Source organism: Taudactylus pleione, unplaced genomic scaffold (assembly GCF_031769625.1).
Source record: "Taudactylus pleione unplaced genomic scaffold, aTauple2 ptg000454l, whole genome shotgun sequence".
Taxonomy (NCBI): domain Eukaryota; kingdom Metazoa; phylum Chordata; class Amphibia; order Anura; family Myobatrachidae; genus Taudactylus; species Taudactylus pleione.
The window spans coordinates 7493191-7554138 of NW_028284856.1; the positions used below are offsets into that span (position 1 = coordinate 7493191).

Consider the following 60948-nt stretch of genomic DNA (forward strand, 5'->3'; position numbering starts at 1 on the left):
TGTGATCATCAGCGCCGATCTGCAGCATCGCTCCTCAGACCAGATCAGACACTTCCTGTCTGATCTCCCACAACACTGTGTTGTAGGACCCCATTCAGCAACCGGTAGCCTCAGAATTCACTGCCTGTTGCTTTACAGTGACAGCTCTCCCCTGCTCATTGCAACCCCCCCACGACCTCTACGCTCTACTCCACGCCGCCAACCCCTCTCCCACCCGTGCATAAAATATATTTTACACAAAAAAACAAACATTAGCCAGCCTCTTTAGGCCACCGGGCAGGAGAGAGTAACAAAATCCCTAATTAACATCAAGTCAGCTCCCTGCTGTGGCGCACAGTTTGTGAACCGCTGGCATACATGTTGTTATTTGGTAGCTTGACGCATAAATATGGGATGCTATTGACCTTCTATTTGATTCACCCTTAGTATTAATGCGACAGTAGTTGTATCTATTAATGGCATTTATGAGTCATATGGTGGATGTAATGTGAGAGCCTATGATTTCAGAGGGACACTTTTGGCCAAGGAGGGTGGGTGCATCACCATTTCAGGAATCCTTTATAGGGAGAAGTGACGACTTTGGTTTAGAAATATACAAAAGGTCTTTGGCAAATGCCAAAATTTTATTACCTTATTTCTAATCCAAATGCCCTCCATAAGGCAAGGGGTACAATGCAAGGTTAGAAAGCAATGGCAACACGGAGAAGCCCTTTAATATATGTCATCTATACTATATGTCATCTCAACTTTTGCGCCTAATATTCACTTTAATAGGAAAGTGGTGGGATTGTCGTGTCAAGGTAATTTTATTCCTCACCAAATGTTCTGACACCGGCAAATTCATGGTAGCAAGAAACCATATTGGAGGCTTTGAGAGAAATTCAATTGTACACAATGCAATATGCTGTTCTGGAATGCCACATTGTGCTTGGCAGTATCGCAAACCTTTCCAAGTACCCCAGTCATCACTGTAGCAGGAGGGATCAGTGTAAGGGAGGCTAAGCCATGTTGGCATACTAACCTATATGCTTCCCATATAACCAGGACCATTTGTGCAAAAAATAGGGGCATACATTGCAGTTTATGCTATGAGCCTGCATTATTGCAAATTCGTAACTGATCCTATTTATGTTGTTGAGTGAGTGCCTTGCAATTTGTAAGTGCACAGTACTGCAAACAATTTGTGTGTAAAAAAAATCACTATGCATTAATATTAATACTAAAATTAATAATAACATATATTGTATGATAGCAAAATGACTGCTCGTTCTGATTTTAGATGCATAATAATGGCTTATCTCAGAAACTCCCATAAGTTTTTATGTAGGGTAGTCTTTGCCAAATACGAGAGAGAGTGATTTCCAAATTCTGCAGGTGTTCAAGCTCTGTTTCCTGTTATCTGCTTTCTCAGTAACATGGATTGGAAAAACGCCATTAATTTAGAAACTGCAGGTGAGGATGGGCCACACAAATACAAAACATTTATGTTTGGTCTTTAGGTATTTTTCATTTTTATGAGAATTAATGGATAATTAGTTTTGACATTGTAATAATCCCACTTTATATACCCAGTGAGTACACATGAGAAAATTAGAGACCATTACAGTTAAATGAAAAGTAATAGATGTTTAAGGGTTCCTCTAATTCAGTGGTGTCAAACTCGGGCCCTTCAGCTTTGTGGGACTACATATCCCAGCATGGCCTGCCACAGTTTTAGCATGCCCTAATAGCAAATCTGTGGTACTGCATGCTGGGGTGTGTAGTTCCACTGCAGCTGGAGGGCCCGAGTTTGACACCACTGCTCTAATTAGTGGAATACTAGAGTTTTTATTCCCCAAAAAATTGGAGTCTAATAAATACCACTTGCAAGGGATCTACCTAATGATCCCTGCGCTGCCCTGTTGCACTGTCCAACTGCACATCAATGAAATATGTGGTAAAGAAGTGACAATGTGTTGGAAACAGCAGCTCTAGTCACTGCGCTCACAGCCAGTCCTTAGCAACAGACACTGGCATTTTACATGCAGACATCACTGCTCTTCCAGCCGGTTGTCATGGATAACCCTGTAGTGTCCATTTCTTCCCACAAGCTGTCTCTCTTTACCAAGGTGTAATGGTTATTATTTGGGAGTAGGCTGAATTTGAGTCCTTAACTGATTGGCTGCTGGAGGTTCAAATAGCTGCTAGGTTTTTCACCTGTGATAGTTCCCTCTTTGCTAGTGAACCTGCATTGCTGTCTCCTATTCTTGTTGCTGACTCGGTTTTCATTTTGGATTTTGTTACTCTCTCCTGTCCTGACCATGGCCTCCTATTCACAATGTCTCTCGCTTGCCACCAGCCCTGACTTCAGATTGTATAAAGCCTTATCGCTGCCGGCTCTATCCAAAGCAAGTGTATTTGTTATTGTCTGTCTGCTGCCCGTCCTTAACTGGAATAATTGCCTGCAGCTACCCTGTCATTGGATAATAATTTCCTGTGCAGTCTGTCTGCTGTCCCAGTATACCAGCTGCTACCGGTTTTGTTTCCTGCATGGTTATACTAGTTAGTTTTGGCTATTTCCCCTTACTGACTCTGCCCTGTATCACTTAATTTACATATGGTGTACTTGTTTAATATACGACTGTCCATTATTAAATCTATGCAATACCTTAAATCTATGCAATACCTTGGGCTGACAGACCTTTACTACCATTACTACTTTACTACCAGAAGGGCTATGGGTATCTGCATAGCAGCAATCAAAACCAGTTTTATGGGTAGGGTAAGGTGGCGTGCTATTCTGTAGGTGAAGACATAGAGAAGCTGTTGCAAAGATATTATCAATTGTGTACTTGTACTGCCATAACAGCATGAGCAAATGGTGTCAATGAAGACTGCCACAAGATTGTATCACTGCTCAATCTGATTGGAATGTGATGTGACTTCATCACTAATTTGCATGAGTCCTATTTGAGAACTAACATCCTTTATATTGGGCTTATAGGTGTGATCTTTCTTCTGCCGATAAACACTACAGAAGTTTTTACAGTCCTTTTTATTTTTCTCCTTCATCCAATCTAGTGTACACTGCGATCATGTGGGTTGTGTTGAGGGTGAAGGAACTAAGCGACTGAAAGGTCATTTTTTTTAGATAGAAGATACTCCCCTCCCAAACCTTCCTTAGTTTAGATAAAGTGCCCAAAGGAATTGGCAGGTTTTTTTGGGAACTGCCCCAGGCAGTTCAATGTAACAGTTTTTCTGTGTGGTTTTTAACTTTTGTAGAACTAGCGCTCCTGCACCGTCAGGCACTTATCACACTCCAATCAGGCAGTGTGCAGTGCTGGTCCCTGAGTAATACAGTAGAAGGTAGTATTACACTTGGAGCCTAATAATAAAGATTGGGAATGAAGTAATAAAGAGGAACATTGGCATATTAAACTTATAATCTAAAAATAATAATGGCAAGCTGTAGTTTAATAAAAAAAAAAGTAGAAGGGCATGCTCAAAAACATAAAACAATCTGAAAATTATAAGTAATATAAAATGGATTAGTCTTATTAGTTATATTTCTTAGGTGTGTTTTTATGTCAGCCTATAAAGGCAGGTGGAGGTAAATGGGGCAAGTGAACATGTCAAAGAGTTGTCCATTGATTTTCGCATTCTAGAGATGTAGGGCCAAATGTAATAGGGTGAGAGTATAGAAGATGTGAGAATTTAGCAGTAACTCTCACACTTTTTAAACTCGGCCAATGTAATAGAGTCCGAGAACATGAAAACTCTCATATTTTTAGACTAAAAAACCTCTCATGATTTAAACTCTCATCTAGATGTTTCCCCATTTTGAAGATAAAACTTAACCGATGTGAGAGTTTACTAAACTCGCACCCTATTACATTTGGCCTGTGATCTCCATATGTGTGCCAAATCGGTCTTGTACAATTCAAAATGATCCTTTGTGATTTGTATTGGTTTTGCTGTTATTTGAGTAGGTAAGCTACCTTTGGTAGACTATTTCTGTGGTTCTTTGGTGGACTGGATTTAGAGCTAATGGAAGCTCCACTGATCTTTTCTGATGGATTCATACTGTGATAAGTATAGAACAGCCTTTTTTTTTGGTTCTTCTTGAATGATTCAGGAGAAAAAGAAAGGGTTATCCACTAAGTGGGGCAGAAGATTAAATGAAACAAAGCAATACTTTATCTACAGTACAACACTCAAGAAAGGGGAAAATGTTCATGTACAGTATAAAACTGTATAATAATTGTAACAAGTGAAATAGGAAAAAAAGTGCAGTGTATATTTAAATAAACCCATGAATCATGAGGGTGTTAATAGGATTTTTCCATGTCACTAAAGGAAATCACAATCTTTCCTATAAACATGTAGAACTTTGTTTCATTATGACCTCTTTTACAATTAATATATAAATTTTCCAAAAATATATTACTTCAGAAAATGCATTGGCACTTTCGGGTAATAGAATAAAGTTTTGCGATTGTACATCAGTTTATTCAGCTGTCTAGCCAGCTACATTTTCTCATGGACATTTGTTTTCCAGGATAACCTAGACTCATATTTCTGATGTGGACAAGCCCAATGACATATAAGCCACATACTCGAATCAATAATCGCTAGAGATATACAGAGTGAGTACAACGCCATGTTGCATAGTGTATCTTGTGTAATTTCAATCTGTGCAAGCTTTATGTAGACCTGCGCTATTCTACCACTTTCTCCCGCCTGCATATAGACAGGAAGGAATATTCTAAAGGACAAATAGAGTATGTCATGTTTACACAAATATGACTGAAGGCATCAGAGCCAGCTGTTAGAAGGCACATCTTTTGCACTGGCTATAGGGCAGGTACAAAGACACGCTGATGAGCATGATAATCGTAAAACACATGCTGTGGACATGGAGTTATGCATCTCGGGAAGTGTACCACTCTGATTATAAGCAGAAATACAAAAACTCTTCATCAACCCTAAAGATTTATATTTCTAATATTGCAAAATGTATTAGTTTTCTACTTGTAATTGTGTAGTATTTAATATCTTGCAGTTTTACTCCTGTAATATATAGCAACTGTGTAATAAAGTGTTTAATAAAGTGTTTTTTATTCAAAAGAACTAGTGGTCAAAGGTGGAAAGAGATGCATTGTGTCAAATTGCATTATTGTCCTAATCCCTGTTTGAATTGGAGACAATTTATGACTAAACTCATGTTAAGCTAGTGGATTTATGAGATACCATGTACCAGTGGTTCCCAAACTTTTTTGACTCATGGCGCCCTAGACTAACAGCATTGTTTTCATGGCACCCTTAGGTTTAAGTTGGTTATTGAGAGATTCAGAAAACAATGTAGTAAAGTAGTAAAGTGAAGTAAATTGGAGTTTAGCACCAGTAGTTTAAACCATCTTCAGATGGTGTAAACTGCTTTAAGCCTAAGGAGGCTCCAGGAGCAGGAGAGAGATCTTTCCATCTCCCCCCCGCAGCCCTCGACCGGCTCTGGAAACTGACACTGTGCGCGTGACTTCTTCAATTTGCGGGGATTTAACCTGCAGGGACAGTGGTTACCGTCACACCGTGGTTTTGAAATCTGCTGCATAGTTGGAAAACTGAGCAATTTCTTATGGACACTAGAAAAGTACCAGTGCAGGGGCAATCCACAACAAACCAATGGCATAAGAGGCAGGGCAACCAAAATATGTTACTACACAACATTATTGTGAAGGAAGGTTGGTAAAGGACCAGCCAGCATATCTTTGATTTGGAATGGGTGCAGTAATGCAATGTAACATTCAGGAAAGCCAAGGATTATGTATATGTGTTGCCCCAAATACATCAATCACCAAATAAAATGTTTAATTCCATAATGCCAATTTTATGAGGCATTGTCAACAAATGTACAGTAACTTTCTGAGGTGGGAGAAAGTACAAAACAAGCACAGGGAAGAGACTTACATATTAGACATAACTAGCATGACAGAATCATGGAAGAAGGATATTATTTGGATATTATTTGGCATTTTTTGGCATTAAAGGCTAATGCGTCAAATAGAGGATGGAATACAAACTGCAGAAATGAACAGGAGAAAATTAGGAGGGAATGTGTTGAAACTCACCAACAAAACCAGATTGGCCAGACTATGGTTGCATAAGTGATATGATGTAGGCATCACATTTACTAAAGTTCTTTATGGGAACATTCTGTGGTGTAACCTGAAAATCAATGTGTTATCTGCTGGCTGTCTTCAACAATCTAAGTCATTTTGCCTGTTTTTGCTGGATGCACTGCCTGACCTGTCCTGTCTGCTAAGGTTAACTGGACAGCCAAGCCTTGGATAATCTAAGTCTGTGCCTGTCCAGCTAGCACCTCCTCCCTCAGTGGGCGGCTAAGTTGGATTCTGTTGTTGGCTCTTCTGTCATATGGCAAGAATGCAACTTGTAGTACAGTACAATTACTTAATCTGGCATATATGTTCCTCTAATGGCCCACCTCCATGTTATTTTGCATGAGCTGCTGGAACCAGGTATTAGCCAATTTGTATTTAAGTACTATATTATGCCACAAGTCACTTTGTTTACAATTTCCTGTTGCATAGAAATTCATAAAGTGTTGGACTATACTATTATATTGCTACTTTGAAAAACACTGGACAACTAAAGTGGGAAACAATGTGAAAGATTTGTAAGTGCTACAAACAATAAAATATAAATAGAAAATGCATGTATGACCCAATGTCTATCTCTTCTATTTCAGCATTCCTACATGTTCTTTGCTGTCACGTTTGTACTGGTTGAGATTTATGTCTCAGCGGGTTGGGTACGGGATGCCGGCGGTGAGAATTCTGATGCTGGCATACCGACAGGGTTAGGATACTGACACCTGTCGGTTGGTATCCTAACCCTCCCTTCCTGGTGCCTAAACCTAACACTACCCGCACAATAAACCTAACCCTCCCCACTTACTGATACCCCTTTTCCACCAAAATTCCGGGTCTGACCCGGAGTTGCAACAGGGTTCCTATCCGGATCATATTCTCGAGTCGGCGCCGCTCACACCGGAGTCGGGTCTGCATAGACCCAGCTTTTCCGACGTGTAAGTGGTCGCTTGGAGAAGACGTCATCTCCAAGCGCCACTGAAGCCGTACCAATCGGCCGGCTTGCAGCGCACTCCAGATAATCGTGACCCGGAGTGCGCTGTTCTCACAGCAGAGTTTCAGGGGCTACCCTTCAATAACCCTGGTTTTAGCTCCGGTGTAAAAGGGGTATGACTAACCTTAACCCTGCTTACCTTCGGGATGCTGACGCTGGGTGGGATTATGGCAGGAATTCTGAGCTTTGGAATCCCGGCGGATGGTATTATGACCACATCCCGTCTCCACATAAGGTCATAATTGTCTACTGTTTTATTACTTCCCTACAGGACAGTTCCTGGGAGAGCAGATGCAGGTGGTCACTGTGGGGGCACAATGCAGCAAACTGGACTCCCAACATTTGTGAAATGTCCGGGCCCACAGAGAGAGAAGATAAGTGTGCTTCAGATCAATAATAATACAGTAGGTTACTGAAGGAACTCCAACTGTTGCTGAACATAATTCAGCATAATTTAAGTAGATTAAAACCATCTCCCCTGAGATAGTCTAAAAGTACTTAGAACTAATTTACATGGGTAGGGGAATCTAATACATAAGGTTACTTATCTACCGTTTAACTGGTTAAAATAAACAAGAACTAGAAACACACAAAAAGAGTTACCTTTACTTTATTTAATGTCATTTATTTGGCATTGATTAAAGTAAGATAATGGTGGGAGTGCTGTAAATGCCGTATATTTCTGTCTTTTAACACTTGTCAAAGTTTCATATAATGTCGCTTGTCAAAAGGCACAAACCAGTAGAGCTCCTAATCTTTTAAAGATCAGCAATTTGAATACTTTTAGTCACATCAAAGACATCAAGCAACAATGTGGAAATGTAACGCTCATTACAAAGGAGCGATGATTAGGGTTTAAGGTAGATGAAAGTCTCTGGTTAGAAAATAGGGATTTTCATTTTAGTGAAACTCTAGCCTGTTGCTGGCAGAAACAACAAAGGGATTGAACTGTATATCTTATATTTAGCGGAAAGAGACTCACTCTCTGCAATACACTGCAAGGTCGGATGCTCTTAATTAGCTACGTTGCATGTTATAGAGACTTAGCGGAAGGTATTACATTTTTCTTGGACCTTTTATAAGCATCTTAGAAGGAAGTAATTCTGAAATGTATTGAAGTATGTCCATGGTGTAGAAATATGGAATTATATTGGTCATGTTTCTTTAGAAGATTGCATAAAGTATTAATCTTGTATAGTTTATTGAGGATATAATTAAGCAACCTATGTATGTTAGCATTTACTATGACGTATCTGAGGAAAAAGAAATCTGGTCTATATTGTGAAGTAACAAATATCAGAGATGGCACAGCATTCTAGCACATGAGATAAGTGCATCTTCTGCAGTTCAGCCACCTCATTATAAACAGAATCAAGCAATACTAATGACTGCTAGTTCAAACCAATGAAGCAATTAAAGAATGTCAGGTTCAGATATGATTTTCACAATCCACATGATTTTTCCCCAGAGCAGATATGATACTATTGCCTGTTGCACACTAACCCCTGTGGGCGATATGTACCTAGAATTGCGATTCTAATCGCAAAGGACAGCTCTTCCGATAAGAGCTGTCCTTTGCTATAGAAGGACTTCTGGGTTTATTAATCAGAAGCCCCACTGTGCATGTGTAGAACGCCAAGCGCCGCCACAGGGGACACTTGGAGGTATCTGATTGGATCCCTCCCGAAAGAAATGGGCTTCCATTGGATAACACCATCTAAAGACGGCGATACATTTGGGAGCTTGGACTCGGTGAGTATAGCATTCCGGAGCTTGGTACATAAGGAAATTCGGCGAAAAACTGCATTTTCGGTGTTTTGGCTGCTTTTTGACCTTCGTACATCCTGCTCTGTGAGTGGTAGAGAAAGAAAAAGAGGAAATATAATTTGAGCTGTGTCTGGTAGAGGCGAAGGCCATTTATAAGTTACAATTCACAACTACAGAGCCTGGTGTAAATTAAACTGGAAAAAATATTCCCAATGGTCCCATCAACATAGATATTGCAGAGTCATAGAGATAGTGTTAAGCTGGTCACACACTAGACCAACTTACATCCAACCAGCCAACTTGTTGACTGGTTGGAATGAAAATCTGGTAATGTATGGGAGTAAATGATGATCAGCAATTGGCTCCTAAATGCCAGAAAACAAATGAAAATGGTCGTCAGACAAGTTTGTTAAATGTTTGATCTAAACTATTTGTTCAAACAACAGTTTTGGACCAATTTCAAGTGTTTGGGAGCAAATTGCTGATTGTATACCTTACCAGATTTTCATTCCAACCAATCAACAAGTTGGCTGGTTGGATGTAAGTTGGTCTAGTGTGTGGCCAGCTTAAGTTAGATGATTACATTTTTGCCTGCACTGGATGCTGCGTGCTCACTAACATTCATGGGTTGTTACATCTGTACAAATGTACTGCAGGAAGGTACTGTGGGCAGAATTCTATCTACTACCAGTATTGTGCATGTACCACTCTACCAAACACTTCAACTTTGAGCTGCAGGAGGTCTCTGGAAAGCTTTCAGAGGAACTTAAGTAGCTTCTATCTGCACCTTATGTTCCTGAACCTCAAGATTCTTCATGCAGGTGAGATTTATATTGGTTGACATTAGACGCCTTCCATCAAAATTGGTTTCCTAACTTTCTTGCCATGATACGGTTTTCACTGGCAGACTTTTATTATTTAAGTGCTAAAAGATTTTTTTTATTAAGGCCATTGGTTTGGTGATAATTAGAATCAACATTAAGATCTGTAGCTACTCAACCCTTGGGATCTGTTTATTTGAAGTTCTTGATGGTAACAACAATATAATGCTGTGGTGGTCCACAAAGCCATGTTGGAATCCAAACTTTGCTTCGGCAAAGCTTGGCCATGAGGGAAGGGTAGATAAGGGCTACAACCAAGTCTTGCTTCCCACCCCTAATTTATAAAGCTATCAGAAGAGCTGATATATAATACACGAGTTAGGAAGAGAAATGTACTAAAGTCAAGGTTATAGGGGTTCACTTCTGTACCTATATACTATCAGAATTCTGATACTATTGGGCAAACCACACCATTCTAACTGTGAATAACCATTCTAACTGTCCAGTGGGTCCCAGAACATTTTCAGCTGTGTGTCTATTATGGAAGTCACTTGCTCAACAAGTCTTCTGTCAGCTTACCTGTGGGCTACATGCAGATAGGTAGGGGACTTGGAAGCAAGCAGACCTACCTAAAGCTTTGGGTAGGTTCTGCAGACAATTATGCTGGGTGCAAAGGCCAAGGCAGTATACATACAGTATCATAGCTGATAATTTAATGTTACTATGCTCTGCGCTTGTGAGGGGCCCAGTGGCAGCTAAGTTGTGGGAGACCCCTCCAATAAATTGACACTCTCCTACTATGCCCCCTTCTTTGCCCCACAGTGTACTGTATAAAGTGTTGTCTATGGTGTGCACCTGTGCTCATAAAAAAATATGGAAGGTAGTGCTTTCAGCTGTAGTACCCGTTAAGGGTAACCCAAACCTTATATATGGTAATAAATGCTGGAGGGGGGTACTGCGCTTGGAAAAGGATAGTGTCTCTATGATGGTGTAAATGGTATTTTTCTGTGGGCAAATTATGATAAATGTATGCACTTATATGTTGTATATCAACTGCTGGAACTCACACAGTGTATAAAGTATGGTTGTATTTATTGAAGCAGTGCTCTTATGTAAAATGACAGACAGAATAGTGGCTGCTAGGTGCAGTATTGTATGGAGGTAAGCAATCTGGTTGCTTACCAGAGGTGTAGATAATAGTCCCGTACTCCAATGGTTAATCATAGCAAGTCTGGAGTGGAGTATTAACAGGATAATTAATGGTGCACGGGATGTATTGATCAAACAGTGGTCTGTTGCAGTCACTCAGGGGTGTCAAAGTGTACACTGTAGAGAACTGTGTACGCGAGGTGTGTAAGTGGTGTCTGGCGGGGCGGCGTCCCGAGACCCCCAGGTGCACCTACTTACCCTCAGCGTCCATTCGGTTCACCTCCGGGTATACCCTCTATCTTCTTTATCGTCCTCCTGGTCTCCGTTGTCCTGCTTCTTCCAAGATGCAGTCCACACTGTGCACTGCGAGACTTCCGGGTGTCACGATCCCACTAGATCATGTGGCACCCGGGCTCAGCAGTATGCGCAGCGGCTCGACTCACAGTAGGTGCGAGGAGACTCCGGATTCCTTATTAGGATGATGTTCGTCTCTGGTATTAAAGTGTAAAAGTCTATTGGCGTTATCTCCGACGCGTTGTCGGCCTTCCGGGCCTTCCTCAGGGAGTATAGTGTGCGCCATCTTGTGTGTGGTATCTCTATATATAAGGGAGTTCTACTCACCGCCATGTTGTATGTGGCGTCTCCCTCATTGTGGGTTGCGGCCATATTTTATTGGATACGTGATGTATAGAGGCCATCTTGGTGAAGGGAAATTATAGAATGGTGGCCATTTTGGTTCAGGGAAAGGTCTAACTGAAAGTGTATAGGGTGTATATGACCCATCTAAGTTATATATAAACTCCATCTTCCTGTGCCTTTACAATTGGTACCAACTGACAGTTGTTAGTGACCTAGTGGTGTATTATGGTGGTCCTAGCATAATGGAACCACCATCTACCTATTGTGTCACTATGATGATATATGTGGTATAATCACTCTGTTCCCTAATCAATTCCAAAATTGTCTGTGTATGTTATTCTTTAATAATGACCGCTTTTATTTCGTTCTCCACGTTAAGTCCGTGTGGTCTAAGTGTTTTCATGGTAAAAATCCATTTTAATTCCTCTCTATTTATAATCTTGTCAAAATCCCCACCTCTCCAGTTCTTCTCAATAATACAAATCCCTATAAACTTTAATCCCTTTGGGTCCTGTTTGTGTGTCTCCTTGAAATGCAATGACAAATTATGTGTGTCCAGACCTCTTTTTACATTTCTGATGTGTTCGGACATTCTTACGTTCAGTTTTCTGGTAGTGCGTCCTATATATTGCATGCCGCAGGGGCATTCTGCCATGTATATGACTCCAGTACTTTTGCAAGTAATATGTTGTTTAATTTTGTATGTGGTCCTTGTTTGATTGGATTGGAATGTTTATATCCTCTTAGTGGTCATGTGGCCATTCCTACAATATTGGCAGTTTCCACATTGGTAAAAACCTGCTTTCATTTTTGTTTGATGTAGGGTGGTTTGGATGGGTTTATCTATTTTAATGCGGTTCCTCACTAATTTTTGTTTCAGATCTTTTGCTTTTTTATATATTATCTTAGGGTGATCAGGTAATATATCTGCCAAAACTTCGTCTTCTAATAATATGTGCCAGTGTTTCCTTATGATATGTTGTAGTTTGTGTCCTGGTTGTATTGAGTTATAAAGGCAGTCTTATAGGGGTTGGTCAACTCCTCCCCTTTCTGTTTGTATGTAAGTAATATTTCTCTATCTGTCTCCTCCATTTTGTGATATGCTGCATCTACTAATTCTGAATTGTAGTTTTTTTCTAGAAATATCCTTTTAAGTTCTCTACCTTGGGTTTGGTATTGTTCCAATTGAGAACAATTCCGTCTTATCCTTGTAAATTGACCCATTGGTATGTTGTGTAACCAGTTTTTATGGTGTCCACTGTCTGATTGGATAAAACTATTAACATCTACTGGTTTATTGAATGTTTTCGTGTGTATCTCTTCGTCTTCTATGTATAGTGTGATATCCAAAAAATTCACATTGGTTTTACTGTAGTTGGTAGCGAATATTAAGTGACGGTTATTATTATTTATGTGTCCCAAAAATTCTTTCAATGTTGCCTCATTGCTTTCCATATAAACAAAATGTCGTCTATGAACCTTTCCAGAGGACTAGATTTGCGCTGAACTTGTGGCCTGACCAGATGTTTTGGTCTTCCCACAAGCTCATTAATAAATTTGCGTAGCTCGGCGCAAATTTAGTCCCCATCGCGCTTCCAGTGGTTTGGCGGAAGTACTGTCCCTTAAACCAAAAATAATTGTGTTTTAAGATGTAATTAATGGCTTGTAAAATGAATTCGGTCTGTTCTATGTGTACTGTTTGTTCTTTCGTCAGGTAGTGTCGTTCGGATTCTAACCCTTGTTCATGGTTTATTATAGTATATAAGGACTTAACATCACTCGTGCATAGCCATTGGTCTTTCTCCAATTTGATGTCCTTGAGGATCCTTAGTATATCAGTTGTATCCTTGAGGTGTGATTTTTGTTCTGAAACAAGGGGCTGTAAAAAGGTGTCTATGTACCTAGATAAATTTGAAGATATGTAATCTATCCCTAATATAATCAGTCGTCCTGGTGGTCTTTCTTTGTCTTTGTGCACTTTTGGTAAGTAATAAAATACAGGGATAACGGGATGTTTATTGTTAAGATAATCGTATTCTTTCTTTGATAATATGCCCTTGTCCAATCCTTTCTGTAGTATTTTCATTAGGGTATTCTGGTATCGTGTTGTAGGGTCCTGTTAGTCGTTCATAGGTTGTATTGTCTCTTAAGATCCTTTCAGATTCTGTGTTGTAGTCTACAGTATTAAGTAGGACAATACTTCCTCCTTTGTCCACTGGTTTTGTTATTAATTGTATATTCTCATTTAGTTCTTTTAATGCCTGTTTTTCTGCTTTGGTAATGTTCATTCTCTTTCTAGTATCATTATCTCTAATCTTGTCTATATCTCTTTTGACTAGTTTTTCAAAAGTGTCTATCAAATGTCCCTTTAAGTGTTGGTGGTAGAAGTTCGATTTGGGTCTTAGATCTGAATGTTTATACATGTGTTCCTCCATGTTTTTGATGATGGGTTGACTGTGATGATACTTCGCTAGAGTAAGTTTATGTGTATCTAGATAGACTTGGAATTTGTCTATCTTGGCAGTGGGTGCAAACTTGAGCCCTTTGTTTAGGAGTGTTTCCTGTGTTTGGTTCAATGTGACATTGCTCAAATTGATGATGCCATTTGTCTTATTCTCTACTTGTGTCTTTTTGGTTTCTTTGTTGACCCTTCTTCCTCCTCTCACTCCCCTTCTAGTATGTCCAGCTTTCTCTTCTGCATTTTGTTTGTTTCGCAGGGCTGGTGACCTGCTTCTTGTTCTAAAAAAATCTCTCCCCATTTTATGTTCTCTGTATTAGGTGTGTATATTGTGTCTCTTGTGTTATTGATGGCTGTCCCTATCGATTGACGTGCTAATGTTTCGTACATGTTGTCTTCTTCCAAACTGTATGTTGAAAATGAAGTGTGTGTGCTATCATCTAATTCTTCTTCCTGATAATCCTCCCTTTGTATGAGGTCTTTCGTGGGAGTCTGTTCTGTACTGTTATGTGTTATCACCTTTTGTGTGTGTAGCTTCTTCATATATTCCTGATATGTTACATTAAGTCTCCTGTATATAGGGGTTCTGTTGTTATGTCTGCCTGGTTCTTTGATTTTTTTCCTTATGAGTGTTCCCCTCTTTTGTCTTTTTAAGTGGTAGTGATTCTCTCTTATGAGTTTTCTTATGTTTGTTTCTGGGATGTGCTGATCTATCACTGATTATTTTGGATTTTTTGGTGGCTATGATCACTTCTTTGTTCTTTTTCAATCTTGTTGCCGTTAAACTCTCTAGAGCAGTGTTGGCTAACCTTGACACTCCAGCTGTTATGGAACTACATAACCCAGCATGCACTGCTACAGTTTTGCTAGTAGGGCATGCTAAAACTGTGGCAGGGCATGCTGGGATATATAGTTCCACAACAGCTGGAGTGTCAAGGTTAGCCAACACTGCCTAGAGCTTTGAACTCTTCGGCTCCTCTGTATTGGTCTAACTCAGCGTATTTTGAGTTTATGTCCTTTTCAATCATGTCTAGCTCTGTGTCGTGTGTCTCAATAATTAATTGGATAAGATTCATAGAACATTCTTGTAATATTCCGTTCCATTTGGTCATGAACTGAATATTGTCTGTGTTATGTGCAGGTGTTTTCTTAATTCTCAGTCCTTTGGGGACTACCTTTTTTTCTTTGTACCATGTTAGTGTTTGTTTGTCCCACCAGACTTTTGTTTCCTTGTTTATCAGTTTCTCTAATTTTAAAAAATTATCACAAAACTTTTGTCCATCCTTATGTATCTGTGTTGTGCTACTCAATTCTGTAAAGAGTAATTCCGCCCTAACAGGGCGATGTACACGTATGTCTAATAACCCCATATGTTGGGAGCCACTGGTACACTGGGTACATTTATTTAGTATTGTCTATGGTGTGCACCTGTGCTCATACCAAAATATGGAAGGTAGTGCTTTCAGCTGCAGTACCCGTTAAGGGTAACCCAATCCTTATATATGGTAATAAATGCTGGAGGGGGGTACTACGCTTGGAAAAGGATAGTGTCTCTATGATGGTGTAAATGGTATTTTTCTGTGGGCAAATTATGATAAATGTATGCACTTATATGTTGTATATCAACTGCTGGAACTCACACAGTGCATAAAGTATGGTTGTATTTAATGCAGTGCTCTTATGTAAAATGACAGACAGAATAGTGGCTGCTAGGTGCAGTATTGTATGGAGGTAAGCAATCTGGTTGCTTACCAGAGGTGTAGATAATAGTCCCGTACTCCAAAGGTTAATGATAGTAAGTCTGGAGTGGAGTATTAACAAGATAATTAATGGTGCACGGGATGTATTGATCAAACAGTGGTCTGCTGCAGTCACTCAGGGGTGTCAAAGTCTACACTGTAGGGATCTGTGTACGCGAGGTGTGTAAGTGGTGTCTGGCGGGGCGGCGTCCCGAGACCCCCAGGTGCACCTACTGTGATAGGATCACTGGTAAAGTGGTCTGTGGCAGGTACATTTGTCCCAGATTCCTGTCATTATGTGTTTTAAACCCCCAGGAGAAAGTCTGCAGTGTAGCAGGCTTGAGTTTCGGCTTTTTGAAAAGCCGGTTTGGGACCTGGGGGTTGTGGGTGAGAGGAGAGGGAGGGCTCCACCCACAGCCACTCCAGGTTTTGGTTCTCGCAGCCTGGTATCAGGCTTGTTAGTTTTCCACCTGAGAGTGGCCAATATAAGCCTAGTGTGTTGAGGGCTGATTGTCTCACCTGGGAGAGCAGACAGGGAGTTTGCTCAGAGACACTTGGATACCTAACTGTGAGTGTTGTGCTGTGCTTTTGTTGCTGGCGAGGGTATTAGGCCCTGCCAGGTTCTGGTAGTGAGGGAACTACCTGTGAAGTTAGTGCCCAGACAGGGCTAGGATTTATATTTATGTTTCTGACATTGTACAATAAATACTGGCGCCGACCAGCTTGTACTTGCATCCAGACTGGTGTGCTGCTTCCCTGCTGCTGTGTGTGTAAGGAAGGAGTCCTCTACCCAGGAGAGGGACCCCCTAACCTAACTGTGTCACACTACTTCCTCAGCGTTCGTTCGGTTCACCTCCGGCTGTACCCTCTGTCTTCTTTATCGTCCTCCTGGTCTCCGTTGTCCTGCTTCTTCCAAGATGCAGTCCGTACTCTGCACTGCGAGACTTCCGGGTGTCACGATCCCGCTAGATCACGTGGCACCCGGGCTCAGCAGTATGCGCAGCGGCTCGACTCGCAGTAGGTGCGAGGAGACTCCGGATTCCTTATTAGGATGATGTTCGTCTCTGGTATTAAAGTGTAAAAGTCTATTGGCGTTATCTTCGACGCCTTGTCGGCCTACTGGGCCTTCCTCAGGGAGTATAGTGTGCGCCATCTTGTGTGTGGTATCTCTATATATAGGGAAGTTCTACTCACCGCCATGTCGTATGTGGCGTCTCCCTCATTGTGGGTTGCGGCCATATTCTATTGGATACGTGATGTATAGAGGCCATCTTGGTGAAGGGAAATTATAGAACGGTGGCCATTTTGGTTCAGGGAAAGGTCTGACTGAAAGTGTATAGGGCGTATATGACCCATCTAAGTTATATATAAACTCCATCTTGCTGTGCCTTTACAATTGGTACCAACAGTTTCCCTTCACCAATATGGCCTCTATACATCACGCATCCAATAGAATATGGCCACAACCCACAATGAGGGAGACGCTACATACAACATGGCGGTGAGTAGAACTCCCCTATATATAGAGAGATACCACACACAAGATGGCGCACACTATACACCCTGAGGAAGGCCCTAAAGGCCGACAACGCGTCGGAGATAACGCCAATAGACTTTGTGTATTTGGCCTCAGCACTTTAAGCTTATTGTCAGTTGAGCTTCTCTGAAACTACAGTATTTGGTATTTCAAGCACTGAAGATATTAATCTCCTTAAAGTGCCCCAAAATCCTGACTCACTACATGTTTGCTTGTACGTGTATGTTTGTTTAATTACATGATTTTTTTAGCACAGATCGATTCCACATTTATTCCCTTTCTACCTCCCACACTTCAATTAAATAGAATTTACCCCACATGGTAAATCATGGATTAACGCGCGCTAACCCTCCGATTCCGCTTAAACTGCAGAAACAATGGGTTTCCGTGCGCATTAATTGCCAGCCGGTGCCTTTTCTCACAGCTCCTGAAGCTGCAAGGAAAAGTCCGCCTCTATAGTTTATCCCGGCTACTTGGATTTCTTCCCTGGGGGGAAACGGATGGATTCAATTAGCCGTGATAACCTGTTTATACAGGTTCATTTGGGGAAATTCAACTTAATGCAGCTGGGTGCTATTTTTTGCAATTCATTAAGCACACGTTGACTTTCCATAGGATTTAATGTGGCTTTTTCTTTCATAGCCCCTGAGCAGGTGTAAAGTTGGAACAATTCCATAATTTAATGTAAAAATGTCGGAACTTGGTTCAGAACCCCCAGGACACCCCCTAATGTTTAATAAGGGGTCTATTTACTAAGCAGTGTTAGGAGACAGAGTGAAAAGTGATAAGGTGCCAGCCAATCAGCTCCTAAATGCCATCTCACAGGGTGTGTTTGAAAAATGACAGTTGGGAGCGGATTGGCTGGCACCTTATCACTTTTCACTCTGTCTCCTAACACTGCTTAGTAAATAGACCCCTTACAGCCTCATTTATCAACTCAAAACTAGTGATAAATATCACTTTTTATGATAAATGATGCTCCAGCCAATCAGCTCCCAACTGTCATTTTTCTTACAGTTGACAGTTGGGAGCTGATTGGCTGAGCACCAATTATCATAAAAAGTGATATTTATCACTAGTTTTGAGTTATAAACTCGTTGATAAATGAGACCCATATCCAACATTTATTTGCACTTTTTTGGGGTACTGAGTGATTTCCCCATTTTCCCTCACACTTAACGCAGGTATTACCAGCCAGATTTACCTTGCAAATGCAGGGATAAGTCTTTTCCAAATCAAATGCTGCGCTAAATGGGTGCACACATTTATCAAATTTACTGTGCAATAAGCACATGGAAAAACAAGTTTTTACCGCCGTTAACTGAATCTGTCCCTTACCTTTTTTTCCTTGGGCTCTCTGCACAGTGGAAGATTGAGGAAGTTAAAACAGATTCAACCTCCTTAGACAAGATCTGCAAATCCTCTGCGACAGAACCTCAGAGGCAGAGTAATGGCAACCCAGGATATCTGGTGAAAACAGAGTCGGTCTCAGTGGCCTGTAAAGTACAACTACAGATGTGTCCCGCTACATCTTTGCTTTGTACGTAGCGAATTGTGCCACGCCTGTGCCTGCAAGCGGAATGCATGGAGCGATCGCTGTGCGCATCATAGCATACGCTGCTGCGGGTAATCGCATGGTGCGATGCATGCGGACGTTTGTAGCGCGATCGGCAAATATGTTGCAGGACACATCTGTACAACAAGTGGTGCAGTAAAATGGAAATAAAAATCCCAGAAAACTTTGTTGAAATTTGACCTATTAACTTCATTGGCGAAAAGGGGATATTGCCAGAACTTGCTATTGATAGATATTGGTAGCAGTGTTTCCAAGGCCCAAACAAAACCATATTTTGCACCGGTTTTAAACTGCAGATATCATGGTTTCTTAGCATCACAAAAGGAGACAGGTGTGATTTGGCAACTTAACTAAGTCATTATTTTAATACTTTTAGTAGTGGCTTAACAGTAAAATGCTTCACTACAATAAAACCTAGATGCTTGCCCCCTGACCTGAGCTCAGTGATCTCACCAAGCTGACTGTAGGAATTTACTCCTATTTATACATTTTGGTTTGCAGGCTGATGTATGGATTTGTTTCTATTTCCTTAAATTGTCAGAATTTTTCAGGAGCACATGTAACACAAAGCCTTCCTTGGCACTCGCTGACCGTACCCACAGAAATGCCCACTTAGCACAATAAAGACGGGTTGAGAACTACTTTATACTTTTTCAAGTAGAACTCAATGCAAAGTACCTCTATATGGACAGGTTATCTTATGTCCACTGACCAGGCAAACACACAAATCTTTTTCTCAAAACCTACACGTAAAATTCTGCTTTTTACTATTTCGTAAAGGTGGATTATTGGAGACACAAGAAACACAAAGTATTTCTTTGTGGGGTTTAGAAGGCGGAAAAAAAATAACTTTTGCTCTTTCCCTTTCTTGAACTTTCAATAAAAAACTTTTTTGCCTACTGTATTTGGGTTAAATTATTTTTTTATGTGTTAGAATGAGTAAAAAAGACTTTGGGACATATTCAATTGGGGGCGAGAATAGGAAAAATCTTGCACCTGGGAGGTTTTGCCTGCAGGTGTAGGATTTTTGCTATTCAATTAGGAGCTGGTTTTTTTTTCATTATTGAGCCCCGGGAGGTTTTTTATTGAGCACCTCCAGAGCAAGTTTGGTTTTCCCTAAAATCGTTAACTTTAGGAAAAGTTGTGTGTGCATGAGTGTGTGCCCCCCCCCCCCAATGTAAGTGTATCCCCCCCGTAACGTGCGCTGGGAAAACTACATTTCCCAGCAGCCCCCCTCCCCAGTGAAATGATGGAGGGAAGGCCACCGGGAGCCCCACGACCACTCTTTTTAATTGGATACCGGCAGGTATCGGGAGCGCGCATACCCGCGGTAGTCCAAAATTGGGCGCAAGGTTTTTTATCTTGCTAAACCTCGCACCCAATTGAATATGAGAGTTTGGATCTGATTCTGAGTTGAGAACAGAGGGCCTGATTCAGACCCGGTCGCAAGCGCTGAGCGCTCGCAACCGGGTCGATGGTGGCCCAGAACGCATGCGCACGATGGAGCCGGCTCCGTCGTGCACATGCACGAGACCCGGATAGCGACGGGCAATCTGACGCTCCGGGTCTCGCACCAAAGGGGGCGTGCTGTCGATGTTGAGTGACAGCACGCCCCCTTTGGTGGGCAGGCTGCCCAGACGGAGGCGTTCCCATGAGAACGCCTACCGTCTGGGGGCGGCCCCGCTGACATCACAAGTGATGTCAGTTGGAGAGCTTTCGGCTCTGTTTGAGCAGTGAAGGGGTTAGGTGGCAGGACCATTTATACCATCTGCTTCATGTCATTCTATATAATTTGTGTCCTGATCCTTATAATAATCGATTACGCAATACTATTTTGAGCATCGAAAATAACAAAAAAGAAATAAAAGAGTTGATGAAACGACACATTTTTAAAAGGTATATTTTTGTACACAAATGATTGAACTAGTAAAATTAGATTATTTCTTCTGTATGTATTTTGCCACAAATGCAGATAGCAGATCTGTGTAAGGAGTGTCAGAGTCAAACTTGGTGCGTGGAAGCCGGAAGAGACGGCGTACCGTTGGAGATCGGAGGAGAAGATTATGAACTAGGCCGACAGTACTGGAGGAAGCCCAGTAGAGTGCCATGCACTGCAGGAAACAAGAAAGGAATCGGTAAAGAGAAAAATACAAATTAGGAATATTAAAGGTATTGCACCTTTATATTAACATATTTCTTGTGCTCAAACATGGGAAGGTATTACAGGGATGCACTAAGCCTTGTAGAGTAATAAAGTGGAGAGTGATAAAGTACCAACCAATCAACTCCTAACTTCAAACATAGCCTGGAAATTGACAGTTAGAAACTGATTGGTTGGTAATTTATCACTCCCCAAAGCTTAGTGCATCTTCCCCCTTTGTTGGAGGCAGATATGACGGATTAAATCCACTTTTCTTGTGTAAGAGTTACATAATGCTGCTTACTGCTTTCTCAATAGTAATATGAAAAAGAAAGTTACCAAATTAAAATGAATATTCACCGGATTCTATCTTGGCTATAAAAAATTACCTAAATACAGACATGTTGAGGTACAATAGAGCAAACACAACTCAGTCATATTATTACTTATATTCCCCACAGCATTCAGTGCTCTCCCCAGAATTTGTTTTTGCAGGGCAGCATTATGAAGCAGCCGAGGATTGGGGTGGTGGGGTTGGGTAAGGGATGCCGGCAGTCGGGATCCTGACACTGGTATCCCAAAAGGGCTAGCATACCGACACTTGTTGTTCGTTATGCTAACCATCCCCCTTTCCCTAGCCTAAGCCCTAAACCTAACCCTCTCCCCCACCACGCTACTTACCTTCACTTCCCCTGCGGTCGGGAGGCTAGCATCAGTATTGTGAGAGGCGTCAGGATTCCGGCGCAGGTAATATCAGCGCGGGCATCGTGGCTGCCGGGATATTGACTGTATCTCGGGGTGTAGGTTAGGGCAGACTGGGGGCTGACCAAACCCTATCACAGCAAATAATGCAGCATCCCATTGTCCACCCCCCCTCCCCCCAATCTCACTTACTGTTTGGAGGGCACCAGAAAGGAGAATCTGCAATGCATGCAGGGTGGGTTGGGTATCGAGGTGACAGCAGGCATTTTCCTTCCGACAGGGGGGCAAGGGGTTGAGGTGGAGGGGTTGCCTGGCATCCTACAGTACTGTGCAAAGGCAGGTGTGGAAGAATGCTGCAAAGTAAGGCAGGTGTGGAAGAATCCTGCAAAGTAAGAATGCTTTCAAAAATAGAAGTGTTATAAGTTTATTTTTACCAATTAACAAAATACAAAGTGAATGAACAGAAGAGAAATCTAAATCAAATCAATATTTGGTGTGACCACCCTTTGTCTTCAAAACAGCATCAATTCTTCTTGGTACACTTGCACACAGTTTTTGAAGGAACTCGGCAGGGAGGTTGTTCCAAACATCTTGGAGAACAAAACCACAGATCTTCTGTGGATATAGGCTTGCTCAAATCCTTCTATCTCTTCATGTAATCCCAGACAGACTCGATGATGTTGAGATTAGGGCTCTATAGGGGCCATATCATCACATTAAGGACTCCCTGTTATTCTTTACACTGAAGATTGCCTGTATGTTTGGGGTCGCTGTCCTGCTGCAGAATACATTTGGAGCCAATCAGACGCCACCCTGATGGTATTGCATGATGGATAAGCACCTGCCTGTATTTCTCAGCATTGAGGACACCATTAATCCTGACCAAATCCGCAACTCCATTTGCTGAAATGCAGCCCCAAACTTGCAAGGAACCTCCACCATGCTTCACTGTTACCTGCAGACAACAAACTGCCTTCTCTTACAGCCAAATATTTCAACATTTGAATCATTAGTCCAGAGCACCTGCTGCCATTTTTCTGCACCCCAGTTCCTATGTTTTCGTGCATAGTTGAGTCACTTGGCCTTGTTTCCATGTCAAAGATATGGCTTTTGGACGCAAATCTTCCATTAAGACCACTTCTGGCCAGACTTCTTCGAACAATAGATGTGTGGATCTGGGTCCCGCTGGTTTCTGCCAGTTCTGAGCCTTAGTGTGCAAGTGTACCTAGAAGATTTGATGCTGTTTTGAAAGCAAAGGGTGGTCACACCAAATATTGATTTGATTTAAATTTCTCTTCTGTTCATTCACTTTGCATTTATTAATTTCTAAAAATAAACTAATAACACTTCTATTTGTGAAAGCATTCTTACTTTGCAGCATTCTTCCACACCTGCCTAAAACTTTTGCACAGTACTGTAGGATGCCAGGCAACCCCTCCACCTCAACCCCTTACCCCCCTGTAAAACTTTTGCACAGTACTGTACTTCCAGCGGGGGCGGCTCCAAGCAGAGAGCTGCACTGTGACATGGCCAATAATTTGTGCTGCACTGAATTTTAGCACAGAACGACTTTTGGCCGCGTAACAGCACTGAACGGCATGGAAATATAGCGTGGGGAGAACACTGACAATTTAATAAATATAGAAAGCATGGACACAATACTCAGGTACTTACTGAGGGAACACTGGCAGCGATAGGGATCATAATAACAGAAACTCCACGAATAATGTTGGTTATGTATTTCTGAAATCTAGACATTTTAGCTTTCCGTAATGCAAACAACTGTTTGGAAGTGAAAAAAGTTATATTTAGAAAGGAACATAGGTGAACTTAGCAAAGTTACTGGAATTCAATAAATCATTTAAAAATAATGTTAGTCTAAACAGTAGGTATCCAAACAAAGAGATATCAACATCTAATTTGGTAAATTGTGAGCAGTGTACATGTTCAAGTAGAAGGAGTGTTTAGAATTTAATCTAAAGAGCCCCATACATCCACATGCCATTTCCCCGGTGCGACTGGAACAGTCAATCCACCGGTCAGAAATGCCAAACAGCGGCCATCAATGATCGCCAATCCGTCTGGGAAATTTTTCATGTTAAAAATCCCTGATTTGCCAATCCCAATCATATTTTCTTCATTCTGGTGGAAATATAGGTGCACATTTGGAAAGCATGCCATGCCACTGTTTTACAATTTGGCCATGCTAAAACTGTTGAAAGGCATGCTGGGATGTGTAGTTCATCAACAGCTGGAGGGCCGCTAATTGCCAACCCCTGTTTTAGATTAATCAATTTGCATAACAAATTACCGTAGTGGGCAGTGCAACTATTAGGAATAATCTTGTATATTTGGTACATACCTATCAGCTACTGCCACCTTGTGTACTGTACATTATCTGGCAGACTCTGAATGTCTATACTGTTACACTGAGGAGTTCAGATTACTTGTATCATTAGTAAAAACTTTCAGTGTTCACAAGGGACCTCATGCAGGAGTTGGACGTAAACTTGTTGCTTTTTTCAGTGCACATTAACATCAATTCACATCGACTTGCCAGCATTTTTCACTAATAACTCCCTGCACCATGGGGAGCCAGGACGGGAGTTGGAGGGAGTATGTACACATTGCCAAAGTACAGCAAAGTTGTGTTTGTAGTGGGATGCCGTGTGGGTACTCGACTCCTGGTGCAAGTTGCTAGCCGATTCGTCAAGTGCAGCTAAAACACAACCAATCATGCAAATATAGTACAACTGGTGCAATCTAATAACGAATTGCATTATACTGTACACTCGTTTTAAAAAATAAAGGATATTTGCTGTTCAATTTAGGAAAGGAAAACCTACTAACATGTTTATTAGTGTTAACAGTTAAAATTGTAGATTTGCTTTTTAACACGCAACTCGACTTGGGTACTTACGATCTACATTCTCTAGCCAATTACTGTAACGTATTAATTCTGTGCTGTGTTTTTGACGGTATGCAATCGGGAAGCCGGTGGACGTAAGCCCGACAGCCGGCTTCCGACTGCTTTATCCCGGTGAGGGTCAAATGACAGGCATCTAATGCTAGACGCCTGCCATTTTACCGATGCTGGAAGACCGGCGCCTGAGGGGACTTAGGGTTAGGTTAGGGGGAGGGAGGGTTAGGCTCCCCCGGGGGGGGGGGGGGGGGACTTAGGTTTAGGCGGCGGGGAAGGGGGTATTAGGGTTAGGCACTGGGGGGGAAGGTTAGGGTTAGGGGGGTTAGGTTAGTTGATACTTACCTGGGAACGATCAGGATTTTCAGCTGTGTCAGCCTGCCGCTGTCGGGATTTGAACCGCCGGTCACAAGAATTCGTATGTATTCCGTTTTTGACCACCCTTTGCACTCACAGTGAAGCCACACCTGATGTTGTAATTCTGGCGCATCTGGTCATGTTATTTCTATATGGAGGGAGGTGCAATTTGCTACCTATGAAAAGTTGCTCTTATCTTATATCTGTCGCCAACTCTGCATAGGCACCAAAATGTGTTTTTTCCCCCAAAAGCATTTTACGTTTGAGCAAATCGTGTCCAACTCTGAATAAGGACCAAAGTGTAGATAAATGAAGCAGTGTAGTATAAAGATCTTCTCCCTGGGCTTCCTATGTGCGTGGCAGGCAGTCCAGGAAAAAAACAGTTTTACCCAGCCCTGCTTCCATTATGTACAGGGTGGCATGAGCATCAGGTAAAGGAGGGCGATGCTAGAAAAGACAGCATGCCAGCATTTCATTTGCAGGCACCAACCTAAAGCTGCTCATACTGGGCCTGATTCAGACCCGGTCGCAAGCGCTGAGAGCTCGTAACTGGGTCGAAGGTGGCCCAGAGCGCATGCGCACAACGGAGCTGGCTCCGGCGTGCGCATGCGCGAGACCCGGATAGCGACGGGCAATCCGTCGCTCCGGGTCTCGCACCAAAGGGGGCGTGCTGTCGATGTTGAGTGACAGCACGCCCCCTTTGTTGGGCGGGCAGGGGGGGTGGCTTCCCAGACAGAGATTCCCATGAGAACGCCTACCGACTGGGGGCGGCCCCACTGACATCACATGTGATGTCAGTGGGAGAGCTTTCGGCTCTGTTTGAGTCGAAAGCTCTCTGGGGCTTGCGGCCACGAGACCCTACCACAAGGGTCTCGTCGCAAGCCTGATGGTCGTGATGGTCAAGACCATCGCGACCATCATCTTGGCCACTCGCATTAGCTGTGGGTGGCAACCCACAGCAATGCGAGCGGCCAGGAGGCCGCTCCATAAAAAAAAAAAAAAAAAAAACGCCCTGATTCAGAGCGAGCGCTCTGTCAGAGCGTCCGACTCTGAATCAGGGCCACTGTACATTGCACAAATTTGTGCAAACCAGCCAACTACATGATTGGTTTGAATGATTATTGTTCAGTCTGCAGAATGGTCCTGAACGATGATCATTCATTGACTGAAAACGTCTCAGTACCCATGTGGATTGCTTAGGTTGGTTTTCTAACCTGCCCGATCCACCCGACCGTAGGTCAGTCATCTTAAGGCTATGAATGGAGATCACCTCTAATGTACAGACAAACTCCCAACTATTGGACTGTCAGCTTCTCTCCTGTTCCTGTGGGCTGATCTAATGCACTGCATGGCTAGCTTAAGGCAAAGGGGACAGTGTGTGTCTGTATTATCACAGTGTAAATCCATACTTTAAATGGCATTTACATTTTAGTTAGGCTGAACTAGTGATGTATGAATTTCAAACTCTACATAACAGATACCCTTTCTTATTCAACAGTACAGCAGGGTGTTCTTAATGAATATTCTTCATCAAGAAAATATATAATAATTAAGAAAATTGTACTTTAAATACACAAGTTGGATATATAGACAAACCTCCTATTCTTATTATTTATATAATATCCACGTGTATAAATATTTGCTTTACTCTCGTGTCTGCAAAGTTCACTCCAAAATACATGTTATGCTGTATTTCAAGTCTGCACTGCGAAAATACACACTAATGACTTTTTGAGAATACTGATATGGGAGATCATAGCTATAATAAATAAAGCAACAATGTACTTACCTCTACTAGCAGCAAGTTGATCAAGCCCAAATACACTGGAAGAACCCAAGTATGATCTGGCATTGCGAGGTCAGAAAACCATAGTGCGCCACCCTCCTGTAGCTGCCTGTAGACTGCTTCCCCTGAAACACATATACAGTTGTACATTTCTGTCTACATAATTGGCATGACATCGTTAAAGAAAAAAAAACAATAAGAGTCATCAAATAATGTAACAGTCCCCATTAATGTGTATATTCTCCCAGTGCATGCATGGGTTTCCTCCGGGTACTCTGGTTTCTTCCCACAATCCAAAAATATACTGGTAAATTAACCCCCTCTCCTAAAAAAACTAATTTAACCCTAGTGTGTATGTATGTGTGCAAGTGGTAGGGAATATGGTATATAAGCTCCACTGGGGCTGTGAATGGGCAAATATTCTCAGTAAAGCGCTGAGGAATATGTTTGCGCTATATAAATAACTGGTAATAAATAATAATAAATAAAATCTTAGCTATTTACCAGTCATTAACTTTTGCATGTATAGTGACAGGTCAACATTACAATTCAACATTCTTACTTATTACTTTTCGTTGTTACTGGAATCCTTAATGGCTAATAATTTCTTTGTTTCTATAAAAGCAGGCTGCCTGCATAAAGACAGCCAGAGCAGGAATACTTGGGGAACTGCTGAAGGTATAGAGTAAAAACTCCACCTAGTGGATGCAATGGTATATACAATATATATATATATATAATATTAATTGTATTATATTTAAACCGAAATTTATGCTGATACCTCGGTCTACATCCTAGACTTGCGTTCACTGTCTAACTTGCACAGGATCAAAGCTCATGGTAAATTGGTTTCTATGAGCTAGTACACAGTTTGTTGTTAGTAAAAAAGAATCCAAAAATACAATTAATAAAAAAATTAAAAAACAATTCTCTTGAAAGACCTAAATGTTAACTTTTGTGAGCATGAGGTGTGTGTGTCTTTATGATGGCTTTTATTAACGGAAAATATAGCATATTAGAGTGTGTGTGTAGTATACAGTATATTTGTGGTACAGGACAGCAGTGCAGAGGTTAATCCCTCTTGTGACTAAAATAAGTGTAGGAGAGATGTAACTGAGCCTATACAGTGTTCAGAGTACCCACCCCAATGATCTGAGGCAATTTTCCTGACATAATCAATGAGTCAGCCAATCAAAAGTGACTGGCCCAAGCCTCTGAATAATCATGAGAACAGCTGACAGCAGACACAGGGGTCTATTTACTAAGCTTTGATATGAGGTAAAGCGAACGGAGGTAAGGTACCAGCCAATCAGCTCCTAACTGTCATGTCACAGGCTGTGTTTGAAAAATGACAGTTAGGAGCTGATCGGCTGGTACCTTATCTCCTAACAAAGCTTAGTAAATAGACCCCACAGTCTGATAGGGGTGGAGTGCTGAATGTAAAGAGGGGTGTATATAGAGATGATTTGGACAAAGCAAGTGGCTGAGAGATTAGGGGGTGTGAGGCAAAGTTAAAGGGAGGTGAGGGGGAACAGAAACCAGAGGGAGAGAATACGTGTACAGTCATTATATAGTTATAAAACTTATTTACTAATAAGTTACAATTTCATTTTACATCACAGTGCATCATCTCATAGGTATATAAAAGGTACCTGAGGTTGAGCCACTTGTATTAAAGCTGAAATTCCTCAAAGCCAGAGAAATAAATATCCACATTGGAATTTGTATCCACATAATTAGGCTGGCCTTAAATGGATGAATATTGTCTCGCACATAAAGCTCATTTATAATCCTCTTCAAGTTTTTACGGAAATGAAACCTGGATTGAAAAGAAAAATATAATAACAAACTGTCTGCCAAAGCTTTTTATGGTCCATACTCTTAATGGCTCACAGCATTCATGCTTGGGCCTAACAATTATTTCTACCTCGTCATATACAACATTTCAGTATACAAAACAATTATTACTCCTTTATAACTAATGCTGGCATACACTGTTTAATTATTGGATTGAACGGCACATAATCATCTGATTGGGCCAAAAAATTCAACAGTGTATTGCTGTGACCGAGGTACACAATTGTACAGCATGTACGATAGAGCTGATAATTGGTCGGCCACATCTGGCAGAGTATGCACTGCCGACATATCTCCCCCATTCTTTCACAGGAGAGGAACGGGGAGATGTCTCCAGGCTTGGGTGTGGTGGACGTGGTGATGTTGATTGCAGCATTATGAAGCAGGGCGAGGCCAGGATTACAAGATTTGCATTATTATGCTCACAGAGATCAAGATAGGTTCAGGCACCTCCGGGGGGGGTTAGGGTTAGGCACTAAGAGGGGAGGGTTAAGTTTAGGCACTTACCGGGAGGGTTAGGGTGCGGGTTATGGAGGGTTAGTGTAAGGGTGCAGGAAAGGAGGGTTAGGGGGTAAGTAGGACAGGGGAACATTACTTACTGTTCCCCTGTCGGGATTTGAACCATCGGCATCCTGTCCATTGGTATTTCATACCACTCAGTCAAACCACTTTCAGACCTAAATTCCCAGCTTCTACCCGGCTCGGTCCCAGGACACCGATCACAGGTTAAAGCCTGGATACCCCTTTCACACTTAGGGGGACGACCCAGGTTATTCCCGGGGCGTCACTCTTCACACCAGACCCAGTATATGCTCCTTATCCCCCATCAGCATCTGTTCCCAATTGCACAAAGACTCCTACTTATTGTACTTGGCCTACCTTAGAATGCATATAAAATTAAAGGGACGAATATGGGAAAAGGAAAAAAGTCCACCGCACAGGTAATGCTACTATAATTCAAAGAACAATTTTTTTAATCAAAGGTGCTATTTCCACAAAAATCCTCTACTCAGCGATCGGGTACATCTGGGAGTGGTGGTGGTGCTATTGAGAGTAAACAAACCGTAGTTACAAAGGAAGGAGACCTACAAAGGAATGTATTATAGAGCCCTTTATAGCTAAATTCTGTTGCATAAAACATAACCTTTATTAATTAGCAAAGGATATATACATAAAAATGACTTACAGAACAGACATCTGAGACAAAAGGTAGAAGGTGTGAATGAAATATAAGAAGGGTATGAGGAATCATTCCTCATGGGGTGGTGATATATAAGAGAGACATAAAACATTTCTGACAAAAATACATATAACAAAAAAAAAATCATTTAATATGGATTAGCCATCTGATCAACGGCTAAATCTGCATGAGGTATTGCTGTCAGCACTATGGGCCTGATTCAGAGCCACTCGAAAGCGGCAGCTCGTTCGCTCCGAGCGATGTTTGCCCAACTGCGCATGCGTACGGATCGTTATACGCATGCGCGAACCAGTCAGTGCGGCCGAAATTCATGTGCTCGCAAAATAGCGAATGCCTGCTAATTTGAGTGACAGGATGAGGCGTATGTGGGTGGTAACAGGGGAAGGTGCTTGAAAACGGGGAGTGGAGATCCGATCGCAGGCGTGCTTAAAGGTCAAAACGGGCGTTTTATGGGTGTGCATATTTAAAACAGCAGCGTCATTGACCACGTCACTGGGTTATTTTAGAGCCAGAACTGCTCGCAAAATTGTGGTAGCAAAAACCAACCACAAGAATAGCGAGCAGTTCATACCCTGTTCGATGTACTCGATTAATCTAATAAATAGCGGACATGACGTAGGATGCGAGCGGCCAGGGGGCGTAGTTTCCCAAAAAACGAACGCAAGTTTTGTTCGCTCGTTCAGACCTAGAGGCGTGAACAGACCGCAAACAGCGAACAGTTCATTTGAATAGCCACCCCTATTTTCTGGACAAGCGAGCGCAAATAGCGACCGGCTCTGAATCAGGCCCTATATACTTTATATTCATAGGTTTGAACTAGGGGCCCGATTCAGACCCGCTCACTAGATGCGTTCGCACACAGCTGTCAAAGTATGCAAATCCTGCGATCACACGGCAAGACATTAGCACGCCCACTATGCCTTGGCGCGCAATCATGGTGTGTATGTAGATGCCCAACAGCCCGTCGTAAGACGTCCACTTTCCCATAGTAATATACGTCATCTCCAGGAAGTGTATTCAACAAATCTGTAACATTGAGTACCATCAGACCCGTACGCAGCACTTGTTGCAGACCATACATTGCCGCAAGCACTGCGAGTGCTTCAGTGTGTAATTCAGGCATATGACGTGTATTATAACGCTGTATCTTAATTATGCACACCTCTGAAACGGCATTAAGACGCACAGACACGCCTGCGTTCACACCACCACACCCCCGTTTCCATTGACCAACCCTTGTCACCACCCACAAATGGCTCGTCCTGTCACTCATTCTAGCGAGGAGTCTATGTACAAGGGGCGATCGCATGGACTGGTTCACGCATGCGCACTGCATCTTATATGCAGATTGCAACATTTACAATAGGCTGCTCTGCATGAGGTATTTACTGTCAGTAGTGTTACATTGAGTGGCCATCTGACTAAGGGCTTATTTGCATGAGGTATAAACTGTCAATACTATACATTTTCTACTCATAGATTAAAATGACATGCTTACACAGTGTATTATTCCACCTTGTTGATGGTTTACATAAACAAGATGGCTGCACTTTATGAATTATTGCTGTTGTTATAACTGAACATTGCATATTTTTAGACTGTTTGCTGCTAAAAAATTTTTTTACACTCCTTGCACTTTACCGAATATAAATGTCTACTATGGTATTAACCTACACTGGAAAGTATACAGATATCGCTAATGGTATCTTCTAAACCTTGGAACAGCACAAAACCAATAAAACGAAGCCACTCAATATTTTTAATGAATATCATTATATGCTTTATGCCTATCTTTATCTTCACACTCCTATCGCCTGCAGCCCAGTAGTCCTCTCATTTGCTGTCCTATGCTTTTTCAAGCAAGACAATAGATAGTAGAAATAAACGGCTGCTACAGGGGGACGATATTTGACTGTTGTTTCCAAGGGTCACTGTGGACACCGGTCTCTCACTCCCCACCCTATGCCCTAGGTAAGATGGGAAGCAGCAGAACCTAGTGTCATTCAGGTTCTCCATACCCTGACTTTCATCTTTCTGTACTATATGGTAACATTTGGTGCAATTAACTATTCTTCAACCATAAAGAGTAATAGCAACATAAAGCTACAGTCTCGCTTGATACAATGATAATTATCTTGTGATATTTTGTGACTAACCCTGGGTGTATTTTACCAAGTTAGAATGTCCCTGTACTGCCTATACAGACGCAAGCGGGCATAAGTGGCAGAGTCATGCAAATCTGCATGGTGTATAAATGTGCACACACTGGTCTGGTCAAATGCAGAGCAAATTTACCCAGGATACACTATGCCAACCTACATAATACTCACTTAGCATTACATATCAGAAAAGCACAGACAGATCTACAAGTCTCACAAATGTAATTATGAATAACTTACTTGGCAACCTTCTCATTCCAGCCATGCTGCTTCCCATACACAGACACTTCATATCGCAGCTGCTTGGCTAAGTTATGGATTTCTGTCTGTAAATTCTCCACCTAGCTGAAAACAATGCAGAGGCTTTAAAGAAACAGACATGCGGATGCATTGTATTATAGCATTACAAAACACAGTCATTAGTAAAACATTACGCATATTAAATATGTTGTCTATTTTCCCTATTTAGGTTTGCAACATACAGTTGCAATATCTTTCCTGGGATAGGCTGTTAAAGAGTCAAAGTGCAGATTGTACCCCAGGCTCTGACAGGACCCTCCATCACTATACAAATACCTGACAAACACAGACATTGTGGAATCATTAAGCATATACAGCCATGGCCAAAAGTTTTGAGAATGACAAGTATTGGTTTTCACAAAGGTTTCTGCTTCAGTGTATTTAGACCTTTCTGTCAGATGTTACTACGGTATACTGAAGTAAAATGACAAGCATTTCATAAGTGTCAAAGGCTTTTATTGACAATTACATTAAGTTTATGCAAAGAGTCAATATTTGCAGTGTTGACCCTTCTTTTTCAAGACCTCTGCAATTCACCCTGGCATGCTGTCAATCAACTTCTGGGCCACATACTGACTGATGGCTGCCCATTCTTGTCTAATCAATGCTTGGAGTTTGTCAGAATATGTGGGTTTTTGTTTGTCCACCCATCTCTTGAGGATTGACAACAAGTTCTCAATGGGATTAAGATCTGGGGAGTTTCCTGGCCATGGACCCAAAATTTTGATGTTTTGTTCCCCGAGCCACTTAGTTATCACTTTTGCCTTATGGCAAGGTGCTCAATCATGCTGGAAAATGCATTGTTCATCACCAAACTGTTCTTTGATGTTTGGGAGAAGTTGTTCTTGGAGGATTTCTTGGTACCATTTTGTATTCATGGCTGTGTTCTTATACAAAATTGTGAGTGAGCCCACTCCCTTGGCTGAGAAGCAACTCCACACATGAATGGTCTCAGGATGTTTTACTGTTGGCATATCAATGCATTTTCCAGCATGATGGAGCACCTTGCCATAAGACAAAAGTGATAACTAAGTGGCTCGGGGAACAAAACATCGAAAATTTGAGTCCATGGCCAGGAAACTCCCCAGACCTTAATCCCATTGAGCACTTGTGGTCAATCCTCAGGAGGCGGGTGGACAAACAAAAACCCACATATTCTGACAAACTCCAAGCATTGATTAGGCAAGAATGGGCGGCCATCAGTAAGTATGTGGCCCAGAAGTTGATTGACAGCATACCAGGGCGAATTGCAGGGGTCTTGAAAAAGAAGGGTCAACACTGCAAATATTGACTCTTTGCATAAACTTAATGTAATTGCCAATAAAAGCCTTTGACACGTACGAAATGCTTGTAATTTTACTTCAGTATACCATAGTAACATCTGACAAAAAGGTAAGAACACAGAAGCAGCAAACTTTGTGAAAACCAATACTTGTGTCATTCTCAAAACTTTTGGCCATGGGGAGGGGGTGGGGTGTGTGTGGGTATAGCGTTCCCGCTAGGCTGTTTTAGCGGAGCGCGGCGCCCTGCCCTCTTTCTGGAGGGCAAAAAGCGCCCTGCCCTAACAGCCTGCGGGAACCGTCTTCACCCACGGGTCGCAGTGTCCCGCGGGTGAAGAAATGTGCGGTGACCCGGTCACCGCCGGAGAATAGACGCCTGGCGCATGCGCCCGGCATCTATTCTCCCTGTCTGCAGGGCTTGGGGGCTGCCCGGCGTGTCCGTAAGTGCCGGGCACGCCCCCAAGAGTGACGAAAAGGGGACGCATCTTATAGACACGCCCCCTTCTCGGGCGCGCGCATGGACATGCCCTCTCTAGCTCCGGAGCTAGAGGGAACACTATATATATATATATATATATATATATATACACACACACACACACACACATGGGCTGACTTGCTGTATTTACTGTATCCACTCCTGAAGCAGTCCCCAGAGACTACAGTGGGACGAAACGCGTTGAGAAGGCTTTCCTGTTATACTTCCATAATACTGGACAGATAAGTGCTTTTTACCTTGTTACATTGTACGAGTCTTTATTGTTTTTTATTAAAGTGTATGTGTTTTTTTTAAACTTACTACACTATTGGAGGCTCTTTTTTCTTTACTGTTTCCATATGTATATGCGGATTCGTCTTCTGGATTTGAAAAAGGGCTGAGAGGAAAAGATCCTTTATATATTGATACCTAATAATCTACAGCTGGTACAGGGCCATTTTTTATCTTGGGTGCTGGAGTACTTGATTTAAACACGTGTGAAGTGTTTCTAGCACATACTTATGTCCGTATTCACTACTATTGCATGCTAACACTTTGGAATTTATGTGTTCATTTATATTTTTGGATTACACTATGTTTGTTTTACTTTTTTCTGTCTTTTCTGAGACCACATCGAGACGATTACACGAAGAATTCCACAAGGATTTATCTTCAGACTTTATGGACTGGGGGCCTTATTCAGAGCCGGACGCTATTTGCGCTCGCTCGTTCAGAAAAAGGGGTCGGCTATTTAAATTGAACGCTCGCTCTTTGTTGACGCCTGTATGTCTGAGCGAGCGAACGAAACATGCGCTCGCTATTTTGTAAAGATGCCCCCTGGCCGCTCGCATCCTACGTCATCTCCGCTATTTATTAGATTAATCGAGTACATCGAAAGGCGTCTGAACTGCTCGCAGTGCTTGTGGTTGGATTTTCCTACCGCAATCATGCGAACAGTTCAGGCTAAGAGACAACCAAGTGACGTGGTCGATGACGCTGCTTTGTTAATTATGCACACCCTTAAAACGCCCGTTTTGACCGTTTGGCACGCCTGCGTTCGGATCTCCCCTCCCCGTTTTCAAGCACCTTCCCCTGTTACCACCCACAAACGCCTCATCCTGTCACTCAAATTAGCAGGCACTCGCTATTTTGCGAACACACGATTTCCGACCGCACTGACTGGTTTACGCATGCACATTACGACATTACGACCCATATGCATGCGCAGATGTGCGAACATCGCTCGGAGCGAACGAGCGGCTCTGAATCAGGCCCTGGGTTCTAATATTATTATATACTATTACTACGATTAATAGTATTCATGCACTGAAGGCGCCGCTCCATCTTTTGTAAACCTACTGTTTTTGTTGAATAAATCACGTGTTGGAAGGTCTGGCAGCCACCTTAAATATGGAGTGTCTATAATACTGCTGAACCTGTCTTGGGTTTTATTTTATCTTTCACATTTATTATATGAGCCTTGTGCGCCACTTACACTAATTTGTATCACACACATATATATATATATATATATATATATATATATATACACATATACATACACATACATACATACACACACATACATACATACACACACACACGGTACCAGTCAAAAGTTTGGACACATCTTCTCATTCAATGTTTTATGTTTATTTCAATTATTTTCAATTTGGTAGATTAATACTGAAAACATCAAAAATATGAAAGTACACATATGGAATTATGTTGTAAACAAAGTGTAAAATGGAAAATTTCAAGAACTGTGAATGTATCCTCAAGTGCAGTTGCAAAAAAACAAGCGCTATGATGAAACTGGCTCTCATGAGGACCGCATAAATGGGGACAGGGGATGATGGGAAAAGGGGAATGCAGCACAAGTAAATACGAACAATGTGTTCTCCAAATAGTAGAAAATATAGTCACATGATGCAATTGTTATATCTAACAGAGGTGCTCCCAGGGAGTTAAAAACTGAGTACAAAGGAAAAGAGAAAAAGGCAACTCCTGCATTTGAGGCACACTGTGTCAAATATATATTAAAAATTAACTTTTAATTGAATAAATTAAAAAATCATTGGACAAGAATAAATCATATGGTCATTATGTTTGAATCAAACAAACTAGAATGTAATCACACCTAATATGAAAAATAGGACGGTGTATACACATATCATTCATATATTTGAGAGATACCATTAACATTTGAATTAGCAGCAAACAATCAAAGTGCTAGTGCAATCGGGAATATCCTAGAAATAGCAGCAAAAATTAGTTCACATATGTCTAAGAGATACCATTGACATTTAAATTAACAACGAATAAAGGGCCTGATCCAGAGCCGGACGCTCTGACAAAAGCGCTCGCTCTGAATCAGGGCCCTCCTACCTAAAAATGGAGCGGCCTCCTGGCCGCTCGCATAGCTGTGGGTGACCACCCACAGCTTATGCGAGCGCCCAAAAAGATGGTCGCGATGGTCAAGACCATCACGACCATCGGGCTTGCGACGAGACCCTGTGGTAGGGTCTCGCTGCCGCAAGCCCAGGAGTGCTTTTGGCTCTATCAGAGCCAAGTGGGGCCGGCTCCATACGGAAGGCGTTCCCATGGGAACGCCTCCGTCTGGGCAGCAACGCCCCGGCACGCCCACCAAAGGGGGCGTGCTGTCACTCACCATTGACAACACGCCCCCTTTGGTGCGAGACCCATAGCGACAGCTTGGCTGTCGCTATGCGGTTCTCGCGCATGCGCACGACGGAGCTCCCTCCATCGTGCGCATGCATATTAAGGCACCATCGACCCGCTTGCGGGCTCTCAGCGCTCGCGAGCGGGTCTGAATCAGGCCCAAAGTGCAAAAGTGCTAGTGCAATCAAGAGGTCCTAGAAGTAACAGCAAAATATACCAAAGTGTTGATACGCATGAGAATAACACTGGGAAGATGCAAGATTCATCTTATACAATTTATCAAATCCATGTCTTCATTGTGCATATGGTATCTCTCAAATATGATTTTTGATTTATTCAATTAAAAGTTAATTTTTAATATATATTTGATACAGTGCCTCAAATACAGGAGTTCCTTTTTCTCGTCTCATGAGGACCGCCCCAGGAAAGGAAGACCAAAAGTTACCTCTGCTGCAGAGGATAAGTTCATTAGTTACCAGCCTCAGAAACCGCTACTTAACAGCACCTCAGATTAGAGACCACATAAAGTCTTCACAGAGTTCAAATAGCAGACAAATCTCAACATCAACTGTTCAGAGGAGACTGCGTGAATCAGGCCTTCATGGTGGTTTTGCTGCGATGAAGCCACTACTGAGGTTGAACAACAAGAGGAGAATTGTTTGGCCAAGAAACACAAGGAATGGACATTAGACCAGTGAAAACCTGTACTTTGGTCTGATGAGTCCAAATTTGAGATTTTTAGTTCCAACCGCCGTGTCTTCGTGAGAAGCAGAGAAGGTGAGCGGATGGTTTCTGCATGTATGGTTCCCACTGAATCATGGAGGAGGAGGTGTGATGGTGTGGGGGTGCTTTGCTGGTGACACTGTTGATGATTTATTCAAAATTCAAGGTACACTTAACCAGAATGGCTACCACAGCATTCTGCAGCGCCATGCCATCCCATCTGGTTTGCTCTTACTGGGACCATCATTTGTTTTTCAACAACACAATGACCCTAAACACACCTCCAGGCTATGTAAGGGTTACTTGACCAAGAAGGAAAGTAATGGAGTGCTGAGTCAGATGACCTGGCCTCCACAATCACCTGACCTAAACCCAATTGAGCTGGTCTGGGATGAGTTGAACCGCAGAGTGAAGGAAAAGCAGCCAACAAGTGCTCAGCACCTCTGGGAACTCCTTCAAAACTGTTGGAAAACCATTCCAGGAGACTACCTCATGAAGCTGATTGAGAGAATGCCAAGAGTGTACAAAGCTGTCATCTAAGCAAAAGGGGGCTCCTTTGAGGAATCTAAAATATAAAACATATTTTGATTTGTTTAACATTTTTTTGTTTACAACATAATACCATATGAGTTCTTTCATAGTTTTGATGTCTTCAGTATTAATCTACTATGTTGAAAATAATTTAAATAAACAAAAACCAATGATTGAGAAGGTGTGTCCAAACTTTTGACTGGTACTGTATATATAGGCGATTTTTCCTATCGTGATGCCCTGCAGCACCACAATAATAAGAAAAAAGAGAGGCGGCACTCCCAATTGAAAAACAAATCAAAACGTGTTTAAATAAGAAAATGCATGGGATATTATCTGTATCCATGCATTTTCTTATTTAAACACGTTTTGATGTGGTCAAAACGGAAATTGGTCAGAGCAAACCCCAGGGAGCTTTCCCGGTAGGCCACTGTTTGTGTTGGCTTGCTGTCTCGTCCTGAGGTAGGTCTCATAGCAGAACGAAACATCACTTATATGTATGGATTACTGTGAATAAACTTTTTCTTCTATCAAAAGTCATGGTGACTTTTTTTTTATAATATATCCTGGTCTTCATTATATTTCCACCGACCAATAGTGGTTATCAACCTGATATCTCTATCACTGTTGATAACTCAACAATCAACCCCACCCCACAAGCCACTGCGTAGGTGTCATCCTTGACTCTGAACTGTAATTTGTTCCCCACATTCAATCTGTCTCAAAATCATGTTACATACATCTAAAAAAAATATCCAAAATTTGACCACATCTTACACAAGACACTGCAAAAGCTCTAATCCATTTATTTATTTATTACCAGTTATTTATATAGCGCACACATATTCCGCAGCGCTTTACAGAGAATATTCGGCCATTCACATCCGTCCCTGCCCCAGTGGAGCTTACAATCTATATTCCCTACCACATGCGCACATACACACATACACACACTAGGGGTAATTTTGTTAGGAGCCAATTAACCTACCAGTATATTTTTGGAGTGTGGGAGGAAACCGGAGTACCCGGGGGAAACCCACGCAAGCACAGGGAGAATATACAAACTCCACACAGTTAGGGCCGTAGTGGGTATCGAACCAACGACCTCAGTGCTGTGAGGCAGTAATGCTACCATTACACCGTCTGTGCTGCCATGCACTCATTATGTATTGCAATAGTCTTCTTACTGGTCTTCCCAAAAACAGACTCTTGCCAATACAATCCACTTTGAATACAGCTGCAAGGATGATCTTCCTCAAACGTTCATCGTCTGCTGATCCGCTCTGTCAATCCCTCCATTGGTTACCGGTTTCTCTACCATATTCAATATAAAATACTTCTACTTACACATAAGGATATTAACCAAACCACACCAACATACATCTCTACACTTATCTCAAAATATCTCCCAACACGACATCTCCGCACTGCGCCTCTTAGCCACATGCATTTCTTGCTCCCATTCACGGTTACAGGGTTTTTTGTGGGCTGCACCCACTCTGTGGAAAGCCCTCCCATGCACGATAAGACTTTCCGCTAGTCTCCAAACCTTCAAGCGTTCCCTGAAAACTAACCTCTTCAGACAAGCTTATCAGATTCCAGGTCTGCCCACATAACCCTCATATCTTCCCTATCTAATTACAGCCATTATAGCTTCTTACAGTCCTCACATATTTTCCTTTGTTCACTTTAACAAACTCCTAACCCTAGGCCAACATTCCTGTGTGACTGGATCATACAGCCCAAGAACCTCTGCAATCTGGCTGGACCAATATGCAATACCAATCCTTGTGTATCAATGCATATTTCCCTATAGATTGTAGCTTGCAAACAGGGCCCTCTTACCTCCATGTCTCTCTGTCATTACCCAGTTTTGTTCTATTAATGTTTCCAATCGTAAAGTGCAGCGGAATATGTTGCGTTATATAAGAAACTGTTAATAAATAAATAGTTACTTGGCTTTCCAGGAGGTAACTATTATCTATCTCTCCTCCAAACAGGACCTAACATTCAAGAATCTGGCCCAATTCGCTAGCGTTTTGTCTTAGGTTCGTACTCGAAAATCCATGTTTCATCACAGGTAATAACTTTATCTAAAAAAATGCAAATCCACTTGAATTTGTTCCAAAATACCTGTACAAATTTGCTCTCGATTTTCTTTCTGCTCGGCAGTCGCCTTGGAACCATCTTAGAACAAAACTTTCCTAACCGTTTCTTTGTCGCTGTTTACCATTTCTGCTATCATTCGGATGCTGATTCGACAGTCAATTTGAACAATTCTCTAATTGTTTTCCACATTTTAATTTGTTTTTGATGTGCAAGGCCTTCTGAAACGTTCATAATCTTCGACATCCTCACGACTCAAACACACGTGCACGTGACATACAATCTGCCCCGTAAAAGTAACACGTTGCTCTACTTTTAAACTAAGCATTTTTACAAAGCACAGGAAAACACAACTTCTTTGAACAGCAAACTGTGTTTGCGAAAGGGGTGAAACTTGCAAAACAGTTTTGGGATAGTCCAAAGTCAAATGTTCCCCCAGTCCCTTTTAACTCATGCAGTAAGGGTTATGTTTTACAAGTATCAATTAGTATTTATTCATATATCTTAAAACATCATAAATATCACACCTTATATAATTATAACATTCAGTATCTGTGTAATATCCGGAAGTTAAGTTTATATTAACACACAATTATTTTTTGTTTGATTCCACTTATTATTTACAGACACATGGTACGGTCATGGGTACCAGGTTCGCCCCGAGCTATGCCAAACTCTACATGGGCTCCTTTGAAGAGGAGCACATTTGGTGCGGGCATGCCGGGGCGAGCCTGGTATACTATGGCCGGTATATAGATGACTTGTTTTTTATTTGGGATGGGGATCACAAGTCTGCGGACCAGTTTACCAATTATTTAAACCAGAATAATATGAATTTACGTTTCACTTCGCACGTTAGCCACTTATATACGAATTCCTTGGATGTCACCCTATCTGTGGAGAACAATAGAATTATAGCAACTTTGTTGTTTCTACTTACATTATGATAGTGGACATTACCGCCCCTGGATCAATAATACCCCTGGAGTCAGATGGGGCGGATTAGACGCAACTGCACAAGGAGCCAGGATTTTGAAAATCATGTGACAAATTAGCAGAAATGTTTTCTAGAAAGAGGATACCCTGATAGATTGATTGATGAAGCACAGGATTATGCAGATAAAGCCTGTAAATGACATGAAAATACCACTATTGGTAGGTGTGGGAGTGGTACTACTATAATTAATTAGCACAGTAATGAGGTTGTAAGAGATGGTAGAGATATAGATATGAGACAAGATACACAGATAAAAGTTAAAGACAAAGAGATGACTTCTCTCATCTTTGTTTCCCAATTTAACAACGATTCCAACAAAATTAGGTCTATAATAAATAGGAACTACAAAACCCTACAATATGACCCAATACTAGTTAAAATACTGGAGGAGAAACCTAGAATAGTTTTTAAAAAGAATCGGAATCTTAGGAGCTATTTGGCTCCTAGTATGTTCGTAAATCAACAAAAAAGTGATAAGCCGGACACCTGGCTGTCGAATAAATTTTGTGGTAATTTTAGGTGTAACCACTCTAGATGCTTAACCTGTGATTATATGATGAATAAGGCTAATAAGATCTGTGCAAATAATGGGAGTATTTTTCATATCAAACAATTTATCAATTGTGAGACTTGATTTGTAATATATGCCTTACATTGTAGTTGTTCCAAATTATAGATAGGATGCACCACTAGGACCCTTAAAGAAAGTTTTAGGGAGCATCGTACTAACATACTGAAAGGTCTTGAGACACAGTGTCTGTAGACACTTTAGAGGAATACACAATTGTGACCCTAAGGGTCTCCTAGTTCTGGGGGTTGAAACAATGCCTAAGACTTTGAGAGGTGGTAATAGGTTTTGTCGGTTGTGCAAGGCAGAGTCCGAATGGATATTTAAACTCCAGACTCTGCAACCAGATGGTCTGAACGAAGACTTAGAATTTATAGATTGATGAGTGCGGACGTGAGACATGTCTCCCCTTCCATATGTACTGTCAGGTCCACAGGGGGGGGGACATCTGTCTCACGCCCGCACCCTATTATTGATAGCTAGTGCAATTTATTTTAACATTAAATTGTTATCTATAGATGATTAATGAGATTTCTTGTTTCCTCATGCTCTTTCCATCTCCTTCTATCCCCTCTTTTTCCCCTTCTATTTTCCTCTCCCTCCCTTCCTTTTCTATCTTTCTTCCTCCTTTCAGCCCCCCCTTTTTATATCTCTTTCCCTTGTTTCTTCCCCCTCCCCACCCTTGTTTTCCTTCTCTTATTTCTTTCCTTTTATCTTAATCTATAATGTATCTATCTATATGCTTTGCCAAGTGAGGCTTTTTGTTTAATATAGAAATTTGATTTGTTCTAGTATTTACAGTACAGTATGTAGTAATGTGTATATATATTTATGTATCTCTGAATATCCATTTTTAATAATAATATTATTATTACTTTTAATGGTAATATTTGTTTATTTTAATTATTTAATTTATATTACGATCAATTTTTTAATAATTATGCTTTATTTGTTAGTAAACACACTGCTATGATTACCCTTATTTTTATGGTGGAGAGTGTAATATATATATATATATATATATATATATATATTAGGGGTGTGCACCGGCCACTTTTCGTGTTTTGTGGTTTGGTTTTGGATCTGGATCTTTCTTCGTGTTTTGGATCTGGATTGGTTTTGCCAAAACCACCCTTCGGTGTTTTGGGTTCTGGGTTTTGTGTTTTGGATCTGTATTTTTTTTTTAAAAAGCATAATAACAGCTAAAATCACAGAATGTGTTGATTTTTCTGCTCCTATGCTATTATTAACCTCAAAAACCTTAATTTCCACTCATTTCCAGTCTATTCTGAACACCTCACAATAGTGTTTTTATGTCCAAAAGGTTGCACCGAGGTAGATGGATGACTATGCTAAGCGACACGAGTGGGCGGCACAAACACGTGGCCCATCTAGGAGTGACACTGCAGTGGCAGACAGGATGGCAGTTTGAAAAACTAGGCCCCAAACAGTACATAATGCAAAGAAAAAAAAGAGGTGCAAGATGGAATTGTCCTTGGGCCCTCCCACCCACCCTTATGTTGTATAAACAGGACATGCACACTTTAACAAACCAATCATTTCAGCGCCAGGGTCTGCCACACGACTGTGGCTGAAATTATTGGTTCGTTTGGGCTCCCACAAAACAAGCTGGCAATTAATCTGGCCCTGCACAAACTGGCTCTACGGAGGCAAGATGTCGTCCTCATCCACTGATTCCTCACCCTCTTCAGTGTTGTGTACATCCTCATCATCACAGAGTATTAATTCGTCCCCGCTGGAATCCACCATCACAGGTCCCTCTGTACGTTCTGGAGGCTGGTCTCCCTGGAAAAGTTGATAATTCATTTTTATGAACATCATCTTCTCCACATTTTGTGGAAGCAACCTCCTACGCCTTTTGCTGACAAGGTTCCCGGCTGCACTAAACACTCTTTCGGAGTGCACACTGGAGGGGGGGCAACTCAGGTAAAATAGAGCCAGTTTGTACAAGGGCCTCCAAATTGCCTCTTTTTCCTGCCAGTACATGTACGGACTGTCTGACATGCCTACTTGGATGCGGTCACCGATGTAATCCTTTAACAGACAGACACATGCTTGTCGCTGCTGCTTTGAGGATGCAGGTGCGGCTACAGCCCACACAATTCACAAAGACAGGGGAAAAAAAGAAGAATTTTTTTATTGTTTGTGGAGCACACTTTGAGGGTTACATCACCCTTTAACAGACAGACGCACGCTTGTCGCTGCTGCTTTGAGGACAGTATTATATGCAGTGACAGTAGACTTGTCAGAAATTGTTGGCACGTCCTTCAGTCCGGACCAGATGTCCAAACCGGCCCTTGACTTATGACACAGGCGCACGCTTGGCGCTGCTACTGTGTTGATGCACGTGCGGCTACATCGCACACAAGTCACAAACACAAAAAAAATAGTTTTTTATTGTTTGTGGAGCACACTTTGAGGGTGTCACCACCCTTTAACAGACAGACGCACGCTTGTCGCTGCTGCTTTAAGGATGCAGGTGCGGCGACAGCCCACACATTTCACAAAGAGAAAAAAAAAGAATAATTTTTTTATTGTTTGTGGAGCGCACTTTGAGGGTTACATCACCCTTTAACAGACAGACGCACGCTTGTCGCTGCTTGAGGATGCAGGTGGAATCTAGACGGGATTTGGAACCGGGGACACACTACCTCCATCAATTGTCTAAATCCCACTGCACTAATGGCGGATACCGGACGCACGTCTAACACCAACATAGCAGTTAAGGCCTCAGTTATATGTTTTGCTTCAGGATGACTGCTGTCTTACTTCATCCTCCTCGCTAGGGACTGTTGGAGGGTCAATTGTTTAGTAAAAGTAGTGGTGTTCCTACTTCTTCTCTGGGATGATGAACAACTCCCAGCAGCAGCAACAGCACTAGGAGGAAGTGGTTCTTGATCTTTCCCTATTTTATTTTTATCGGAGAAAGTTTGGTCCTCCATTTATGTTATAGTGATATATACGTGCGGCTAAGGCGCACACAAACACAGAAAATAGTTTTTTATTTTTGCTGGAGAGTAGTGCACTTTGTGGGTTACACCACCCTTTAAGAAATGAGCCAGCCGGCTCTTTACTTATGGGACACAGGCGCACGTATGGCGCTGCTCCTTTGTTGATGCACGTGCGGCTACAGTGCACACAATTCACAAACACAGAAAATATAATTTTTTTTGTTTGGAGTGCCCTTTGGGGGTTACAGCACCCTTTAACGGACAAGCCAGCCTGCCCTTTACTAATGGGACACAGGCGCACGCTTGGCGCTGCTCCTTTGTTGATGCACGTGCAGCCACAATGCACACAATTCACAAACACAGAAAATATATTTTTTTGGGTTTGGAGTGCCCTTTGGGGGTTACAGCACCCTTTAACGGTCAAGCCAGCCGGCCCTTTACTTATGACACAGGCGCACGCTTGGCACTACTTTGTTGATGCACGTGCGGCTACTGCGCACACAATTCACAAACACAAAAAAATATATTATTTTATTTTGTTTGGAGTGCCCTTTGGGGGTTACAGCACCCTTTAGCGGTCAATCCAGCCGGCCCTTTATTTATGGGACACAGGCGCACGCTTGGCACTACTTTGTTGATGCACGTGCGGCTACTGCGCACACAATTCACAAACACAAAAAAAACAGGATTTTGGTACTTACCGATAAATCCCTTTCTCCGATTCCACAGGGGACACTGGAGTTCAAGACAGTGGGGTATAGACGGTGGTAGAGTAGAGCCTGGCACTTTAAATAATTTAGAAGTGTGACTGGCTCCTCCCCCTCTATGCCCCATCAGCCCCAGTTTAAGAACTGAGCCCGAGAGGAGACGGAGGACAATAGGAAGACCAGGTGAAGGAGAAAGTCCACAGAACGGAACAAGACCGACTGAAGGAGAACAGAGGACCACTGCAGGGAACACATGCAGTCACACAACCATATAAGGACTCAACAAAATGGCATGTACGCAGCGCTGGGCGGGCGTCCAGTGTCCCCTGTGGAATCGGAGAAAGGGATTTATCGGTAAGTACCAAAATCCTGTTTTCTCCTTCATCCACTAGGGGACACTGGAGTTCAAGACAGTGGGGACGTCCCAAAGCCAACCTCCCGGGTGGGAAGCGCGGAGAACTTGCTGACCCTTCAGCCAAACGAAACAGGAACCTCCCAGAACCGGAGGCCCAACGGAAGGCAAGAGCCGAGGATCAAGTGTCGTAGAGCATAGGAGACAATCAGAACTCCTTGCTGAACAGTCACAGAAATTCCACAACTTACAACGTAAATTGAATGGAATAAAGCGGCTAGTGAGAAAACATTTGCAGATGAGAAGCATCAGAACACTGTAAACTCATCGGAAAACAGACCAAGCCGGACCGTTGGGAGCAAAGAACCCCAACCAGAATCCATAGGAGAAGGGCAGTAACTCAAGAACAAAACTCGAGAAAACCGTACCAGATTCGGAAACTGTAAGCTGCCGCAGTTGCAGACAGCAGAATCCCAGCACTGCTCGACATAACTCATATAGATATAAGTGTAACGATACCAATCTACATATACAGAGCTGATCCTGTCCACGGACTCCTAACAAAGAGTATACACGGAGACAAAAGGTAAGACCGAACAGTCGCCCTGAAACAGTCTTGAGGTCCAACTACTACAAGGTTTTTAACCAACAAAAGGGTTAGACCATAGACGTCTAAAACGAGTGGAGATCCCACGGGAATGAGGTAGAGGCGGCTTCGAGAGGATTGAGACTACAATCCCTTCAGAGGGTCAGACAGTAGTACAACCCAATCTGGAAACAGAGGGATAAAGCAGCAACTGAAACCCTGCAGTAGAAAAGAAACCACATCAACAAACCCTAAACAACAGACCTCTTCCAACAAGATGGAAGTGCGTAGTCAGTACCAACTGCTGGCCCAAACATAGTCTAAAACAACCAGGACACCCTAGCAGTTAAAGAGCACGGATGCAACAGCCAGCCAGGGAGAGCTACCAATATAGGGAAGCATCCCATACAGCAAGGCTAGAGCACTTCAGACAACCATGAAGGTACCCGTCAGGTACCTGTCAATGTGATGAAATAGCAACAGATGCTGAACGGAAAAACCCACCAGGCCCCCTGCGTGGAACATAGTGACTGTCCACTTTAAGGGATAGATGTGCAATTCAGTCCAGAACCCCAACAGATTCTAGTAGAATAGTGTAACTAAGCGCAATGCTGGAACAATGTACCCACACACCAGGAAAGCGCTAAAAAGTAGAGCCAACTGATTAAAAGAGCGGATGGCTGCTAGGACAGCAGCTAGGGTGCGTAAGGGAGAATAACGGCTATGTAATGTCAGGTTGCCTGAAATAGGAGCCTCTTCCAAGGCATTTAGCGGAGTAAGCCCGCTTACCTGTGAGCGACCAGAAGCCCTCTGGACGCTATGTAGAATGTCACTGACCTTTTCCATCTCACAGCAACCAGCCACGTCAGGTATAGAGAGTAGCTTCAGTGGGTTAAGACCAATGCTCTACAGCACAGACTTTAGTCTGGCAATGTTGCAGTAGAAAATACTGTAGAAAACTAGCAAAATGTTAGTGGAGACAAGAAGGTTGTACAACAGGACTCTATACTGGAGCGTGTTCCATAAGGGATGTTTATCCATATAGAGATCATACATATAACCCAAACATTGGGCCTGATTCAGACCCACTCGCGAGCGGCTGTCCGCTCGCAAGTGGGTCGATGTTATGCACTGAGCATGCGCACGACGGAGGGAGCTCCGTCGTGCGCATGCGCCAGACGCGACGAGCGAAGGAAAGTCCTTCGCTCGTTGTGTCTGATCAAAGGGGGCGTGCTGTCGATGTTGATTGACAGCACGCCCCCTTTGGTGGGCGTGCCTCCCTGACGGGGGCGTTCCCACGGGAACGCCTCCCGTCAGAAGCCGGCCCACTGACATCACTAGTGATGTCAGTGGGAGTGATTTTGGCTCTGATAGAGCCAAAATCACTCCGGAGCTTGCGGTTGAAAACCTCAACCGCAGGCTCCGGCTCGCAGTTTCGATGGTCGCGATGGTCACGACCATCTCGGCTATCAAAATGCACGCTCGTATAGGCTGTGGGTGGTGACCCACAGCTATACGAGCGTCCAGGAGGACGCTCCATTTTCATGGAGGGCGGCCCTCATTCAGAGCGTGCGCTCTGCTCAGAGCGAACGGCTCTGAATGAGGGCCATAGTCTGCTAGCCTAACATCCTTACATTAACACTTATAATGGTGAAGTGTGTATTACGCCCACCAAACTAATACAATCCAGGCCTGAACCCTGCCTATATCGGCGGGTGGCCCTGGGCCTTCATGTAAATTAACTAAGTAAGCCTGGAGGAAGGTAGAGAACCTGGATGCTTTATAAACTGATAGGAAATGTACGTAGGGGCCCCTTAGACTCATTTTATTGAGATATGCGACATGACAATAATATGGAGTACCGGAATCTATGCTGAGACAGGTACTTGTACATAGGACATAGAATGCGTTAGTTATCCCAAGTAAAGAAGGGATATATCTGTCGTGACAACCCCAGTTAGGGTTAAAAAACAGGATTTCCCAATGAATAGGAAATATTCATAAACAAAGTTGCACGAGAAGGCAAACTCTTTGAAAGGAAGAGTTAATGCCAACATAGTAAGTTTACTTGTCAGACTCCTGCACCAGGAGATCAGCATGCTATATATATATATATATATATATATATATATATATATATCCTGCATTCTTGGTGTCAAATCAGTTCGCTACCAAGTGCGCCACTGGAGTGTAGATGTAAATAATAATAGGTCCCCCGAAAAGGAGCGCCATAGGTATAGCCTGACAGAAACAGAACTATAACCCTTCGAATACATATCGTTATTACATGTGTGTAGATACAAGAAGGCCCCAGGACCTGTATCAGGTCCATACTAGAAGCAATGCCTTAGGGAATTGTGACTATCCCTATGTAAGCTGCAGAACATGACTTGTCTATAGAGCCACAATTTAATATATATTGATATAGCCTACAGCTTCTGGTAATCTCAGGCAGCTTCCCATCTGTTACATTATAGGTAACCTAATGATTGTGAAAGTATAGGCATACTTAGATAGATAGACACATAACTACACACACACACATAATATATATATATATATATATATATATATATATATATATATATATATATATATATATATATACACACACACATACACATCCATCCAGATATGTACACACTTAGGAAGAGATAGTGTAAAGCGGAGTTCTTGTGCCAACTACTGCGTCAGGAGTGCTAGGTATCAGATATAAAACTGATAACAGATCCTACCCTTGCTTATGAGGATAAAAGCGATACATATATATATCCACATATGCTTACGCGTACCTACATACAAGATTAGTAAGGGACATATTTAAAAATAAAAAAAAATAATAAAAAAATAACACGAGCATAGTTAGAGCCGTGGAAGAAATTGAGCCCCAGGACAAAGTTCATTCCAGATTCTAAAGCGGGGCTTAGTATAAAATACAAATATATTATACATACATACATACATACATGTGGCTACTTCCAAGCAGGGAGACTGCTCATGTGCCGTGTGTGGCCGTTATTCTGCTACGGCGTAGGATATGTTAGCAGCACGCTGTCCCAGACTGGTTTCGATTCTGGGACCCTCCCGTTACTAGTGTACCCTCCTTATCAAGTGAGCCATTTTAGCTCCAGATGCACCAGGTTTTAGAAGTGGGAATGCAAAAAGACAACCTCAGTGCTGTGAGGCAGTAATGCCAACCACTGCCCTGGCAGTGCGTCACTAACTTATTCTAGTGTGTGCTGTCAAGGGAGCACATAAGATATAAATCTATATAGATGCACATATGCATACCTTTTAAGGGAAGCGCAGAAGGCTGGTTGGAAGGTTTTAAAACCAGCTTATAATATAGTATATGTGCTGCCACATATATGTATGTTCATTTAGGCAGGGTAACTAGTGTACCATAAGGTAGCCTTCACAGGCTATGATAAATAAATTCCCTCATGGGACTAGAACCCACTGTGTATGGCTCACCATTCCGCTGCATTAGCTGGTTGAGCTATTCAAGCTCATTCCGTGCGGAGTGCGCGCCAACCAGAGAGCAAGTCCGGAAGTCAGGCCATTAAATTAAGCTAGGTGCCCCTCCAAGGGGAAGCTTGACAGGCGAAATACCGGGCGCTGCAAAATGCCCAAACGCCGGGACCATGTCCCGTCAGCACATCGCTTTTAGTCGGAATTGTATATTTGGCGCAGAATACAATTACCGAGAGCCGCGCCACTAGCTACAGTGCAGAGCGCAACCTCGGGAAGCTCACCCTCATGTAAGGGAGAGGAGAAACACAATACTATGTCACAGCTGGAGTGCAGGACGCACCACACATAGGTCCCTTTCCTTATATAACGAAAGGAAAGCCTTACTGGGAATTGGCCGCTGAACGCTATGGTTGCACAGCGCTGTTCTTGCTTCACAAGAGTGACAGTGTGGCAGCACCGCCTGTCACAAATCCCCATTAAAATAACACCTCCGCTGCTAGACAGGAGAGGAGCAATATGCAGCTAAGGTGCTTGGCAGGGCGGGAGACCTGGACTCAGCCGGTATCAGCTGCGGCAGGCTCCGCTGAGTCGGAGGCTGTATAAGGCTTTTCCTTTTAAGAGGGAAACCCGATAGTTGTATAAATGGTTCCACCTGACTAGCACCGACTGAACAAGCTGCCCCTTCAACAGAACCACATAAGCGGAGATCCTGAATCACTCAGCATGCGCAACCGCGCGAGGATGGGGGAGGGTGCAGCAATAACTGGACATCACCAGCAGTGCATACACTGAACTAAACTGCGTTTATGCAGGTAGTTGCTACTGCTCTTGCAGGCACTTGCATTCATCACTGAGCCTCCCGCGGTGGATGCAGCCTCTTTGTGGGCCCAGACCTCTCCCTGCATATATCTTACTGGGAGATCTGCTAATAAATCTTGCGCTGTATGGATGAGGGAGGCGCCCTGCTCTCTCCGGCACAGCATGGCCGTCGGAGCTAAGCCCCGCCCCTTTACCGCCGGGAACAGAGTCCCGTCACCGACTCTAGTCGTTAGGAGCCGCAATAGAGGCCGGTAACACTGCCTTACCGAGAGCCGCGCAACTATGTCTATTGCAGGGAGAGGGGAGATCGCTCCCCATTGGCTCCCCTGTAATTGACAGCCGCGGCAAGGCACCGCGCTGCGGGATATGCAGGGATGCTGTTACCGCTCTCCTCATAGAGGGGGATGTCGGCTTGGACGCGCGACTCTATGCGCGGTAGCTCCGCCCCCTAGTTAGCTCTGGAATCTCCTATGCCGGGCATAGAACGGGGACTTCTAAAATAAGGACCCAATTGGAGCTTTAGCTTGCTGAGCTGTTTAGTTCAGCTATATGGGGGCGGAGGGGCCGCAGATCTACCTCAGTCCCCCGCTAGTCGGGGGAAGAGATTATACTTACCACTGCTGGCATCAGGTCTGCGGCTAGGCATACGGTAGCACGGACACAGCTTCTATATTAAGCTGTGGCGTGTCCCTCCCTGAGCTACTGCCAGGGTGCCTGGGACCCGGACACGCACTCTTTATTAGTGGTGGCGGGTCTCCTGATGCCTCCATGTAGCAGGCTGACAGACGCAGTTCTCTGTCAGCCTGTCCTCAATGCTTTGTGAAAGCTATAAATTAAAATAAAGTGAAAATAAGATAAAATTACTAAGTGTGGGCTGGAGCTCAGCCCTATGTGACCGGCTCTCTCGGGCACATTCTTAAAGCTGGGGCTGATGGGGCATAGAGGGGGAGGAGCCAGTCACACTTCTAAATTATTTAGTGCCAGGCTCTACTCTACCACCGTCTATACCCCACTGTCTTGAACTCCAGTGTCCTCTAGTGGATGAAGGAGAAATATATATTTTTATTTTGTTTGGCGTGCCCTTTGGGGGTTACAGCACCCTTTAACGGACAAGCCAGCCGGCCTTTTACTTATGGGACACAGGCGCATGCTTGGCGCTGTTCCTTTGTTGATGCACGTGCAGCCACAGTGCACACAATTCACAAACACAGAAAAAATATATATATTTTTTTGCACTTGGGGGGAGCACCCCTGACGGACAGAGCACCCCCTGGACAACACTACAGCACCCCTTTAGGACTGGGACACTGCACAGGATTTTGGAGTGGACACAGCCCCTATGGACAACTGACTGCACAACACACTCCAGCCAGCCCCTATGGACTTTGAAGTAGTGGACACAGCCCCTATGGACAACAGCAGCACAGCACAACACTACACTGCACTACACTACACAGCCCAGCCAGCCCTAACTCCCACCCTCCCTCTTCACTGTCCACAGCTGAGTGAGAAAATGGCGCCGACGCGGGTACCTTATATAGGATCCAAAACCTGCGAGACCCGGAAGGCGGGATGATGACATTTTGCCTCGATTTCAGATCCGAGTCAGGCGGGAAAAGTCGAGCCTGACTCGGATCGGCCTGGGGGGGGTTTCGGATTTCAGAAATCCGAACCCGCTCACCCCTAATTAATAAATAAATAAATAAATAAATATATATATATATATATATATAAAATGAGTTAATGTTTGCAAGCCACTTTGAATTCAGTCATCAATGGAATACAAATTAAGTGGAAAGATGAATGAACCCGTTTGTATATGAATTATTGTAGAATTATCTATTATATTGTGCACGTTTGGTTTCATTTATTAATTATTATAAATTAAATATAGAGATGTATTGTTTATATAATATATGAGCATATGATGTGTAGAAGAACAAGGAATAATCACTATAAATAAATCCCAAATAGTAAGCATGGAATAGGATCCTAGCAAGTGATCCAGGTGGATGCTAATCCTCAATTTATAAACACCAATTAAATAAGAGTGTGTGGTATTTAGCCCAGCAGAGTGAGACAAGGAACATCCAATTTGAAAAAGGTCACAGAAGTGACTGAAACACGTAGTTGTTCCTGTTGAATTGAATTTCATTTGTGCGGTGTCCTCCCACCTGGACGGCTTACAGCAGTCAGAAGTCCGTGACCACCGTACCTGACAAAGCAGCGGCGGCCAGCGCTCCGGCTAACAGACTGGATTGAATTGCGGCATCGCGATCTTAGCTTCTCCCGCTTGTCATCTTTAACTAGCGGAGGGTGAGTCAGGCCGGACCCGTTATCAAGTCACCTTGATTTGCTTTAGGGGGACGCCCCTCAGTAGCCGTAGAGGTTGGATACTATCTTACCTGGATATGTTTGCTCAAAAGAGCCTATACCTGGAGGTTATATATTGACTGTTTATTTTTCCATGTGCTTATGAGGAAATCCTGAAAACAAGACTTTTAATGAATTGTTACCAAGTGGTGCTTTTAGAATATACCACCTAGGCAAAAGGAATGTTTAATTGCCTAAATTGCCATTAAGTCTACAAACATGCTCTATCCTACTTATTAATGTATTGGTACCTAATTCCATTTAAATTGTTTTTTTTGTAGGTCAGATACTCATCCTAGATATTACGCAGATACTGTATGTTCTAATTATATAAGGATAACAACAAAAATCTGGCGCTGCACCTATTAGGACAGATGCGATAGATATGATTTCTCCAATAAATATTAGACGTTTAGACTGCAGCCCATTTGACAATAGGTGGTAATATATAACACCAAAAAGTAGAAAAAAAGGGAGGAAGTAAATAGGCGCTGTCTTATGTCCAATAATTTATTACCAAAAAATTATTTATAATTAAATGAATCACATATATAATATACACATGTCATATATAGTCTACAACATATACAATACACCAATTGGTCAATAAAATATCTAATATATAAGAAGACACAAAAATAAAAATGAAAACAATAAAAAACACACAGGTGGATATTCTGTTCAATTTGAACTGTCTGTTCCAAAGGTATTTTGCAATATGATACTTTTGTATCTATTTGATGATGACACTTATACATTTGTATCCTTTTGTATGTATATACACACAGAATTTCCACCACTGAATTGTTTGTACTGGAGAACAGTCTCTATCCCATTAGGAGAGACACTAAAAAGTATAGATATATATCTATATGTGGATATTAAATGTCCTTTGTAAAAATTACCATACATATATGAGACATCAAAAATAGTGTCTTATTGTATATCGGGCTCCTGTTCGAGTTAGTACAGCAATAAATGGCTCCAAAATACTTTTTGACATTTTGTTCATAAGTATCTAAAAATGTGTTAGTCCCACAGGAGTGTAGCCTATTTGGCTCAGGGATACTTAAATTGATCCTGGTATTACTTATCCACAGCGGTGTTTAAAACTGCTAATATGCAGAAGAAAATAAGTTTATCTCACCGCTGTTGTTTTTTCCTTCTCTCCCCCTTCTCCGAATATGGGGTATAGCACTCCGTCAGCGTGGAGTAGGGCAGGCGTTTCAATCCTGCTGTTGTACTTTAGTCTGCGGCACCAAATAGAGTGTCGGTCTAATGTGGATGGAGCTGAACAGAGCCGATGGCCTAGACTCACTGGTCAGATCACGGCAGCAGGAGAGACGGACGCCTTATCCCACGCTGAGTCACAAGTATTCATCCGGCTCCAATTACATTGAACTGGTGCCCTTAACTCGGTGCCTCGGACTGGAGCACAGCAGCAGGGTATTGGGATAGAGACCGGACCACGGCGGTGGGAGAGACGGACGCCCTGTCCCACGCTGAGTGAGTCTAGGCCATCCGGCTCTGTTCAGCTCCATCCACATTAGACCGACACTCCATTTGGTGCCGCAGACTAAAGTACAACAGCAGGATTGAAACGCCTGCCCTACTCCACGCTGACGGAGTGCTATACCCCATATTCGGAGAAGGGGGAGAGAAGGAAAAAACAACAGCGGTGAGATAAACTTATTTTCTTCTGCATATTAGCAGTTTTAAACACCGCTGTGGATAAGTAATACCAGGATCGATTTAAGTATCCCCGAGCCAAATAGGCTACACTCCTGTGGGACTAACACATTTTTAGATACTTATGAACAAAATGTCAAAAAGTATTTTGGAGCCGTTTATTGCTGTACTAACTCGAACAGGAGCCCGATATACAATAAGACACTATTTTTGATGTCTCATATATGTATGGTAATTTTTCTAAAGGACATTTAATATCCACATATAGATATATATCTATACTTTTTAGTGTCTCTCCTAGTGGGATAGAGACTGTTCTCCAGTACAAACAATTCAGTGGTGGAAATTCTGTGTGTATATACATACAAAAGGATACAAATGTATAACAGTGTCATCATCAAATAGATATAAAAATATCATATTGCAAAATACCTTTGGAACAGACAGTTCAAATTGAACAGAATATCCACCTGTGTGTTTTTTATTGTTTTCATTTTTATTTTTGTGTCTTCTTAAATATTAGATATTTTATTGACCAATTGGTGTATTGTATATGTTGTAGACTATATATGACATGTGTATATTATATATGTGATTCATTTAATTATAAATAATTTTTTGGTAATAAATTATTGGACATAAGACAGCGCCTATTTACTTCCTCCCTTTTTTAATTATAGAAGGTGTGATATTTATGATGTTTTAATATATATGAATAAATACTAATTGAAACTTGCACTCCAGCGCAGAATCTGTGTTCTTTGTTTACTTTTTGTGAGCTTGGCAAAACCTCTTATTATTCTGCTGCAGGTGTGCATAGAGATTATCAGCAGGTGGTTGATATCCTATTGTATATATGTTTTACAAGTACACATTGTTATTTAATAGCCACACCTTGTATCTACTTGTGCTACTCATTTAAACGTTGGCAAAGTTGGACTTGTGGCGTGGCCGGCTATAACTCACAATGGCTAGTCATCTGAGGATGGTATGCACTTCAAGACAGGTTAAGGGACATATTCATTGGAGCTTTTGTTGGGGATAAAGTATCGGGTGCGTGCCCGTGTATCCCCGTATTCAATTTGGAATCAGCGAAAACGGGACCCGGTGGAAAGGTAAGTAGCGAAAAGTCCGGTCACTTTTGGGGAAATCAGCCTGTCACCCCCCAAAAGATGCACTAACATGGGGGATCACTATGGGTACCCCCAAAAAGCCCTGCTAAAGGTATTTAGGGTTTTTAAACGGTCTCTACAGGTGCTTCAATGTGCCTTTAATAAAGTGGTGAAGAATAGCATTTAGCAACATTTAAAAAAAAAAAAATAACTAGTCCCATCAAATTTGGGGTACATGAAAATGGGTGCAAGCATATTTTTAACTCCCTAAAGTGATGCAACCAACCGCAACCTAAAAAACACCTGCTGCATACTTGGGGACCCCCCGAATCTATTTCGCTAGTTTATAAGTTTGTCCCCCAACTTTTTTTTTTTGCCCCCAAAATGAAACCACTTTTTTTGGGGTGTCCTATGGAACTTTTTTTTTTTTTAAATTGACACAGATTACATTTAGGGGACATTCCAAGGGGTGCAGGATACTTTTTTAAGTCTGAACCCCAAAACCTCAATAATGCACTTTTTTTCGCCACCTATTCTATGGTGAAAAGTTATTCCCGGTTTTTCGCTCGCACCTGCGAGCGAAAAAGTCTTTGAAATTGAATATGGGGAAGAGTGAAAATGGTGAAAATGATGTCATCTGCGATAAAGTATCGACAATAATGGGTTTTCGTAGCCTAATTGAATATGGCCCTTAGTGTTATGGTGCCCATCCACTAGCAGACATGAAAACGACTGCACGATTATGACATTGTAATCGTGCAGTCGTTTGTCAGTCTATGAGCCTGCACTGAACGAGCAGTCGTAGTGCAGGCTCATCAATCATCTGCAAACATGCTCAACCTGACGTTATTGTCAGGTTGACCAGCATGTTTGCACGATGATAGATTTCTAAACAATCAGCGGAAGCGCGCATCGCTGTCTTAGACATTTTTGCAAACGATTGAACGATTGTTAACGTTCAATCGCTCAACTTAATCGTCTAGTGGATCGGCACCTTAAAATACACTGTCCTTGAGAATGTATGTGGTTAGAGGTTACAGTTCCAACATATTGCAGTGAAAATCTAATTTACGCATTTAACTGCTATGAGACAAAAACTCCATGAAGTGGAGCAAGGCTTTAGCTCCTGAATATCCACCTAAAATAGAATCTTGACGCTTTGTATAAAAATGCCTTACAGCTTTACATTTTTAGAAACAATATCACTTATTTAAAAAAGGTAAATCAAGTAGAATACGCACCTTGTCTAGAATGTACATTTGATATACAGACAGAGGAAGAGTGACTGCTGTTCTCAGCAATATTGTTGTGCACACAATATTCGCCCACCATGGTAGCCCTGTAGCTTCTTGTACAGATATCAGAACATTCTCGGCCAAATGAACAGGAGCTGAGTCTGCCAGTTTTGCATACACGCCATGATCACCATATGGTTGCCCTATAGATGCTGCTGCGAGAGAGGCTGCAGATATAACAGTCCTGTTAGGCGGAGGCAGATGTGGTGTGAGGAAAGGACTTTTGCCGTAAACACCAGAAGATCTATGGGCATCCGGTATGACCTGCACTCGTTTTCTTAGCCCTTGGTTTTGGCTTTTGAAACTAACAGTCCCAAATAAACGTATATACTGACATCTTCTTGGGAACAGTATTTGGCATGAAAGGAATTCATTGCTTTTCGTCCAAATAATGGGGTTCTTCACATGTTGACAAAACATTGTCGCAAATCTGAACAAGAAAAATATGTAAATTAAAATCCACAATTTTCAACTTTGTTTAATAAAAAAACCATGCAATGTTAAATGGAACTGAAATTAAAGCCAATTACACTTTGTCTGCTTCAATTAGGCCTAATGTTTAATAAAGGGTCCAAAATGCATTGTTGGTCACCGAGTTCCACCTATTAACAATTGACCAATATAAAAGACATAATTTATGGTTCCTTAGGGCAAGCAGTTGCTGGTGGCTTAACATTTGTCTATAGTTCTCTGCATGCACTGAATGTTAGCAGCTTAAAAGCTTGTCACATAGCGACAACTATGGCAAATGCAGTAACAATACTCAGAATGTATGGGAGCAAATGACAATCGAACATTTGTTCATAAACACTGGAAAACAGACAAAAATGGACGCTCAGACAAATTGGTTAAATAAAACAAATTTAACCAATTTGAACAATCGTTTTTGTCTGTTTTCCAGTGTTTAAAACCATATAAATCGATTTACATTTGCTCCCATACTTTACCAGATTTTTATTCCAACCAGCCAGATTGGACAGATATCTGACAGATAATTGTATAGTGTATGCCCAGTATTAGCAATTTAGCAGTGAGATTTAGAGAACCAATTTTTTCAAAGACAAAACCAACCTTGTTTTTCTATTAAAAATATGCTGCTTTAAATATCGCGACCAAATCTCCAAAATATCTGGCCCAAAGAGTGATCTTTCGCTACCTTGAAAAAGTGCAAACTGCAATGCCAGATCATTTGATATTGGCTAATAAGATTCTAGTGTTCACTCTAGGTCCAAATCCCTGTCCGGACCTAGAGATAGGGCACTCCGGCACACGCGAGCTAAAAGGAACGTGTTTTTAAGACGCACCCCCTTTTCATCACTCTTGGGGGCATGCCCGGCATTTACAGACATGCTGGGCTGCCCGCAAGCTCTCCCTTCTCTGTGAATAGATACTATTCACCGGCGGTGATTGCGACAGTTTACCCCATCCGCGGGTCACTGCGGCCTGAGGGTGGGGACGGCACCCGCAGGCTGTTTTAGTGGGGCACCGCCAAGAAGAACAGGGCACATTATGCCTTTTGATATCGGGGTGTGCGCGGCACCCCACTAAAACAGCCTAGCAGGAACACTACAATTCTACAGTAACAAATTTTTCACACAGACTGTATACTGATGAACAGATATGCTAGGACTAGTGATGTTACAGGAAGATAATTCTTTTGCATTTTAGCAAAATGTCTGCTACAACAGATCCATATAATGCAGGAAAGTTAAGATTATTTACAAACATTGCTCGGAGCTGCAAATCTACACTAATACCATAGCACTCAATAAGCAAGTATAACAGTTAGTAATACACAGTGCAAGCCTATTGGTATGCTCGAGTGCTAGTAAGAGAGTCCAATTTGGCCATTTATGCAGGGTATTTAGTTGTGCCTTAATTCCCCCTCCCAAATAAAATCTATGGAGGGAATTCAATTCTGCAGGACCGGAAGGCCACATATCAGCCAGTTATGGTAGTGCCAAGATGGAAAGCTATCCCTCACACATCTATGGGGTGTGAAGGAAAACGCCGGTAGGATACAATGTTCCATTCCGAAACGGCACATTGCCTTGAGGACGGGAATTGAATCCCCCCATATACTACAGTTTGAAACTCATGATTGTATGTGTGTTGTCTGGGAGAAGAAAAGAAGAAAAAGCATTTCTGTATACCTCTGACCAGTCCCCAATTAGCCATTATGAGCATTATTGTCATCACGCCATTTCAGAATTATTTACTTTTTTTAGCTGAAAGTAGAGTTAATGGTGCAGCCTAGAACTTTGGGCATCCATCAGTGGATGCGAAACTCCCCAAGTATACCCTAGTCCCATTTTTGTGGCACCACCGTTTCTCTAAAGTTATCCTGATTACCTCTGAGACAATGCTAGGAGTTATGCTTTTCTTTTAGTCCACCTCACTAATCTTTGCTTGATTGTAACCTGTGATTGGTCTTCACCCATTACTGGTTTATGGATGGGGCGCAGAAGAACGTAGGCAAGGAGCAGGAGGAAAAAGGGCAAGGAGAAAGTAAGGGACATTGGCCAGCTGTATTTAGGTCTGAGAAGTGATAAAGTGGAGAGTGATAAACAACCAGCCACTCTTCTCCTAACTGTCATGTTACAGGCTGTGTTTGAAAAATGACAGTTGGGAGCTGATTGGTTGTTTATCACTCTCCAATTTATCACTTTCCGGAACTTAATACATCTGCCCCAATGATCCAGCAGCATGTAGTGAAAATGTCGAAAGTGAGGTCAACCGGGAACATGTTGACATTGTCTGAATGTCGCTATTAGGGTTAGGCTGTAGGGGGGGGGGGGGGGGGGGGGGAGAATTTGAAATAGCTGAACGCTCGGAGTTCTGACCTGGAAATCACAGTCACATGATCCAGAAGATGTTGCTGGAGCCGTTAGGAACAGGTAAGTCATTGCTGGGCCACCAGGGACAATATGTCCACATTCTAACATGTTTTAAAATGTCATTACGAATGTCGACATGTCATACCCAACCCGGTTCAGCAGGTGGTAGTGCAGCGGTCATGTAGTAGATAGAACTAGCTACACTCTATTATTTAAATTCAGGGCTTTCATTAAAATTGCTTTACTTTTTTGTTAGGAGTGCAGGGATTGGCTACAGGCCGCCCTGATCACATCAAAGTAGCTTACACAGGAGTACAGCAACTGATGCTGCTCTAGGATGCCTCAGTCTTGACAGATTTTGCCATAGGCTTTTCTTCTACTAACACAGAATCTGATGTCTGCCCCAATATGTTCCTCCATGTGACACATGTATTACTGCCACACAACTCCATGGCAATGCGGCATGAGTGACTGCAACATATACAGTAGGAAGCCTCACTTCAATAAGCAGCGTCTCTGCAACAGATCTCACATCACCACCGATTCCTTCCTCTAGCGTGTAATGGCGACTGCTGCTTATTATATCGCAGAGCAGGTGACATCCATGTAAGGAACGAAACCAAAAGCACAGACTCACAAGCAGGAACCAGCCCCATTCACAGGCATCAGTTCAGTTCTTTTAGGTTTTAATTAATTGCCGGTAGGTGCCGCTGAAGGGTCAAAAAAAAGTACACTGTTGACCTTGCTGGCAGATCGTTATGAGACCGGCATGCTCTATCTTCACTTTTCCCAACTCTATGATCTCGGGAGGTTCCCAGAGAGGACGGGAAGCTGTGTGCTTTCTCGCAATGATCACGGCCCGAGTGCATTTTAATGTGACACCAGTGCTACTTCCTGTTAGCGGATCTCTGTCTCTCTCTAGTCCGGATCATTAACTGATGACGTTAGGGTATATCTACGGAAGGGGATATATCCATTACCCGGCTGAGTGATATCACTAGTTACACATAAGCTGAGAGGCTGCTTTCTAATCACTCAGACCCTCCAACATGACCCCATCCACCAGGTACAAAATGCTCTCTTTCACGTAAAGTATGATTGCAGCCACGTGTGTTGAAACAC

General features: G+C 42.4%; 1 protein-coding gene across 1 annotated transcript; it reads right to left on the reverse strand.

Annotated features, from left to right (window-relative positions):
- Window positions 1-20689: 20689 nt before the first annotated feature.
- Window positions 20690-60657, reverse strand: COX18 (cytochrome c oxidase assembly factor COX18). The gene is made up of 7 exons (XM_088448244.1): window positions 60326-60657; window positions 56936-57419; window positions 32186-32286; window positions 28381-28547; window positions 26732-26853; window positions 23340-23447; window positions 20690-20934 (listed from the first exon to the last, which is right to left on the reverse strand). The coding sequence occupies exons 2-7, from the start codon at window positions 57407-57409 to the stop codon at window positions 20761-20763; spliced, it is 1146 nt and encodes a 381-aa protein (XP_088304370.1). The 5' UTR covers window positions 57410-57419; window positions 60326-60657; the 3' UTR covers window positions 20690-20760.
- Window positions 60658-60948: the final 291 nt, after the last annotated feature.

Bases quoted from the DNA above. Each gene is read 5' to 3' on its own strand.
- COX18 (XM_088448244.1), bottom strand. From the start codon at position 57,409: ATGTTTTGTCAACATGTGAAGAACCCCATTATTTGGACGAAAAGCAAT. The intron at 26,854-28,380 runs GTACCTTTTATA...TATGTGTTTCAG, and splicing joins TACAAGTGGCTCAACCTCAG to GGGAAGCAGTCTACAGGCAG. The intron at 20,935-23,339 runs GTAAGTACCTGA...TGTTTCCTGCAG, and splicing joins TCGCTGCCAGTGTTCCCTCA to TGCATGGCACTCTACTGGGC.